This window comes from Hyla sarda, chromosome 4 (genome assembly GCF_029499605.1).
Source record: "Hyla sarda isolate aHylSar1 chromosome 4, aHylSar1.hap1, whole genome shotgun sequence".
Classification (NCBI taxonomy): Eukaryota; Metazoa; Chordata; class Amphibia; order Anura; family Hylidae; genus Hyla; species Hyla sarda.
Window position 1 is genome coordinate 17602556 of NC_079192.1, and position 72089 is coordinate 17674644.

Here is a 72089-nt window from a genome sequence, read left to right on the forward strand (position 1 = left end):
CCTCTAAAAGGTGTAAGTGAACAACGTATGGCTTATTGTAACCAGTGGGTGTAAAAACATCCCCTTAAAGGCCCTACTCTCGCATTATTAATTCCCTTCTTGGCTAGTGTTACTGGCCCTAAAAAGGGCAGCCCCACACAGGAACCTCTCCCTATTTCCACCTACAAACACTGCCATTTCCCTGGGTTTTTAGATGAAAATAGGGAGAGGTTCCTGTGTGGGCCGCCCTTTTTAAGAGGAGTAACACTTTCCTCCAAAAGGTGATAGGGAACAACATATTGTCCATTGTAGCAGGTGGAGGTAAAAAATTCCCCTGTAAGGCCCTACTCTCGCCCTATTAATTCCCTTCTTGGCGAGTGTTACTCTCCCTAAAAAGGTTGGCCCCACACAGGAACCTCTCCCTATTTCCACATAAAAACCCTGTGAAATAGCAGTGTTTGCATGTGGAAAAAGGAAAAGGTTCCTGTGTGGAGCCCCCCCCCCCCCTTTTTAGGGTGAGTAACACTCTCCAAGAAGGGAATTAATAATGCAAGAGTAGGGCCTTACAGGGGAAATTTTTACCCCCACCAGTTACAATGGACCATACGTTGTTCCCTTCCATCTTTTAGAGGTCTTTGCATCACATCAATACTTGGTAGTGTAGGTGGCACATGGGGTTTTTTGCACAACTTTCCTTTTGTTTGATTTCAAAAAGATTTTGAGTCCATATATTTTATCCTAAGAAAAGTTAAGTTTTAGCTAATGCATATCCTCAATACTTACTTGTGGTCTGATGCCAAGGAATGTCTGTAAATGGGGAGCAGCACCTTAAATATGTTTTGCACTATACATATTTGTGAAGTGTTAGTATTGCACCATGGCCAATCTACTCTGATGCATAAAGCATTGGTGGGTGGAAATCCTGGCTGATCCATGCCATGATCAAAAAGGTCAATCTCTCCACATTTTTCGTGCACAGACTAGTACTCCTTGGGGTTACTATCCCCCACGCCACAGTAAACACCCGCTCTGATAGCACACTACTGGCCGGGCTGGACAGCTTTTCCAGGGCAAAGTCTGCTAGTTGCGGCCACAAATCAAGTTTGGCTGCCTGGAAGTCCAGCGCATCTTCAAGGTGTGTTGTCATAGTCATGTCAAGGTATGCCACCACCTGCTGGTTAAGGTCCTGCTCCAGGTCTACCTGCTGCTGATGAGTTGCTTCAATATGCAGGTGAACAAAGGTCCTCATCAGAGACTGTAGACTCAGGCTGCTGTTGATGGAGCTGGTACTGCTCCTGCCACCCCAACCCTCCCAAGCAGCCATGGCAGTGGAAGGTGAGTGCAGAGGGCCCCCTGAGTCAGACCTGCGAGAGAATGGACGATGGCTCAGATATGCATCGGCCAACTGACTACGTAGGATGTCTCTGCAATAGGTCAGTTTGACCTCCTTCTTATCCGGTGTAAAAAAAGGCCCCTATTTTGTGCCGGTAGCGAGGTCCAATAAGGTGGAGAAACCAGAAGTCATCCCGCATCTAAATGGTGACAATTCAGCAGTCACTATGCAAGCAAGTGAGCATGCATCGTGCCGTTTGTGCAAGTGAATCGGGGGTACTCCCCGCCTCCATCTCCACTGCATACTGCCACAGTGTTTATGGGTCCTCTGTCTCTCCTTCCTCATAACCCTCTAGCTCCTCAGGCTGCTCCTGCTCCTCCTCTCGTGTCAGGTGACTTGAAAAACCGCCCATCTCGTGAAACTGTGCTCCACTGTGCCCCTCATCCTCCTCTTCCTCCAGTTCAGCCCCCACAAGGCTCATGTGGTCGTGAGTTGTAGGCGTCATGTCTTCAGTGCCCTGACCAGCCATCGCTTCCAACACGTGTTGTAGTAAATGAAGCAGTGGAATGATGTTGTTCATCCCGTAATTCGCGACTGACTAATAAGGTGACTTCCTCAAAGGGCCTGAGAAAACGGTAGGTGTCATGTATGAGCTGCCACTGGTTGACATTGAAGTTACACAGGGGAGTAACCCTATCCACTTGGATCATCAAGAAATCGGTGATGGCTTTTCTCTGTTCGTATAGTTGGTCCAACATATGGAGGGCGGAACTCCAACGTGCTGAAACGTTGCAAATCAGACTTTGTTGGGGGATACTGATCTGATGCTGCAGCTCAAGGAGGGTGTGCTTTGCGGTGTATGAGTGGCTAAACTACATGCAAAGTTTCCTTCCCATTGAAAGGATATCTTGCAGATGAGGGGAACACTTCTGGAACCGCTTGACAACCAGATTGAACACGTGTGCTATGCAGGGTGCATGGCTCAGGCTTCCTTGTCGCAGCGCAGACAAGATGTTCTTCCTGTTGTTGGTCACCATGGTTCCCATTTCCAGTTTTTGTGGAGTAAGCCATGATTCGATTTCTTTATTAACTTGTTGGGTTAGTAGGCCATATGTTTTTTTTCTGTTCTGGCACCATAGGGGCTTCCTAAATGTAACATGCCCCTCAATAACCATTTCAGCAAAATTTGCTTTTCAAAAGCCAAATGTGACTCCTTCTCTTCTGAGCATTGTATTTCGCCCGCAGAGCATTTTACGTCCTAATTTGGGGGGCATTTTCTCCCATTTCCCTTTGTAAAAATGGTAAATTTGGGGGAAAAAACTGCACTTTAGTTAAAAATTTTTTTTTTCATTTACACATCAGACTTTAATGAAAAGTCGTCAAACCCCTGTGGGGTGTTAAGGCTAACTGTACCCCTTGTTACGTGCCCCTTGTTGTTGCCCCTTCCCTTCTGAGCCCTCTACTGCGCTCGCCGAGTACTTCACATACACGTGAGGTATTTCCTTACTGGAGAGAAATTGGGTTACAAATTTTGGGGGGCTTTTTCTCTTATTACCCCTTGTAAAAATTCAAAAACTGGGTTTACAAGAACATGCGAGTGTAAAAAATTTAGATTTTGAATTTTCTCCTTCACTTTGCTGCTATTCCTGTGAAACACCTAAATGTTTAAAAAACTTTCTGAATGTCATTTTGAATTCTTTGAAGGGTGCAGTTTTTATAATGTGGTCATCTATGGGGTATTTCCAGCATGAAAGCCCTTCAAATCCACTTCAAAACTGAACTGGTCCCTGAAAAATTCTGATTTGAAAATTGCTGCTGAACTTTGAAGCCCTCTAATGTCTTCCAAAAGTAAAAACATGTCAACTTTATGATGCAAACATAAAGTAGACATATTGTATATGTGGATCAATATATAATTTATTTGGAATGTTTATTTTCCTTACAAGCAGAGAGCTTCAAAGTTAGAAAAATACAACATTTTAAATTTTTTCATAAAATTTTGGAATTTTTCAACAAGAAATGATGCAAGTATTGACAAAAATATACCACTAACATAAAGTAGAATACGTCATGAAAAAATAATCTCGGAATCAAATTTATAAGTAAAAGCATTCCAGAGTTATTAATGCATAAACTGATAGGTCAGAATTGAAAAAAAATGCTCCTGTCCTTAGAGTCATAATGGGCTCTGTCCCCAAGGGGTTAATGACTTTTAGCAGTTCCTCCCCTGTGTGGCTTCATTTGCCAAAGCAAACCATGTATTCAGCAGCGTGACACTGCACTGCCTTGCACACATGGTATGCTGGAGGGGCACTGGGACTTGTCTGTGCAGTGGAGGCTGAGGACACGGTGGAGGATGACGAGGCGGAATCACACACTGTCACAGGACCAATGGCCTGAGAGCGTGGAGGCCGAAGAGGCATCACCTTTTCAAGTTGCTGTTGTAGCTGTACAGGAACTACATTCACCTAGTGGACCCTTAAGGACATGCATTGACCCTGACCATAGTTACAGCTCCACACGTCGGCACTGCCGTGCCGTTTGGTACACACCAACAGGCTCAAGGACTGGCCCACCTTTTCTTCCACAAAATTGTGCAGGGCTGATGCTGCCTTCTTCGCAAAAAAATGACGGCTTGGCACTCTCCACCTCGGCTGGGCACAAGCCATCAGTTTTCTGAAAGGTGCAGAGTCCACCACTTGAAAAGGGTGTGACTGCAGCACCAACAACTTGGACAGGAGCACATTCAGCTTCTGCGCCGTGTGATGAGTGGGCGCATACTGTTGTCTCTTGGACATGGCTTCGCCAATGGATTGCTAACAGAATGACAGACTCGAAATAGGAGGAGCAGGAGCATCTGGAGCGACATAAGATGGGTATGACACACAGCTCCCTTCGGCTGAGGTGGTGGAGCCTTGGCTGGTTGAAACAGGGAGCGGCGTGCCACTGGGTGATGCAGTAGGCTGGACCACCATATCGGAGCCATGGTTCTCCCAGGCGGCTTTATGGTGATGCTGCATGTGTTGACGCAGGGCCATGGTGCCAACATTGGGACCCTGGCCATTCTTCACCTTCTGCCAACACATCTTGCATGTGGCCATGTTAACTAGTGATGAGCGGCATTGCCCATATTCGAATTCGCGATATTTCGCAAATATATAGACGAATATTCGTCTTATATTCGCAAATTTCTTGTATTCGTTATATTCGCATATGCGAATATTCGCATATTCGCGTATTCGAGGAAGAAAACAGTGAGGGGGTGGGCAACTTTACTATTGGTTGCTAGGGATGTTGTTGATAACTTCTGACAAGTGTATTTGCATCATTCTAATTGGCCCACAAGTGAAAAGAAGGAATATGCGAATATTCACATATGCGAATAAGTGCATATGCGAATATTCACATATGCGAATATGCGCACATGTGAATATGCGCATATGCGCATATATGCGGAAAAAAGTGAATATTCGTAATTTCGAATATATAGCGAATATATTCTCAATATTTGCAAATTCGCAAATTTGCAATATTCAAAATAAATATTTGAAAAGCGAATATTCGCACCCAGCACTAATGTTAACCTCCTCTGTATGCTTGATGAAAAACTGCCACACCGCTAAGTAACTGATTTTCCTACAAACAGTCCACACTGATTGACTGCTACTGCCGCTTACTCCAGGAACCCTGTTCCACTACCTCCCGGGAAGGTAGGCTGCCGTTAAGTCTACCCCGGGCACGTTTGGCTCCAGACTTTCCACTTCTGCCATCATGCTGACTGCCAACCATGCTACCGCCTTGCTGGCTCAGCTGCTGCCTCAGGGGCAACCTGTAACCCTCTTCTCCTGATGATGATGAAGCCCCAGCAGGTGTGTACTTTTGGCTGGCCTTTTACAGTAACTAGGACCTTGAGACTTTAACAGGAACAAAATGGTACACCACTTAGATATACGCACAAGTTACACTTAATAGAGGACAGTGCGCTTTTAGTGCTCTGCTCACCTTAACTGACTGGCTACTATTAGCTATTCAGTAGTTGTACACACCAGTGCTGCAGCACTCAGTCGCTGTATACTACACCCAAAATTGCACTTTCTCTCTCAATCTCACTCCCTTCCCTATCAGTGCTTCTTGGCTGGGTTTGGGCATGAGTTGAATCACTGCTGTAAAAGAGCTTTTCTGTGCAACGCACTGCTCTCTGTCCCTCTTTCTCTGTAATAGAACGCTGATGTGAGTGGCCACAAGCTGGCTGCCAATCATATAGGGCTGTGACATCACAGGGGTGACTGGCTGCTGATAGGCTGCATGCTGCATGTGATTCAGGGTCATCCCGCTGACACTTGTTCCCGCCTTCCCAGGAATTCTTGCCCCATTTCATCACATGTGGATCTGCCATTTTAGATGACCTGGAGCCTGGACTGCACTAAATGGAGTTTAATGAAGCGATTTGCGCGATTGAATTGCGGCGTTATTCGCTTTCGTTGCAAATCATATTTTCCTGAAATTCGTAATGAATTCAGATTCGGCAGATTTGATTTGCACATCCCTAACTAGGGGACATTAGGCTGGACTACGGAGGCATCTCCCACATTCCAGAGTGTTCTACAATGTAATGTAGTGTTTTTAATAGGTACCTCACTCATTTACCAGTAGTTTGCTGCATGTTACCATAAGCGATATCACACATTAGAACATAGGAATAACACAAAGTAATTCAATATAAATGATACACATTAGTGACACTGCAGATATCCTACAACCAAGTGTTCCAACATAACAGGACCTGTGTTAGGACTGTGCACTGAAATTGAGTTTATGCAAAAACTAATATCCGATCCTTTAAATGGGCACTGTCAGATACAAAAACTCTTGATATGTTGTAAAGCATGCAAAATAGGTTTTGCAATTGCTTAATTGCTCTCATTAGAAAATTATTTCAGACTGAAGAAGCCAGTCAAACAACTAGCCCCCCCCCCCCCCCCCCCCCCGCCTGCTTGGACACATACTAGTCCTGCTGAGTCCATGCATCATCACCTATGTCATGGACACACTTCCTTGATTTAGATATGAAGAGCAAAATTTGACCCATACGCCAGGCACTGTTCCACCTCCGAAACACGTCATTGGTTCTTACTCAAATAAATGTAGTGCCTGCTGGTACTTTAACCTCCATATTACTTTGGCTACGTTTATTTTACCTTGGAATTTGGAACAGCGCTTGACGTATGGGTCAAATTTTGCTCTTCCTATCTACTTCACTGAACAGGAGTGGGTTCCCCATTCCTGTGACCCAATAGGCTTCACAGTTCATTCCGATCAAGCTTCTGACTGTACCCCTATCTAGGGGCGATAAGCGCAATTTATCCACTACAAGGTGGGAGTTGTAGTTTTTCTAATGCTAGGGGAGATTTGAGCAGACAGCATACTGATGGAGGGGGCGGAGACGTGCACAGTGAGGCCACGCCCCCTCCCTTTGAGAGGAATTCAGACTAGTGAGCTAAATTCAAAGTGTAATAAAAAAATAAAGGTGCTAGACACAAAAATTTGATGTACATGGTCAGAATTAGGTACTGAGTGATATATATAAAAAAAAAAACATTTTTGTTGGATTTGACGGGTATGCTTTAAGGGTATTTTACATGTTGCTTTTAAATAACAGATTTCCCACTCTCACAGCAAAGAATCTCACATTATATAAATAAATAAATAAAAATCTACAAACTGTAAAGGCAGAGGGCTTGGTGTGAGGACATACAACGTGACTTCTGTTTGAGCTGTATTGTGACCCCAGGACCCAGGATGGATTCATTCTTATTATTTTATTGCAGGGTTGTGGTCTATCCAATATCTTCTTCATCTATGACCGATTCTCCATCTGATGCCACAATTCTTAGAGACAATGAGGCTTCGGTTCATGTTCTTTATCTTACACTTCTGCAATTGTATTGAATCTAGTTGCAAACTGATCGGCAGCGAGCTCACAAGTATTTCTTTGGATGGGGATATAATAATCGGGGCAGTGATGCCTGTTCATATGGACAAGATCTACCCAAAGGTCAATTACAAGGAGAGGCCTGGTCCGGCCATTTGTACGACGTAAGGCTTCTTCTTACCTACTGTTCAGGTGCTTGATAAGGGTAAAATGGTAATAGTTTCTGTAAAAGTCAGAAACTATTCTATTATAGGGGTCCTTCAGTCATGTGTACATAAAGAAATATTTATTAGCCCATCCATAGATCACCTCGTGTCAAGCATGGAACACCGCTATAGTGGGTGCAGATATAGCAGTTGCTTAAGGCCTTTGGTGTAGAGCCCTGCATCGGGATTGAGATCTGATGAATCCCTCAAACTTCTGAAATGCCTCAGGGGGATGATGAAGGGGGCAGTGACATGGCACAGTGGGTAATGAAATGGCACCAGAGGTACTATCTTTTGAAGCTGTGACAAAATGTTTGTGGAAGCAGGCGGGATTGGACACACATGTTGAGGGAGCGGGATTATGAACACAGGCAGATAACAGAGAGGACACAGAGAATACCGCAGTTTCTTTCTGTTACATCTAGCACAGTCTATTTGTCTACACTAAATCACATTGGGTGGAATGATTTCCTGCTCTCAAGTTGCTCCTTGTAGTCCAGTCTCTAGGAAATAAGGTACCTAAGCCTATATATATATATATGGAAGTAATTACAATATAAGGGAATGGATAAGTTTATTGAGGGAAACTGTACAACTAAAAGGAGGCCCTAGTACCCCGCTGGGTACCTCTAGCCTGGATACAAGATGAGATATGGTTGGGCAAGTAGGATGCAGGTATGGCATCTTCTTTATGGCATTTTGTGGCACAGATGTTGCAGCTGGTCATGTAGATCCTGCACACTCATAGGTTGATGAAGCTGGGGTGCCAACTAGTCCCATAAATGCTCGATTGGTGATAAATCTGATGACCAGGCAGGTCAGGAAAGTGTTGCAATCTCGGGGAGATATTCCTGGGAAACTTTTACTGTGTGTGGGCGAGCATTATTCTAGCATTATGTTTTTAAGGTTTAGAAACCTTATAGAAAGAAAATAGTTTGTGGATGATGAGTGGTAGATGACAACAGCACACAATGTATAAGTTTATTTACCCTGATACTCTGGTGATTGTATTGGTCATTGACAGGATCAGAAGCTTTCCTGATTTTGTTGATTTTGGATGTAGAGTGGGGAGAATAAGTATTTGATACACTGACAATTTTGCAGGTTTTCCTACTTACAAAGCATGTGGAGGTCTGTCATTTTTATCATAGGTTCTCTTCAACTGTGATCTAAAACAAAAATCCAGAAAATCACATTGAATGATTTGCATTTCATTGTGTGAGATAAGTATTTGATCCAAAAGCGACATACAGTTCAGTTGGCACTGCCACTTGGTGCAATATAGAAGACACCAGCATACTGCTATGCAGATTAGCTACTCACGGATCCTCTGCTGCATGGGTGCTCATCCAGGATATTAAAGGCAACGAACGAAAGAGACCGGAGGCACTCAATGCTGCTGCCGGGGATTTATTTTAAGTCAGGTTCACAGGTAAATGCTCAGTCGACTAATCGTTTCGCGCACCTGTGCTTAATCAATGACCACTCAGTGGTCATTGATTAAGCGCAGGTGCGTGAAACGATTCGTTGACTGAGCATTTACCTGTGAACCTGACTTAGAATAAATCACCCACAGCAGCATTCAGTGCCTCCGGTCTCTTTCTTTCGAAGATAAGTATTTGATGCATCAGAAAAGCATAACTTAATATTTGGTACAGAAACTATTGTTTGCAATTACAGAGATCAAACATTTCCTGTAGTTCTTGACCAGGTTTGCACACTGCAGCAGGGATTTTGGCCTACTCCTCCATACAGACCTTCTCCAGATCCTTCAGGTTTCAGGCTGTCGCTGGGCAATATGGACTTTCATCTCCCTCCAAAGGTTTTCTATTGGGTTCCACACCAGGACATTGAGATGCTACTTATGGAGCTACTCCTTAGTTACCCGGGCTGTGTGTTTTGGGTCATTGTCATGCTGGAAGACCCAGTCATGACCATTTCAATGCTCTTACTGAGGGAAGGAGGTTGTTGGCCAAGATCTCGCAATACATGGCCCCATCCATCCTCCCCTCAATATGGTGCAGATATACTGTCCCCTTTGTGGAAAAGTAGCCCCAAAGAATGATGTTTCCACCTCCATGCTTCACGGTTGGGATGGTGTTCTTGGGGTTGTACTCATTTTCTTCTTCCTCCAAACACGGCGAGTAGAGTTTAGACCCAAAAGCTCTATTTTTGACTACATGACCTACTCCCATTGCTCCTATGGATCATCCCAATGGACATTGGCAAGCTTCAGACGGGCCTGGACATGTGCTAGCTTGAGCAGGGGTACCTTGCGTGCGCTGCAGGATTTTAATCCATGACGGCGTAGTGTGTTACTAATGATTTTCTTGGAGATTGTGGTCCCAGCTCTCTTCAGGTCATTGACCAGGTCCTGACGTGTAGTTCTGGGCTGATACCTCACCTTCCTTATGTTAATTGATGCACCACGAGGTGAGATCTTGCATGGAGCCCAAGGCCAAGGGAGATTGATTGTCATGTTGAACTTCTTCCATTTTCTAATAATTGTACTGACAGTTGTTGTCTGCTCACCAAGCTGCTTGCATATTGTCATGTAGCCCATCCCAGCCTTGTGCAGGTCTACAATTTTATTCTTGATGTCATTACACAGCTCTCTGGTCTTGGCCATTGTGAAGAGGTTGGAGTCTGTTTGTTTGTTTGTTTGATTGAGTGTGTGGACAAGAGTCTTTTATACAGGTAATGTGTTCAAACAGGTGCAGGTAAAACAGGTAATCTTAAAGAAAAAATAACAGGTCTGTGAGAGCCGGAATTCTTACTGGTTGGTAGATGATCGAATACTTAAAGGGGTACTCCGGCGCTAAGACATCTTATCCCCTATCCAAAGGTGCTGCGTGCAAGATCACGGGGGTCCCCAGGGGCGGGACCCCCGCGATCAGGCATCTTATCCCCTATCCTTTAGATAGGAAATAAGATGTCTTAGCGCCGGAGTACCCCTTTAAGTCATGAAATAAAATCCAAATTAATTTAAAAAAAAAATCATAAAATGTGATTTTCTGGATTTTTGTATTGGAGTCCATCTCTCACAGTTGAAGAGTACCTATGATAATAAATTACAGACCTCTACATGCTTTGTAAGTAGGAAGACCTGCAAAATCGGCAGTGTATCAAATACTTGTTCTCCCCACTGTAGTTAGTGGTATCACACAAAAGATGGTGGAAGAGTTTGCAAAAACTTCTCTACACTCGTAGGTTTGCTGTGCCCCAACTGGTCCCATAAATGCTCTATTGGTGATAAATCTGGTGACCAGGCAGCCAAGGAAGTGTTACAATCTGTAGGAGACATTTCCTAGGAAACCCTTGCCGTGTGTGAAGACCATTTCCCTGCTGAAAAATGCAATGCATGTGGGTGCAGGATGCCCTGTACATATCACTAAACTGTTAGTGTCCTTTATTTCACTACCAATTACCACATGCAATCATCCCACCAGCAGATGGGGCAATACATCGCTCCACAGTAATGGTAAAGCTATTTCCACAAGACCTCCATACACCAACCAGACTATTGTTGGAACCGAAAAACAGAACCTGGATTTGTAGCTAAAGACACTAAGGTTCATATTTGTAGCAAGTCAGGTAATTTGGTCACAACAGTATTAAATGAAGGAGATGGTGGCTGGTTGTAAATATCAGGGCACATAATGAGTGCCAAATTTCCTCCTGCTAAGTTCCTGGAAATGGTTCTTGAAGAGACCAGGGTGTGTAATTAAAATGGCCAACTGTGTCTGGATACACCGTGGGAACTGTTAGACCTTGTTGACAGATCAACCAATCCTCTCTACTGGTGATCTTTCTGAGCTATCTTATGCCTTCTGCTGCACCTAACTACCCTCATGTAACAATTTCTCCTAACAGGTTGTTCAGAACAAACATGTTGCTTCTCAGTCCAATGATGCATTTGATGATACAATTGTGTCACATCTACATTATTAAATATAATATATATTTAGAAAAAAAATAACTTGTCTGTGTTGTCGTCAGCTTCAGGTTAGATTCCTACCAGAGTGCCCAGGCTGTATACTTCACTGTGGAGGAAATTAACAAAACCCCCAATCTTTTGCCAAATATCACCTTGGGATTTCAGATCTTTGACTCATGTGTAGTCCTCCAGAGAGCAGTGTCAGGAGCTCTGCAGCTGTTAAGTGGACATGGAGAAGCTCTTCCTAACTATCGATGTAACCAGAAAACCACGTTGGCTGCAGCAATCGGACATTATACATCTACATACTCCATTTTACTGGCTCATATACTAGGGCTATACAGGTATCCTCAAGTAAGTACTAGCGTAACACTAATGTCCTTTTGAATTTGAGATGTTGAGATATTATGGGTTCTTTTTTGCCAACTTCCTCTGAACCTGGAGTTGACCTATAGACTCTATAGCCTTTGTATATAGACATGGATAACATTTTTGGTACCTTTCCGTTAAAAACACAATGAAATAACTTTAACTGACAAAAGTTATAATGAATAAAAATTTACTGAAAATTAACTGACAAAAATAAGACATCCAGTGATTTCTGTAACTCTCAATAAGACTTCTTCCCCAGTCTCCAGGTATCTTGGCCCACTCCTCTTAAGATCCTGCTCCAGCTGTCTCAGGTGTGAATGTGTCTTCTCCAGACTGCAGATTTCAGCCCTTTCCACAGATGTTCCATAAGATTCAGATCATACAAACCACTTTACAATAGCCTAATGTTTTGCTCTAAGCCATTCTTGGGTGTTTTAGCTGTGTGTTTTGGGACATTATTCTGTTGAAGGTCCCATGACCTGTTACTGAGACCAAGCTTCCTGACACTGGGCAACACATTTCGCTCCAGAATGCCTTGATAGTCTTGAGATTTCCAGCAACGAGATACTTGGCACTAACTGGTGTGTATATGGACAAACGGTAGTGCACTCCAACTTTGTACGGCTCCCTGGAAGCTGAAAGCTTGGGTACTGGTGCTACCACGAAGAAATCATAGACGCAAACTGTATGGATAATGTAGTGAATACGGATCACTCACCCAGTATGCTGTACAAACTTCTTTATTCGTTTGGCAGAACAATAACGGGATACAAGGCAGGGAGGCAGGTGGTGGAGACGCGGGTGTATAGGATGGCGATGGGCCATTTTCGCGCCGGAGCGCTTCGTAAGGCCAGGTGAGATGACGTGCAGGAAAAGGTGTGTTTTAAACAGAACAGGTTGATAGGGTTACACAGGTAAACAAGAAACATACAACAGGTTATATGTGTTACAGCAGTGTATTATAAACAAATACCTTTTCTGTGAAGCTGCTAAGTATCAGATTATGCTACAAGAGCCCTTGTTTCTAATTTCTCATTCAGTCCCAAAGGGCCTGTAGCGTTAGTGCGGGTAATCCATCTAGCTTCATTTCAAAGCAGAATTTGATGCTGGTTCAGGTTTCGTTCATTATGCTCTATTCTTTCAATGACTGCAAAGGTGAAATGGTTAGGGTCACTGTTGTGGTATGATTGCACATGGGATATCCATCTACTTGCTCCAATACCCGTATGAAGGGAACAAATATGTTCCCTTATTTGGTGGAACAAAGTGGCAACATCTGCAGATCAGGCAATATACCACAAAGGGGGTGCGACAAGTGGCAAAATGTCGTACCTGCACATGGTAGCCTCCTAAATTTAGAAAATTACTTTTACAATTATATTTGCAGAAATTGCAACTGCCACAGCAGAAGTTACCCTTTGGTCGAGTGTCATTCAGCCAGGTTTGGGTTTCGGACTGATTGTACTTTATTTTATTAATGTAGCCTTGTATGGTAATGTTCTTACGGTAGGTCACTATAGGATTTAATTTAGTTTTTGCTGCTAAGTCTGTAACCTGTTGCAAAATGTACCAATTATTATAGATAGCTCATCTGATAAAAATTATTCATGGGGGTGTTCTTAAATGTGAGCGTGAATCTCTGCGGTTGATCTGAATGTCGTGATTTATTTTTTGAGATTTAATTGTACCCTGTACAAATTAAAGACGTCCTGTGCCAGATGCAGCAAAGCCTCAAAACATAACTGAGCCTCCCCCATGATTATAGTAGGTACAGTGTTCTTTTCATCATAGGCTTCATTTTTGTGTTTGTGAACAAAGAGCTGGTGTGACTTACCAAAAAGCTCCAGTTTTGTTTCATCTGTCCAAAGCACATTCTCCCAGATGCTTTGGTGCTTGTCCTTTAGACAGATGAGACAAAATGGCAGCTTTTTGGCAAATCAGCTCAAAAAAAAAAAAAAATTTAACCAGGCTGGAGGCGCTCAACAGACAACTGGAGCCTCCTTTTAATTGTTCAGTTTTTCCCAATAAACGTCTCCCATCACTATAATTTTGTTATCACTTATATTATCATTATATTTACACGAAGAATTTATTTCAATTCCAACCACCTTCGCATGAGTGTATGTCATATGTTACATATATATTGGGGGAGATATATAAAAACCTGTCCAGAGGAAAAGTTGCTAAGTTGCTCATAGCAACCAATCAGATTGCTTCTTTCATATTCCACAGGCCTTTTCAAAATGAAAGAAGCGATCTGATTGGTTACTAAGGGCAACTCAGAAACTTTTCCTCTGGACAGGTTTTGATAAGCCTCCCCCATAGTGTTTCCAAAACATAGTTCTTCCTCAATGATATTCTTGAATTTTCCAACAGATCAGTCACTATTCCACAAGTTCTCTTCTCAGTGACCATATCCAGTTTCCATCATTCTTTAGAACAGTCCCCAGTGACGCCTTCCAGTCTCAAGGTCTTGCACAGCTGGTCTTACAGTTTGGATGGACCTGGATTGGTCTAGTGGCCATCGATAATGACTATGGGCAGCAAGGTATTCAATTAGTCAAGAGGGATATAATAAAAGCTGGAGCCTGTGTGGATTTCACAGAGACCATAATCTCCAGTAGGCAAGATCGGAATGCCCCACATATTGCTCAGGTGGTTAAAGACTCAACAGCCACAGCGGTGGTCATCTTCTCTACTGATATGGACTTAAGCTTTGTACTAGATGAGATGCTGAGGCAGAACGTCACAGGAAAAGTATGGATTGCCAGTGAAGCTTGGTCTACATCATCTTTCTTGTCAGTGAGTAAATATTCAAGACTTCTTCTTGGAACAATTGGTTTTGCCCTCCATAGTGGAAGCATGCCAGGGTTTGGAGATTTTCTCAACAGGATCAATTCATCCATGGTCGTGGGAAACCAATGGATAAAAATAATCTGGGAACAAGTTTTTGGCTGCAAATTCCAAGACAAGATGCTCTCTAAAATTATTTCCATCTCATCGATAAAAGAATGTACAGGCCAAGAAAGTCTTGAGAACATCTGGAACAACTACATTGATGTCTCTAATCTGAGGGTACCATACAATATCTATACAGCAGTTCATGCAGTAGCTAAAGCTCTGGACGATTTGGGTAAATGTAGGAAGGAAGATGGACCATTCCTCAATGGATCATGTGCTGATATTAAGAACTTCAAGCCTTGGCAGGTTGGTATAAGCTCAATGGAAGAACTTTGACAATGTTCTCATCATCACGGCTGTTGTGTAAAGTTGTTCATATACATAAATGTAACTTCTCATCCCTAATGTACAGTAAAGGAAAAATTATTTGCTCCCTTGCTGATTTTGTATGTTTCCCCACTGACAAAGAAATGAGCAGTCTATCATTTTATTGGTTGGTTTATTTGAACAGTAAGAAAAATAATTAAAAGAAAAGAAAATCCATAAAAGCACATTTTTTATAAGTTATCAATTGATTTTCATAAGTAAGAATGTATTAGACCAGGTTCACTACTACAAATCACAACCAATCCAAGCATACTACAAAAACTCCCTACCCTAGAAGTGAGAAAAATACTGAAAATAATATACTGAAAATAATATAGTATATTTTATATTATTTTCTGTTATTTTCATAAGTATTTGACCCCTTTTGAGAAACATGACTTATTTTTTGGTAGAAAAGCTCTTGTTGTCAATCACAGAGGTCAGACATTTCTTGTAGTTGGCCACCAGGTTTGCACAAATCTCAGAAGGGATTTTTCCCACTTCTCTTTGTCGATCCTCTCTGAGTCAGGTTTCAAAGTTTCAAGACAACTTGAAAGTTCATCTCCCTTCAAAGATTTTCTATGGGATTGTGGACTTGAGTGGCTTCTTCTTGAGCCACTCTTATGTTGTGTTGACATTGTGTTTTCAGTCATTGTTGGGTCATCCACAACCCATTTTTAATGCCCTGACTGAGGTAAGGAGGTTCTCACCCAAGATATGATGGTACATGGCCCTAGCCATCGTCCCTTTGATGCAATGAAGTTGTCCTGTCCCCTGCTAAAAATCTTGATTTTGGTATCTGAATCTGGAAATTTTAAAGGAGAACTTTGGCGCGATATCAGCGTCCCATTCCTCCGGTACTGCTTTGCTATTTGCTTCCTAGGCTCGGAAAGTCACACTGCAGTCAGCGTATCATCGGCCGCAGCGATGTCCCTCCCCGTCCGGTGATAGGTTAGGCGCACTGTCATGTAAGGAGCTCAGGCCCCACCTTCTCCCTGCTGCCCAGGCTCCTTTCACCGGCCAAGGCGGGACATCGCTGAGGCCGGCAATACGCTGACTGCAGTGCGACGTTCCTAAGAAGCAGATACCAGAGCAGCAACGGAGGAATGGGACGCCGATATCAGGGGAACAGGGGAACGTAGGAAGGTGAGTTAAAGTTTGTTTTTTTAGTTTTTGCAGCCCGGACACAGGGGAAGTTAAAAGTGTTGTGCTGCAGTTCTCCTTTAAAATACTGATTTTCATACAAAAAGGTTTGTTTTAAAAGTAGTATAGTAACAGACAAGCATGTAAGTATTGGTATTGTTTTAGTGACCCACAGAATAAAGAGAATGTGAGAGTTTTGCCATAAAGCGCACTGTGTAAAAAAAAAAAAACATAAATTGGAAAAAAAATTTGATGGTACATGGCCCCATCCATCGTCCCTTTGATGCAATGAAGTTGTCCTGTCCCCTGCCAAAAATCTTGATTTTTTATCTGAATCTGGAAATTTTAAAGAACGTAGGCGCGATATCAGTGTCCCATTCCTCCGGTACTGCTTTGCTATTTGCTTCCTAGGCTCGGAAAGTCACACTGCAGTCAGCGTATCATCGGCCGCAGCGATGTCCCGCCCCGTGATAGGTTAGGCGCACTGTCATGTAAGGAGCTCAGGCCCCACCTTCTCCCTGCTGCCCAGGCTCCATACATGACAGTGCACACAGCCTATCACCGGCCGAGGCGGGACATCGCTGAAGCCGGCAATACGCTGACTGCAGTGTGACGGTCCTAAGAAGCAGATACCAGAGCAGCAACGGAGGAATGGGACGCCGATATCAGGGGAACAGGGGAACGTAGGAAGGTGAGTTAAAGTTTGTTTTTTTAGTTTTTGCAGCCCGGACACAGGGGAAGTTAAAAGTTTTGTGCTGCAGTTCTCCTTTAAAATACTGATTTTCATACAAAAAGGTTTGTTTAAAAAGTAGTATAGTAACAGACAAGCATGTAAGTATTGGTATTGTTTTAGTGACCCACAGAATAAAGAGAATGTGAGAGTTTTGCCATAAAGCGCACTGTGTAAAAAAAAAAAAAAAAAACATAAATTGGAAAAAAAATTTGATGGTACATGGCCCCATCCATCGTCCCTTTGATGCAATGAAGTTGTCCTGTCCCCTGCCAAAAATCTTGATTTTTTATCTGAATCTGGAAATTTTAAAGAACGTAGGCGCGATATCAGTGTCCCATTCCTCCGGTACTGCTTTGCTATTTGCTTCCTAGGCTCGGAAAGTCACACTGCAGTCAGCTTATCATCGGCCGCAGCGATGTCCCGCCCCGTGATAGGTTAGGCGCACTGTCATGTAAGGAGCTCAGGCCCCACCTTCTCCCTGCTGCCCAGGCTCCTTACATGACAGTGCACTCAGCCTATCACCGGCCGAGGCGGGACATCGCTGAAGCCGGCAATACGCTGACTGCAGTGTGACGTTCCTAAGAAGCAGATACCAGAGCAGCAACGGAGGAATGGGACGCCGATATCAGGGGAACAGGGGAACGTAGGAAAGTGAGTTAAAGTTTGTTTTTTTAGTTTTTGCAGCCCGGGCACAGGGGAAGTTAAAAGTGTTGTGCTGCAGTTCTCCTTTAAAATACTGATTTTCATACAAAAAGGTTTGTTTTAAAAGAAGTATAGTAACAGACAAGCATGTAAGAATTGGTATTGTTTTAGTGACCCACAGAATAAAGACAATGTGTGAGTTTTGCCATAAAGCGCACTGTGTAAAAAAAAAAAATGGAAAAAAATAAAAAAGATTCAATTTCCCCCTACAAATAATAATTTTATGGTAAAGTGAAAGGTGTCATTACAAAGTACAATTGGTCACATAATAAACAACCTTCATATGGGTCTGCAGATGAAAAAATTTAAGAGTTATCTCTCTTAAAAAGCAAGGGGGAAAACAGGAAACACAAAAATGAAAGGTGTCAGTGCCCAAAAGGCCAAAATGTCTGTTTCCTTAAAACGTAACTGTGCTATTTTTTTCTAATCCTCAATTTAGACACTATGGTATAAACGTGGAGCTGGAGATGAGTACCGGGCATGGAGGGGGTATGTTGACCACTGCCACTCTGTGCGTGAGGGTAGCCAGTGTTCTGAACACGAATCTTCAGAACACTAGGGTGCCAGACAGGAGATTGTGGGGGTTCCAGTGGTTGGGCCCACCGCAATCAAACACTTATCCTCTTCCCTGTGGATAGAAAGAAAAATATTGGAGTCCCTTTTAAGGGAAATTACAAAGGAGACATGCGTTTATATGGATCAAAGATTATACTTTATTACAAGAATTTTGAACAAACAATTCAAAAACATAGTGCATGATAAGAACAATTAAAATCACAAAAATGACCTATGGAAAATTCCAAAGATACTAGTCCGGTGGACATGAACCTTGTGCCCTCATATGCCAACCTCTTTTTAGGCATGTGGGAGAGAACCCTTTTTTCATCGGATGTAGCGCCCCATCTTGACAAATTGGTGTCATGGGGGCGCTACATCGATGATATTTTGATTATCTGGCAAGGAACTCAGGAGGATTTGGACACATTTATGTACCATCTAAATGAAAATGAATATAAAACTAACATACAAAGTGAGCACGACTGTAATTGACTTTCTTGACATCCAAATCCAGGTGGACAATCGGGGCTACATCCAGACTGTATCGCAAAAGTACTGCAGCAAACACTATTCTCCATGCAACTTCAGCACATCCATCTCATTATAAACACTCCCTATGGTCAGTTCTTACGAGCTAGAAGACTATGTTCAGATGATGCACGATTTGAAGCACAAGCACAAGAACTTAAGCAAAGATTTAAAGAATGAGGCTACATTAATCATTGTATCAATTATGCCTACAGACGAGCTAAAGCTCAGAACCGTACCATCTTACTATTCTCCAAGAAGAAAACAAAAACTCTGACAGACCAGGTTCGATGTATCATCGACTTCAATACCCAGAGTTCCCAGGTAACCAACATCCTGAAACGACATTGGTCCATTCTTTTGACAGACCCCATTTTGTGTAAATCATTATCTCCATCACCGGCCGTTATTTACCGTAGGTCTACTAACATTCAAGATACTTTGGTCCATAGTTATTATGCAACATCTGATGACCGATACCTTTTTTGACAGTAAGGGTCCTATATGTGGAAGTACAGTGTGTGGGAAATGTGTGGCTGCAAAAATATGGATCGAACAAAACAGTTCAGCAACTCTGGGGAAACAAGAACTTATGACATCAGGCACAGTATAACATGCACCACAAAAGGGGTAATTTATATGTGGGCATGACCACCAGAGAGCTTTGTCGCCGAAACAGAGAGCATGTTGTAGACATACAGGCAGCTAAAGATGGACATGATGAAGCACTTCTGAAAAACATTCCACAGCATTTTAAACAATACCATAATTCTGATGGCTCCCTTCTTCGCTTTAGGGGGATTGGTCATGTTGTAGTTGGCCCAATGAGAGACTCGATGGATCTTCTGGTTGGAAACCATGACTCCACGAGGCCTCAAAGAGGTAAACAGCTATGTTCCTTTTTTGTAATTCACTCCAGTGCATAAATACTATGCACTGGGGTGTTGATCTCCTTTGATCTCTTCAACTCCGATTGTTTATTTTTGTTGTTTTTTAATTTGATTTTAACCTTATTTTAATTCTTCTTCCTCTTGTTTTCCGCTGGCAGTTCTCTTTATTTTTTTCTCTACAGTTGGTAGTTTGACATTCAGCTATCTGATTCATTGACATCAAATAGATGCACATTTTGGATTTTTGTGAATCTTCATTCAGTCTAATCATGGACATTACTACAATTCTATTTTTGGGACTTTTACTAATTCACATGCATTTTTACTGTCAGGATACTATTTTCTGAGCAAGTATCACTTATTCTATTCTTCCCTTATACATCTGGACATCACTGAGTTACCATTGTGTTAGGACGTTGGTATTCTAACTGTTATGTTAATGGAGGTTAGATACATGTCTTGTTTAATGATGACCAAAAAAAATTTCTTTAGCTTTTTCAGCTCTTTTTTTATTAATCATAGCTGGGTTACTATGATGTGGTCAAAATGTTGTAAGTATTCTCCTCCATTACTTTTTCCTCACTTGAGCACCACTCCTTTGCACCTCTTTTCACCTGCACATGGGGTTTGTTTGTCGCACACTGGTACTCCTTTACTTTTCCCATTACCCTTCCTCTTCCCACTCTCCCCTTTTTGTCTCCCGGGGTACCCTTAATTTATTAATTTTTATTTTATTTGTCTTTATCACAGCGGTATTTCTCATGTCCACCAGTGAGGCACGGCTTCATAGTGAACATGTTTGTGCTATTATGCTCACTAAGTGTTCATCATTATTAATATATATATATATATATATATATATATATATATATGTTCTATCCATGCATCTCTCATTACTTGCATCACATCTATCTATTCACATTTCACACATTCACTGTTCACCACTCATTTCCCTTACATTTATTTTTCAAGTTCAACATACTCTTTTCTGTTCACATCCCTACACATGGTTTTTTACTTTTTTCTCTCACATTACCAATTACTTTCATTAACATACACAAGGAATTACAACACATTTTATTTATATTTATTCTTTTATTCTTTTTCATATTTATTCTTATTTTTATATCAATCACATATAGTTTCATTGTCACCTAAACATTTATATATTTTCATTTTATATTCGTTATGATATTATTACACTAAGATGCTCTATTTATACAGTTTAAGAGGTCTAAGATGTGGTTCTCTTATTTCTGAAACATGGCGGCCGATGGTTTTATCCGCCGTCATGTCTCCGGCACACTTACCTAATAGGTTCAAAACGATTTCCAATTGTCCCTCAGTGGATACCATCCCCTTTGTTATGTGATCACCTGACCACACCTTGATCAGCTGACCGCAGCCACATCACTATGCCCTACTACGGTGGGCCAGCGTTGGTGAACATGGTTTTGGGGCTGTTCCTCAACTCCGCCTCTGCCGCGGTCACTTGACTTTGGCCCGATCAGCTGACATCGGCTGCGTCAGCATGTTACGTCGGTCTCTCTGTATGCTGACCGCATCAGGTAATGTTTACCTCTGACGTGTTTAATAGGTGGTCCCGCCTGCTGTAGCGATAAGATGCGTGCACCAATGACGCTATTATACATACAAGCTGTTTTCTGCCATCAGCTGATTTAGGGTGCTACATGTGATTGGCTCAAACGCAATATAAATAAGAGGTAGTTTCATTCTTTGGCCACACCCCAGTTGAAGCGTGAAGCGAAGTGTTGGGTCCGGTGGCTGACTAGGCCCTACACACCAGGTTGTATATTTTGCTATGTTATTTATTATGCTGATATACGCTTGCATCTTCTGTTTCTTTACTTTTTCTTTCCTTCTTTTATGTATATACTCTTTTATTTCGGCACCAATCCTTAGTAACTCAGATTGAGCTCAATGTTGCATAGCATAACCTATTGATCCAGACACTATATACATGTGTTTTTTCTAGGTGTCCTAGCCCCCCACCACTCGGTTCATATCCACTGGACTAGTATCTTTAAAATTTTCCATAGGTCGTTTTTGTGATTTTAATTGTTCTTATCATGCACTATGTTTTTGAATTGTTTGTTCAAAATTATTGTAATAAAGTATAATCTTTGATCCATATAAACGCATCTGTTTCCTCTTATTTTGTATTAAGGGGGTCTTTAAGGGGTTAAAGTCTATGTTCTGTGACATGCTCCTGGCTTAATGGTGATCACTGTTGTATAATTTCCTCACAGTTGTTGCACTACATGAAGAAGTTACGCCTGAACACGTCCGATGGTAGACAACTCTTTTTCGATGAGAACGGAGATCCCCCTGCTGTGTACGATATTGTGAACTGGCAGCTGAGCCCTGAAGGGAAACTCCAACAAGTGAAAGTGGGCAGTTATGATACCAGTATAACCAGTGGGAAGATCTTCACTATTAATACCAGCAACATACATTGGGGATCTGGAGACCACGGGGTGAGATACTATGGACATTACTTTTAGACTTTCACTTTTACTAATATAAAATTACAGATACCATTTTTCAGTACAAAATAGATATCATCTACATATCCAACTTACTGACCTCTTTTATGTATTAAATTGTTTTTGAAATCTCAGCTTTCTGCCAGTGAATACAAACATTCATATTCACATGGCAGAAGCTGAAACATCCATGTGATACAGGAGCCAATACCATTATACAATAGAGATCTGAAATACCATAACAATCTTGCATCTGTGTAAGGTGATAGACCTATTCAAAGGTCACAGAGCATGCCCAGAGACATTTCCTATTCATGATAATGGGACAACACCTGTCTATTATGGCATACATGCATAGGGCTGGCCTTGAAGCATATCTCTAAATACTGGTAAAACAACTCTGCTAAAATGACTGCCCCATAACAATGTATTACAAATTAAAACAATTTCAAGCAAAAACTAAAATAATAACATGAGCATGATGGCTCAATGGTTAGCACTGTCGCCTTGTGACCGTCCTAAGGTGCTGGGTTCAAATCCCAGCAAGGACAACATCTACGAAGAGTTTGTATGTTCTCTCCGTGTTTGCCTGGGTTTCCTCCTATACTTTAAAAAACATACTGATAGGTTTAGATTGTGAGTCCCAATGGGGACACTCTGTGTACAGTGCTGTATTATTAAAAGAACATGTGAAGTTTAATCAGTAGAATGAGGAAACACATTTGTTCATGGACACTACTGTGTCATACAAGGCCACAGGGGTTGGCAAGGAAGGCATCCATCTATTTGCCTGGAAGGGCACTATTGCAAACAATGGAAATCCAGGGCACTTGCTGAGGACATGTTTGCTAGTAAAAGCCACAGTGCATGAACTCTGTGCCCCATCTCAGCTCAGAGTTATGTAATCGAGGAGAAGCAGGTCCCGCCAGCAAGGAAACAAAGGCAAGGTAGGTCTGTCGTTTTTTTTCTGTGAATATGACCCATGGATGGGAGTACTCGTCATGGTGATCTAGGCTGGATAGAGAACAAAATGAAAAAGAATGTGTACAGTCAGAGAAGACACCCTCTGCGAGTCACTTGATGTAATTATATCTAATCACTTTTATGGTCTTCAGAAAGTTACCATAATCTACCACTATATGGTCAATGTATGGTTTTGCTTAACCCCTTAACAACAATGGACGTAAATGTATGTCATGGTGCCATGGCACTGAACAGTATTAGCAATCAAACGATTGCTATAAATAGTTTCCTATGGGGACTATTAAAGTGTAAAATAAATAAATAAAAAAAATGGAAAATAAAAAAGTAAAAAAATTAGAAAAATTGCCTCCCCAATAAAAAGGTAAAACATCCGTTTTTCCCATTTTACCCCCAAAAAAGCAATACAAAAAATAATAAATACACATATTTGGTATTGCTGCGTGCGTAAAAGTCTGAACTATTAAAATAAATTGTTAATTGTCCCGTACGGTGAACAGCGTACACATAAAAAAAAATGTAAAAGTCCAAAATTGCTGATTTTTTGTCACATTTTATTGCAAAACCAAAAAAATGTAGTACTGATAAAAAATACAGATCATGGCGCAAAAAAATGAGCCCTCATACTGCCCCATATTTGGAAAAATGAGAAAGTTATAGGTGGTCAAAATAGGGCAATTTCAAACATGCTAATTTTGTTTAAATAGTTTGAGTTTTTTTTATAAGCGGAACAATTATAGAAAAGCATATATCATGGGTATAATTTTAATCGTATTGACCCACAGAATAAAGAAAACATCTTTACTGTAAAGGCATTTTTACCGTAAAGTGTACAGCGTGAAAACAAAACCTTACAAAATTTGCTAAATTGCGGTTTTCTTTTCAATTTTCCCACATAAATAATATTTATTTGGTGATATAAGTGATATAATACATTTTATGGTAAAATAAGTGATATAATTACAAAGTACAATAGGTGACGCAAAAAACAAGCCCTCATATGGGTCTGTGGATGGAAATATAAAAGAGTCATGATTTTTAGAAGGTGACGAGGAAAAAACGAAAATGCTAAAATAAAATTGGTCTGGTCCTTAAGGCCAAAATGGGCCTGGTCCTTAAGGTGTTAATAAGAGTATGGTGGTATGGCTAGATTAGGTGCCTTTTGCATACCAATAGTATTGGTAATGTTGGTATTAGTATCCTAGATTTGGTCAGTAACAGGATTATGGTACTATGTATGGTGATAATATTCCTCCTTTAACATTGGTATTATTGGTAATATTGGTCTCAGTATACAGGATTTGGTAAGTTACAGTATGATGGTAACATGTATAGTGATAATATTCTTTCTTGTATACTGGTATTATTGGTAATATTGGTCTCAGTATACAGGATTTGGTCAGTTACAATATCATGGTAATATGTATGGTGATAATATTCCTTCTTGTATACTGGTATTATTGGTAATATTGGTCTCAGTATACAGGATTTGGTCAGTAACAGTATAATATATCTTTGATTATATCTATGGTAATAATATTCCTCCTTGCATACAAATTACCTATCTAAGGGTACGTTCACACGAGCAGATTTTGTTTCAAACTCGTTTTGCACTGCGGGATTGAAAGGGGCGGGCTCTCCTCAGGCTGTCTGCAGCAGAGTTTATGCAGCGGGTTCTCCACTCGTGTGAATGCACCCTTAATGCATAAGACAGGGCCCAGGTTTACTAAAATTATCTAGACATTGTAAACTAGGACTAGACAGTGTAAGAATGATACAGTGTATCTAGCTGTTTGATAAAGCTGTCGTATTCTTAGAGTGTCCAGTCTAAGTTTAGGCCAACTATTACTTATCTTAAAATGTACCAATATTCTGGCAAATGTTTTGGTGCATAGTGTTAAATATTCAGACATGACCTCTTTTAACCTAGGCCACACATTTTATAAAGGCCACGTCCTTTCACTGATGTGGTGGAAAAGTGGCAAAAACTTCTAAGAAATATAGAACACACCATGTAAGGCTGGGTTCACACTTCTGTCGGAGCTCTGTTTGAGGCTCTGATTATTTTTCAGGATCTGAGCGGCCAGAAAAAAATATTACACGCAGTCATTTGTAGGATGATCACCAAGCGGAAGCCCAAATGACTCCATGGAAGTCAATATGATGTTTCAGGATCTGTTCAATGGACTACCTGGCTCCATTTTGTGGTGTTGAACAGAGTCTGCAACAGAGGCACTGAACGCAGCCCCTTTTCTGTCTTGATGCCATTACCTGCATCTTTTTAGAAAATATTTTACTAATTTTTTGTTCCTAGGTACCTGTTTCAATCTGCAGCCCAAGTTGTCCACAAGGCTTTAGGAAAGCAGCCATAAAAGGCCAACCTTCCTGCTGTTTTCAATGCATTCCATGCCCTTCTGGAGAGATAGCCAACCGCACAGGTAGGAAACAAAAAATATTTAGCCCATAAAATGTTTTACTCTCTTAGTCCATTGTTTCTGGAACACAAGTTCAATTTTATCGATTTAACACTATGTTTTGAAACTTTTTTAAGATTCGCTACAATGTGCAAAATGCCCATGGGATATGTGGCCAAATCCATCCCAACATCTCTGTGTTCCTAAGGCTCAAGAATTCCTTTCACATGAAGATCCACTAGGCATCACCTTAACAACTACTGGCATCTCCTCATCATTGGTTCCTGTGGCCATCTTTGCCCTCTTTATTCACTACAGAACAACCCCCATTGTTCGTGCCAATAACTATTCCTTAAGTTGTCTTCTCCTGTTGTCACTATTGCTCTGTTTTCTTTGCTCTTTAGTCTTTATTGGTTATCCCAAGAATGAGATATGTATTTTAAGACAAGTGACATTTGGTGTTGTATTTGCCATTTGTGTCTCTTGCATCTTGGCCAAAACCAATATGGTAGTCATTGCTTTTAAGGCCACAAGGCCTGGGAGTCAACTAAGGAAATGGACTAGACCACATGTATCCTATCTCATAGTCCTCTCCTGTATCCTTATACAGATATTTCTTTGCATTATGTGGCTGACATTCTCGCCTCCCTTCCAAGAAGTCAAATCGGAAAGTAATTCTGGAGTACTAGTCATTCAGTGTAATGAAGGGTCACCATTGGCTTTTTGGTCTATGCTTGGCTACCTCGGTCTCCTGGCCTTCATTAGCCTTATTGTGGCTTTCTTGGTCAGAAGACTTCCCGACAGCTTCAATGAGGCCAAGTTCATCACCTTCAGCATGCTGTCCTTCCTGAGCGTCTGGTTGTCCTACATTCCAGCATCTCTCAGTTCACAAGGAAAATATATGGTGGCCATGGAGATCTTTGCTATCCAATCTTCAACCTGGGGTCTGGTTATTTGTATGTTCCTTCCAAAATGTTATATTATTGTATTCAGACCCAACATGAACTCGAGAGAAAAATTAATGGCAAAACATAAAAAATGAGTACCGGACAATTCAGTGTTTTATATATTTCTTGTTCCATAAAAAGAGTTGTCTTATAGGTACAACATACGGTTTTTCAACTTAGAAACATGTAAATTAATAAATCCACATAGGTCTAATTCTGTGTTCTGTATGAGTGTAAGAAGTTTTCCTCTTCTTGTCAGTCTCTGCGAGTCTTCAGTCTGCTCCCTCTCACTGTTTCTCCACTGTTTCTATTATATGTTGTGGTGGAAGAAATCTCCCTTAAAGAGTACCTGTCACCAAACTAAACTTTTAATATATTGTTCCTTATGTAATTATAAGAAGCTTTGCTATTTACTTGCTGTTAAAATTCTCAACCTTTATATGTTTTAAATGTGATTGAAAAAACAGCCACTAGGTGGCTCTGTTCTGTTCCCTGTTCAAGTCAAAAAGTTAGTTTGATCTCCTCCCGGCCTGGCAGGAGACCAAATCAGGAAGTGCGTGTAGGGCATCGCGAGGCACAGCTCTCACAGGCTTCAGTGACGTAGTGCCTGCTGGGGAACGCCCACTTTATTCTGCCGGGAGCTCACACAATGTGAGCAAGGGGAAAGGTATGATACACAGCTTTATAAACCTCGGAAAAAAAATGTAAGTGCATGAGGGGTTTTAGGAGTAATTAGGGAATATAATCTCAGTTAGTTTAGAAAATATGGTTTGATGACAGGTACTCTTTAAAAAAAAAATCCCTTCTGTTAGATTGATTTTCATAAAAGTTGAACCCGGTTGTTTCTCTTAGTTTCCCCTATCCCAGGATGCTAAATTTGTAGAGGTACGTGCAGGATAATTTACTTGTGGTCGCTTTTTGTTTGTAGCTGAGCAGAAGCCCACTCTAAGTGCGACCACTCTCCATGTCTATAGGACACACCCCCATGCACAACCTTTTTGCTGATAATCCCCACCTAGGAAGATATAACAGGTGTTTGATGAAAACAAAAATATTTATCGAAAATGTGTTCACAGGGCAGAAGTGTGTCAATGACACCCTTTTTAATTTGCTGCTATTTATCAACTAGGGAGATATAATGTGTGTTTTATTTAACTAGGAAAATAAATGTACAGTGTCTTTATAGGCTTATGCATTTTAATTGCACACACATTTTTGTCCTCTGCTATGGTACAACCTGTAGGTATACTGGTTTGGTGATTAATTCCTGAAGATGTGAGTATAGGCGCTATACTGTGTTTATGGCACTTTACATATGTATGGCTATCATGCAGGTCTACCGCAGCACAGCTTTGTTCAGTGCAGTACTATTTTTTTCTTTTGTATGAGCCTTTAAAAAGGCTTGTTGGACTTTGTGGTTCGTGCTTAGGCTTGTGTATGAATAGATAGGAGGTCTCCCTATGATCAGCCCACACACAGACTGGGGTTGGGCACTTCTTTGCTTTGGATCCTTGTATAGCCCCTATAGGATTTGTGCACTGCGGATGTTATAGAGCAGGATTAAGCCTAAAGATGTGTGTGGAAGCCTTCCTTGGAAGTGTATAACCATTATCAGTTGAATGTTAAATCTTGAGCTTTTTGGAAGTCTCCCTACCCAGGTCTTATCTCTGTGGATAACTTTCTGCTATAAACCACCAGCTGTGACTTCTCCACTGGTTGGAACAAGATGCCAAAGACTGAAAAAACAAAAGCACATAAAGGAGGGGAACAAACAGCTCCAGGACCAAGAGAGATGGATAAGGATGGATTACACTTAAATAAGGCTTGTATGGAAGGGGTAAGAGGCAGCACAAGCAGGCCTAGAGCTGGGCGGTATGACCAAAAATGTGTATCACAGTATAATATAATTTTAAATTATGGCGTTATCATGGTATTTAACGGTATTTGGGGGGGGGGGGGGGGCTTGTTAAAGTGTCAGAACATCAGGGTTTCCCCAACCAGTGTGCCTCCAGCTGTAGCAAAACTACAACTCCCAGTATGCCTGGACAGTCTGCGGATGTCTGGGCATGCTGGGAGTTGTAGTTTTGCAACAGCTGGAGGCACACTGGTTGGGGAAACAGCGTTGTACTGTATACTCCCCACTGCTGTCTATCACAGTTCTGCACTACAGGGGATGAGGAGTCAGGGCAGCGAAAATCTCTCCATCCACCCCATTCTGCCCCTCTTTCCACTCACCCCCCTGCACCCATTAACCCCCCTACACCCATTAACCCCATCCTGTCCCTCATTCCATTAACCCCCCTGCTTCCATTACCCCCTGCACCCATTAACCCCCCCTGATCCTTTCATTTATCCTATCCTGCCCCTTATTCCATTACCCCCTCTGCTTCCATTAACCCCCCCTCCTCCTCACCTGTGCGCTGATGCGGCTGCTGGGAAGTGCCCCTGTCATCAGTGCAGTATTTTGGGCGCTTCCCACCCGGACACAGGATCCTCTCTGGCCAGGAGGGAATTAGAAATTTTGATCTAAAGTGCCCACTGCACTATTATGCGCCACGGCCACTTTAGAACAGTGAGCAGCAGCGGCACAGCTCATGAGCGTTGTGTGAGGGGGCCCCCTCACAGGCGGTCTGTCCGCCCCTGAAGCGCTCGCTCCCCTCGGTCCTGCGGCGTGTACTAGGGGCCTCAGGAGCGGGCGCCGGAACTAGAAGAAATGCGGCGCAATGCTCTGCCTTACGCCGCAGGACCAAGGGGAGCGGGCGCTTTTTATGAACACTCCCTGAAGTAGGTGAAGAGAGGGGAGAGGTGGACTGGAGCAGGGAGCCGGCTCCGGGCTACGGGCAACATCAGAGCCAGGGGATGCAGTTTCTGCGCTTTCCCCTGGCTCTGATTGCAGAGGAGCCGGCCTGAAACTGCAGGGGGAGCGGGGATGAGGAGTCTCATCCTGCTCTTCCCTGACAGAGCGGAGCCGTGGGCTCTGTAATTCATTCATGGGTGGGGGGAGGGGCCCCACCGGTATAGCGGTATGGGGCAAAATTCATACCGTCGGAGAAAAAAAACCAGTATGAACCGGTATACCGCCCAGCCCTAAGCAGGCCCATAACTTAATTAGCCCATCCTCTAAAAGAACCACCAGGGTGGAAACTTAAATTAACCTTTTCTCTAAACTGCCAAGGTTAAGCAGGCTGTAAATGCCCTGTACCCCTTTAAACTGATGTTACTGCCTAAGTCATCATGTAGCCTAGCCTTACATACATTTTTCCCTAGACAAATCATTCTCATTTTATGCCAATATTTTATATAGCCTAGTATAAATTGATAAATAACATTCAAAGATTCACCCCGATCTAATCTCAAACCTACTTTATCTCTGAGAAATATTAACACAAAATATAAAATTATATAAAGGTACATACAAATCACTAGTCAGACCACACATGGAAAAATGTGTACAGTACTGGGCACCAGTGTACAAGGAAGATATAGTGTTGCTTGAGAGGGTTCAAAGATGGGCAACCAGAGTAATACGGGGAATGGGAGGACTACAGTACCCAGAAAGATTATCAGAATTAGGGTTATTTAGTTTAGAAAAAATAAGATTTAGGGTTGACCTTATAACTATGAATTAATATATCAGGGGGCAGTACAGAGATCTCTCCCATGATCTATTTATACCCAGGACTGTATCTACAACAAGGGGGCATCCTCTACGTCTAGAGGAAAGAAGGTTTCTACACCAGCACAGACGGGGGTTCTTTACTGTAAGAGCAGTGAGACTGTGGAATTCTCTCCCGGAGTTAGTGGTTATGGCGAACTCAGTAAAAGAGTTCAAAAGGGGCCTGGATACATTTCTGGAGAGTAATAACATTACACGTTATGGATACTAGATTTATAGGGACAGAACATTGATCCAGGGATTTATTCTGAGGCCATATTTGAAGTCAGGAAATAATTTTTACCCCTAGTATGAGTTTTTTTTTTTTGCCTTCCTCTGGATCAACTCATCAGGGACTCATTAGGGATATAGGTTGAGCTTGATGGACATATATATATATATATATATATATATATATATATATATATATATATATATACAATACAAGAATATAGGTGCACTACTGTGGTAGATGTAAACAATACATTGGCTATCCCTCAACACTGATGTTAAAATTGAGACATTCGCCAGTGTATCCTTATATGAAGGACACACCAGAGCCCGCACACCAACGCCAAGGTTTCTCAATTTGGTGCGAGACCTAACGCTAGTCCTACCTGTGCTTGATAAACAGAACAGGGGCCAGTGGGCAATTATGGCAGCATTCGGCTGGCTCACAACTTCCTTCCAGATACCCTCCAGTGTTACTACGCACACATGCAATGGGAGGAGGGAGGCAAGCTGCAAGCCCCACCTGAGTTGGCTATTATGGGTGCCGGCCTCACAGGTGCTACCTTAATGCTGCCTGGTAGATATTCAAGGCGCATTAATGTTGGAGTTTACACCCCTCCAAATTTAAAATTTAAACAAACAACAAAAAACGTGGTCTCAAATGGCTGGAGGTGCTCAACCCCAAATGCGGTTGTGCATTTATACTGGGGGAGCAGATCCTGCCCTTGTAGTCCGTTGCTAGGGGCGATCCCCAGCATAAAAATGCATACAATGGAGGATGCCTGCAGCGGACTACAAGTGCCAATGTATTGTTTACATCTACCACAGTAGTGCACCTATATTCTTGTATTGTATTTTAATTGTTACATATCCACACCGTCTATCTGGTGTAGGATTCTATTGTGGCACTTGTAGTCCGCTGCAGGCATCCTCCATTGTATGCATTTTTATGCTGGGGATCGTCCCTAGCAACGGACTACAAGGGCAGGATCTGCTCCCCCAGTATAAATGCACAACCGCATTTGGGGTTGAGCACTTCCAGCCATTTGAGACCACGTTTTTTGTTGTTTGTGTATATATATATATATATATATATATATATATATATATATATATAACAAAATGATTAGGCTTTATTTCTAAATTTAAAACAAATACATGTGCAGACAGGATAGGGTTCCCAGCAGCAGCATTATAGAGCATGATGGATAACACAGGAGACGGATGGCTGTGTGGGGTTAGTAGTTCAAACACCAGAGGTAGTAGTATCTGCAGGTATTTCAGCAGCTATAGTACAGTATAAACATAATGGATGAAGTTAGAAACATGGCCTTGTGGGTGGTGTTAGTACTAACAGCAGCAGGAGGAGCAGTAGTTGCAACAACATAGAACATGATGGACAAAGCAGGAGATGGGTGGCTATTTAGGGCCAATGGCAGAAGCTGTGGCAACTATCAGAACCATGATTGCAGTTTAAAGGGGTTTACATTTTGCATGTTTTTTTAATTTCTTTAAAGGGGTATTCCAGGAAAGAACTTTTTTTTATATATATATCAACTGGCTCCAGAAAGTTAAACAGATTTGTAAATTACTTCTATTAAAAAATCTTAATCCTTTCAGTACTTATGAGCTTCTGAAGTTTAGGTTGTTCTTTTCTATCTAAGTGCTCTCTGATGACATGTGTCTCAGAACCCGCCCAGTTTAGAAGAGGTTTGCTATGGGAATTTGCTTCTAAACTGGGCGTTTCCCGAGACACGTGTCATCAGAGATTACTTAGACAGAAAAGAACAACCTTAACTTCAGAAGCTCATAAGTACTGAAAGGATTAAGATTTTTAAATAGAAGTAATTTACAAATCTGTTTAACTTTCTGGAACCAGTTGATATATATAAAAAAAAAGTTTTTTCCTGGAATACCCCATTAAAGAAATTTAAAAAAAACATGCAAAATTTAAATTTCAACACAAAAAATACTAAAAGATTGCATGATATTCATGCCAAAATGATAATAGCAAATTATGTACACTACATTGGAAGTCAGTGCTACTATGAAGTCAAACAAATTAACCCCTTAAGAACTCAGCCCATTTGGACCTTAAGGACTAAGACAATTTTATTTTTACGTTTTCGTTTTTTCCTCCTCCCCTTAAAAAAATCCTAACTCTTTTATATTTTCATCCACAGACTAGTATGAGGGCTTGTTTTTTGCGCGACCAGTTGTCCGTTGTAATGCCATCACTCATTTTACCATAAAATGTATGGCGCAACCAAAAAAATACTATTTGTGTGGGGAAATTAAAAAGATAACCGCAATTTTTCAAATTTTGGAAGGTTTTGTTTTCACGCCATACAATTTATGGTAAAAATGACATGTGATTTTCATTCTCTGGGTCAATATGATTAAAATGATACCCATGATTATAAACTTTTCTATTACTGTTGTGCTTAAAAAAAATCGCAAACTTTTTAACCAAATTAGTACGTTTAAAATCCCCCTATTTTGAAGACCTATAACTTTTTCATTTTTTCGTATAAGCAGCAGTATGAGGGCTCATTTTTTGCGCTGTGATCTGTACTTTTTATTAATACCATATTTGCTTATACAAAACTTTTATTACATTTTTTATTAATTTTTTTTGGAATAAAATGTTATAAAAAAAGCAGCTATTTTGGACTTTTGTTTTTTTTTACGGTCACGCCGTTCACCGTACAGGAACATTTACATTTTATTTTAATAGTTCGGATATTTACGCATGCGGCGATACCAAATATGTATATAAAATATTTTTTTTACACGTTTTGGGGGTAAAATAGGGAAAATGGGACAATTTACGTTTTTATTGGGGGAGGGGGTTTTTCACTTTTTTTTCACTTTTTTTTTAAACTTTTTTTTTTACACTCTTCTAGTCCCCACAGGGGACTATTTATAGCAACCATTCAATTACTAATCCTGTTCAGTGCTATGTATAGGACACAGCACTGATCAGTGTTATCTGTCATCTTCTGCTCTGGTCTGCGGGAAGGCAGATCAGAGCAGAAGACTCCCGGAAGGCAGCGGAGCCAGGTGAGGGGACCTCCATCTGCCGTGCAGGATGATCGGATCGCCGCGGCAGCGCTGCGGGCGATCCGATCATCCTGTTAAGTGACCGCGATGCTGCAGATGCCGGGATCTGTATTGATTACGGCATCTGAGGGGTTAATGGTGGACATCCGTGGGGTCGCGGGTGTCCGCCATTACCACCGGGTCCCTGGCTGCGATCCACAGCCGGGACCTGCCACGCATGATGCCGGCATCGCTCCGATGCCCGCGGTTATGCTCAGGACGTAAATGTACTGTTACGCCGAGCGCTCCGGGTCCCTGCTCCTCCCCGTAGCGCTCGCGGCGTTCCTCTCTCTGCAGCGCCCCGGTCAGACCTGCTGATCGGGAGCACTGCACTGACACTGCCGGCGGGGATGCGATTCGCATAGCGGGACGCGCCCGCTCCCGAATCGCATCCCAAGTCACTCACCAGTCCCGGTCCACGACTGTCGCGGCTCCACTCCTTAGGGCTCGCGCGCACCAGCTCTCTAAGATTTAAAGGGCCAGTGCACCAATGATTGGTACATGGCCGAATCAGTCTAATTAGCCTCCACCTGCTCCCTGCTCATATAACCTCACTTCCCCTTTACTGCTTTACCGGATCTTGTTGCCTTGTGCCAGAGAAAGCGTTACAGTGTTTGCCTTACCAGTGTTTCTGACCTCTTGCTATCGCCATTGACTACGAACCTTGCCGACCGCCCCGACCTTCTGCTACGTCTGACCTTGCCTCTGTCTAGTCCTTCTGTCCCACACCTTCTCAGCAGTCAGCGAGGTTGAGCCATTGCCGGTGGATACGACCTGGTTGCTACCGCCGCAGCAAGACCATCCCGCTTTGCGGCGGGCTCTGGTGAATACCAGTAGCAACCTAGAACCGGTCCACCGACACGGTCCACGCCAATCCCTCGCTGACACAGAGGATCCACATCCAGCCTGCCGAATCCTAACATTTATGTCCTGGTGCGTTAAGTACCACATCACCATGACGTACATTTACGTCCTGCGTCGTTAAGGCGTTAAAGGGGTACTCCGGTGAAATTCTTTAATTTTTTTTTTATCAACTGGTGCCAGAAAGTTAAACATATTTGTAAATTACTTCTGTTTAAAAATCTAAATTTTTCCAGTACTTATCAGCTGCTGTATGCGCCACAAGAAGTTCCTTTCTTTTAAAATTTCTTATCTGTCTGACCACAGTGCTCTCTGCTGACACCTCTGCCTGTCTCAGGAACTGTCCAGAGCAGGAGCAAATCCCCATAGCAAACCTCTCCTGCTCTGGAGAGCTCCTGAGACAGACAGAGGTGTCAGCAGAGAGCACTGTGGTCAGACAGATAAGAATTTTTTGAATAGAAATAATTTACAAATCTGTTTAACTGTCAGTTGATTAAAAAAAAAAAAATCACAGGAATACCCGTTTAATCATATTACTGCCTTTATTTAAGAAGAGTAAAATAAGATAGACTGCCTTTTTAAGTTTTCTTTCTAGCAGCTCTGCCAGAAACGAGGAACAACCTAAGGGAACAGCTCAAACACATGACTTTGACAGGGCTGTGGTACCACAAAGTCCAGCCTTTCCACAAGTACCCTACACCTCAAAGTGACATTCTGTTTGGGTTGCCTGTTGAGGCCTACTGCAGTTAGGTGATCCTTGTTCTTACCACCGTAAATATATCACAAAATGTTTGGATTCTACAAAATTCTAATATTTTGTGAAATTTGGGCCAAATGAATTTGGAAACACCCATTCCACCCAAAGATAGTTTGAAAATCTTGGCTATTTTATATCTAGAATATTAGTTCATATCATACAACGTAGCTTGCCATTTAATATTGAGATTCCTACCACTATTACGCTAACAAAGTGACACAGTCCCTCGGGTGACACCGCTGTTTTTCCCATTATATCATTAAATATAATTATGTATTTCTCCTATAATGTCCGTGCTGGGAATGAGCTTCTATATACAGGGAATCACTAAAATGCTCAATCTATATAATTATCTGTTTAAGTCCCTGGATGGACGAGAGCTTCTTATATATAGTGAGTGTGGGGTAATACTTGCGGAAACTGGGAGAGAAATATAAGGTGAGTGGAATATAACACTTAGGTATAAGTGATATTTAGTGACAGTGTACTGCTGAGATACATCTATTATCTCTTATACTCTGTGCTGCTGTGCATCTAAGCCTATCATAGGTAATACTATGTTCCTGTGTCAGTGTGTTAAAGTGTCTTGGCTAGCCTCTGAGACCTATCTCTATTTTTGCTCATAAAGCCTACAGTAGTAGGACCTCTGATTGGCTGTCGAGGAATGAGTGAGCTGGTCACAGTAGCCTCAGCATTGGGCCATCTTAGAGTTATCCCTTTTGGAGGAGAGGAATATCAGACTGGGGATAGGAGGAGGTAAGCTAGGCTACTTGGGATGACCACATGTCAAAGACTACCTGCAAGAATACTGAATCCATCAGAGGTGATGTGAGATTGATGCAGCAAGATGAAGAAGGAAAGAAAGACACCTGGTTTGGTTGTGATGCTGCAGTCAAAACTGAAGAGTCAAATGCTGAAAACAAGGGAAGCATGGGAGGAACTGGTATGGACCCACAGTTCCGTAAGCCAAGGCTGGCCCAGGTGTCTGGTGAGGAGCCTGTGAGCTGCAGTGTACCTGCGGAAAGGAGGAAATAGACCAGGAGAGTAGTGAGTGAGGCCAAGAACAAGATGGTGATAGTGAAGTCTCTGGAGGAGTCAGTGACCTGTAGGCCTTCAAGGGATTGAAGGCCTATGCCCAAATATTCTCATTTATAAAAGAACTTCATCCAAGCTTGATATGTATAAGAACTGTAATAGTAATTATCTACACCTAAGGGTGAAAAGTCTGGAGCTGTACATGGTGATCAGGCCCCATGTGTGCAGATCAAGGGTGAAGATTCCTGGCAGTGTTGTGTGACGTAGTACTGATGGTAACAATGCTGGGATATGATGCTGATCTTATGTTATTGATCCTATTACTGCTAACACCGTGGACATGATGGTAACAAAGTTGGGTGCAGTACTACTTTGGTAAACTATATTTATATACTGCTGATGCTTCCAATGCTAATGACAACCAATCTTAATGGAGTCAAATTTGTATTATTATTATTTTTACAAAATCACAACAAATTTCACTTGTGTCAACCCACAAGCAAGAAAGGGATCACTAATTCAAAGGTCACAGAGGCAGAAGTGGCTCCAATGGTCCTTTCATACTCCTCCAGGTCGGCACTGTGGAAGAGGGTTGCATTGATGATGGCAGCAGTCTTCTCCCGGGGTGCACCCTTTGTAGTGTAGAAGGTAGGATTCCCTTGATGATAACACTACAGTAAATCAACGAACACAGAGATGTCAAGGAAAAAAACAAGCAGTCTTTTATTGAGTAAACTTTGGAGATAATCTTCCGCAGATATCTGGAGGTACAGTCTCATGATAAAGTAGCCTGTGTGGAGGTCTTGGACAGTCTATTCTCTAGCATTCCTCCTGAGGTGTAGGCACTAGTCCATAATATTTTTACTTATGTACTTGTTACTGATTGGCTCCCAGTGGGTTAAATATAGTATAAATGAAATAACAATAGCTAAGCTGCAATGTCTACTGCAGTATGTATGTCTTGTAGTAACTGTGTGACATGAGAGCCATGATAAGTTTAGACCCAGCATGAAGTCCTGAAAGGGCCTAGATATGTGATGACGAGGTACTAGCGCTATGCGCTATTACAGTTACAACAACATATGGATCTAGAATGTTAAAGGCATATTCCAGGGTGAACTTTTTTATTTATATCAACTGGTTCCAGAGAGTTAAGCAGATTTGTAAATTTCTTCTATTAAAAAAATCTTAAAGGGGAATTCCAGGAATTGTTTTATTTGACTATGCTACAGGGGCTGTAAAGTTAGTGTAGTTCATAATATAGTGTCTGTACCTGTGTGTGACAGGTTTCTCACAATTCTTCTGTGATTTTCACCCCAATATTAATTTTTAACTGCATACAAAATGACTGTGGTCTCAGATTTTTCCCAGGTTCCAATGCGGCCGAGACCTGACATCACTAGTCAGCTGATGACCGGGAACCTGTCTGCTTCAGTGGGTGGAGGGATCGCTTGGTGGGAGAGAGATCAATCTGCAACTAATGCAACAGCTGTAAGCACCCTGATCGAAAACCACAGGTCTTTTGAATGGGAGGTAGGAAAATGGAATTATGGGATTTGTAGTCAAAAAAAGAAAACTGAAACAGGAAATACCAGTTCACAAACAGATAGCCACAGCGTTATGGTAATCTCATGACATAGCCGTTTAGCCCCAAGACAAGTGCAGATCCTTCCTAAGCATGTCCATTACTGTCTGCCAGGTATGTACTAAAATCACCTTATGGTGGCTAACCCCTTTAATCCTACCAGTACTTATGAGCTGCTGAAGTTGAGTTGTTCTTTTCTGTCTGGCAACAGTGCTCTCTGCTGACATCTCTGCTTGTCTCGGGAACTGCACAGAGTAGAAAAGGTTTGCTATGGGGATTTGATTTTACTTTGGACAGTTCCCGAGACAGGTGTAATCATAGAACACTTAAACAGAAAAGAACAACTCAACTTCAGCAGCTCATAAGTACTGAAAGGATTAAGATTTTTTTTATAGAAGTAATTTACAAAGCTGTTTAACATTTAGGAGCCAGTTGATATATAAAATTATTTTTTTTTATCTTCACAGGAGTCTTAGTAATATTCAAGCAGTTATGGGTCGTGAGGCCGAGTTAATGGAGTCTAGACACTCCCCTCCCCTCCTAACTCTTAGCAAGTCTGACTAACTTCTTTCCACTAGGAAATATCAGGCCGGGTTAGGGAGGCATCTCCCACACACCAGAGTGTTGTACAATATAATGTAGTGTTTTGTTAAAGGTGCCATATTACACAGTATTAGCAAGAAGGAATAACAAACTGCACATAAGTGACACTGTAAATATCCTACAACTGTTCCAACATAACCGGACCCTATAGTATGACACTGCACTGAAATTGGGCTCATGCAAAAAACTGTTATTGAATCATTTTAGGGTATTTGCTATTGCTGTTCCTTGTAGAAAGCTGTGGAGCATAGTGTTGCTCGCGAATATTCGCAATGCGAATTTTATTCGCGAATATCGCATATTCGCGAATATAGCACTATATATTTGTAATTTCGAATATTCGTTTTTTTTTTTTTTCACAGTACACATCACAGTGATCATCCCTCTCTGCTTCCAGCTTGTGTGGTGTAAAGAAGGCTCTAATACTACTGTTTGAGACTGGTGTGCAAATTTTCGCATATGCAAAAATTTGCATATGCTAATTTTCGCATATATGAATTTCCGCTTATGCTAATGTTTGTATATGCTAATTTTCGCATATGCTAATTTTCACATACACAAATTTTCGCATACGCGAAAATAAAACGCGAATATTGCTAATTTTGCGAATATGTGACGAATATTCGTCCATATATTCGCGAAATCTCACAAATTCGAATATGGCCTATGCCGCTCAACACTAGTGGAGCATAGTCGTGCTGGATAGTGGAAAGTGGATCACAATAAGGCTTTTGATTGAGTCCAGGACACATACCTTTGGCTTTTGCTGGAGTAATATGTATTGATTTAGAAGTATTTTGGTTGGCATAAAATTTTGTCTGAGAGTCCTCATGTGGTTAAGGTTGACAGCGGCAAATACACATGAGGTCCCAATCTTCACCACTTCGAAAGGGGTGGGATACGTTAACATTTGGAAACTGTTTGCCTCTGTTGGATCTCGGTAAACCTGAGAAATACAGTGAAGACCTTGATACTGAACGCTGCACTGGAGTAGAGGGGAAGGAAGACATATTCTCCAGTCAGTGACGTAAGTGATAAAGTAAAAATCTACAGTGTGGATGTGTGGTAGAAAGCATGGTGGTCACTTGTGATTTTTGTAATATTTTTTGTTTTGTGATACTAGGATTGCAACAAAGCAAATATTGTGACCCCAGGATTCAGAATGGATTCATTCTTATTAATTTATTGCAGGGTTTTGGTTTATCCAATATCTCCATCTATGACCGATTCTTCATCTGATGCCACAATTCTTAGAGACAATGAGGCTTCGGTTCATGCTCTGTATCTTACCCTTCTGGGATTGCATTGAATCTAGTTGCAGACTGACCGGCGGCGAGCTCACAAGCATTTCTATGGATGGGAATATAATAATCGGGGCGGTGATGCCTGTTCACATGGACAAGATCTACCCAAAGGTCAATTACAAGGAGAGGCCTGGTCCGGCCATTTGTACAACGTAAGGCTTCTTCTTATCTACTGTTCAGATGGTTACTAAAAGTTCTGGTAAAAGTCAACAACTATTATAGGGGTCATGAAGTCATATGTATATAAAGGGATATTCAGACCATAGATATTTATTTCCTTTTTTCTTAATACACTAATATCACATATAAGTATTTTGTGACCTGGCATAATTTTTCATCAATGCTGGTATTGGTTCTATGCTATGTGCAGCATTGATAAACTAGAACACATAAAGGGTGTGACTGACAATGTACATTATTGTGTAAATTTAAGTCATTGATTTATTACTATGTTTTTTTACACAGATTTGTCATTCTTTATCCCTAGTAATATTAATTGTATTATGGTCTGTCTGTGATTTTTCGCAGTTAGTTTTTATTTGTGATCAGTCTTGTTCATTGTGCTCTTTTTTGTCTAGTGTGAACATAAATGTTAATCTATTCCTTGTGTGTGGAGATGCGCCGCCCTGGTCCACTCAGGTGTTTTCACCTGGTGGGGGAGGGCGGTGCTAACCCCTATAAGGGCCAGATGGATCTGAGTGTACCTTGGTATGACTAAGGCGACTAAGGTCGCTGAAACGCGTCACTCTACTCCATGATCCATGTTGCTGTTTGCTGTGTGAATTCACAATAAATCATCTTCTTGCATCATGCTTTTGTGCTGGACATTCTTCTATTTTATAGATATTTATTAGCCTAGCCATAAATCTCATGTCAAGCCTGGGAAGTCTCTTTAGAGGGTGCCAATATAGCAGTTGCAGAGTACTGCATTGGGATTTGTATCCTATGGGTCCTTAAAAAAACTTGAGAATGGTGATGGGGTAGTTGCAGGCAGAAGCACGTGGAAAAAGAACAAAAAGTGGGTTCTGCAAAATCCCACACAGTCCCACACATCTCAAAAGTGCCTTAGAGGCTGATGGAATGGTACAAGGAGCACATGAAATGGAGTAAAAAACTTTGAAAGTCTTCAGCTGACCTCTACTGTGCATGCCCGAATCCTCCGCCTAGTGAGGAACGCTGCAAAATGTTAATGAAGAAATCTCGATCCAGCACTGCCAAAATGTCCATGTTTATTGGAATCCTTTAAAACAACATATAATGAAGACAACACACCACCATGCTAGACACTACTCAGCTAGAATGGACACGCTTCGAGCACATGCGAATCAGGGTACTAATTCACTATGGGATTATTGTCACCTGTATTAGTGAATTGTTGCTTTTTATTGGTGTTATGTATTCCCATGTTTTATTAGCATTTTCATTTTAAATTCACCCCTTCCACCCCGGTGTGAATTTTTCATATAAGAGTGGAGGGGCACACAAGTGCAGTGGTAATCAAGAGTGTGCATGCGCTCGAAACACGTCCATTCTAGCTGCGTAGTGAGTAGCACGGTGGTGTGTTGTCACATTACATGTTGTTTTAAGGAATTCCAATAAACGTGGACATTTTAGCAGTGCTGTATTGAGATTTCTTCTTTACCAGTTGATGAAATGGCACAAGGGGGTAACGAAACGGCACTAGAGGTACTATCTCTAAAAGCTTTTTACAAAATATTTGCTAGAGCGTTGGATTGGACACACTTGTTGCGTGAGCGGGCAGGAGTGGAACCTTATGGGGGGGGGGGTAATAATGGTCAGAAATCCAGTGGGAGTGGGGTTGTGAATATAGTCCCACGCAGGGCTCTACGGTGGTGCTCTGATCGTACAGTACGAGGCAGGCAACAGAGAGGACACAGAGAATACTGCAGGTTCTCTATAGTAGTTATAAATGAATAAGCGCTATGTGGGACTTATAATAAAAGGCAACCTTGTATTCAAAGCTATGCAGCAATATATCAAATATGTGAGATGTTGCTGAATATGTGTACTCACATCTGATGCGATGTTCTGCAGATTCAGGTGCGATATCCTGCCTGGTCCATGGTGATCTGTACACTCTTTGTCCAAGTTGCGTAGGTGGACCAAGAGTATACGGATCACCGTGGACCAGGCAGGATATAGCACCTGGAGTCTGCAGAAAATAGCATCAGATGTGAGTACACATATTCAGCGACATCTCATATATTTGATATAGTGCTGCATAGCTTTGAATACAAGGTTGCCTTTTATTATAAGTCCCACATAGCGCTTATCCATTTATAACTATTATTTTTTTGGAAGTTCATAATATTTATTGTAAAGGACACGGGGAACTATACAAGAGATAGCAGCTTGTCCGGCACATTGCCAAAACCAGTGTGAAGCAAGTTATTTCTGTTTATTTTAATTAGGTTCTCTATAGTGTTGGGTCTAGTACAGTCTATTTGTCTACAGTAAATGACAATGGGTGGAATGTGTTTCTGCTCTCAGGTTACTCCTTGTAGTCCAGTCTCTAGGAAATATGGTACCTGAGCAGGGCGGACACAGACAGCAGAGGGCCCCTGTGCAAAGAATGTGCCTGCCCCCCCCCCCCCCCCTCATACGGCAATTGTTCAGGAACTCCCCCTTCATGGGTCACTTACTCAGGTGGACCCCATATGTCACTTGTTCAGGGGGGCCCCCACCCATATCAGTTGCTCAGGAGGACCCCCCCAATATCAGTTGTTAATTATTAAGGCTCCCCATATGCCGCAGCTCATTAAGGCCCCCCACATTAGGTAGAATAGTTTCCCCACATTAGGTAGCAGTTTTCCCACATTAGGTAGCATGGTTTCCTCACATTAGGTAACATAGTTTCCTCACATTAGGTAGCATAGATTCCCCACATTAGGTAGCATAGTTTCCTCACATTAGGTAGCATAGTTTCCCCACATTAGGTAGCGTAGGTTCCTCGCATTAGGTAGCATCGTTTCCCCACATTAGGTAGTATAGCTTCCGCACATTAGGTAGCAGTTTCCCCACATTAGGTAGCATAGATTCCATGCATTAGGTAGCAGTTTCCCCACATTAGGTAGCATATATTCCCCACATTAGGTAGCAGCTTCCCCACATTAGGTAGCAGTTTCTCCACATTAGGTAGCATAGATTCCCCACATTAGGTTGCACTTTCCCCACATTAGGTAGCATAGTTTCCCCACAATAGGTGACATAGTTTCCTCACATTAGGTAGCAGTTTCCCCACATTAGGTAGCATAGTTTCCACACATTAGGTAGCATCGTTTTCTCACATTAGGTATAGCAGTTTCCCCACATTAGGTACCATAGATTTCCTACATTAGGTAGCATAGCTTCCCCACATTAGGTAGCAGTTTCCCCACATTAGGTAGGCAGCAGTATCCCCAAATTAGGTAGCAGTTTCCCCATTTAAGGTAGCATAGATTCCCTACATTAGGTAGCAGTTTACCCACATTAGGTAGCATAGTTTCTGCACATTAGGTATCATAGCCCCCACCAACACTTACACACATATACATACACACATACAGACACACACACAGAGACACACACACAGAGACACACTTACCTGGCCTGAGCAGTGCTTTTCTTCTCCGGCAGCCTGACAAGTGACTTCACTGACGTCCTCATTTGTGCAACGTCCCTCGTCAGATCTGGGTCGGCCCGCTGCGCTATTATCCGCCGTGGCCGCTTTAGAACAGTGGACAGCGGTGGCACAGTGCCGCTGCTCACTGTTTGTTGTGTGAGGGGGCCTGCTACCCTTTCAAAGGGCGGCGGGCTCCCTCACACGCTAGACCCCTGTGAAGCTGAACCGGCTGCACAGACAAATGTCCGCCCCTGTACATGAGTCCTGATTGATACCTCCAGAAACATTTGACCTGGTTGCACTGATCTCAGCTATAATTTGTGAGGGAACCCAACAGTGTTTAACCCATTGGGGACAGAGCCCATTATGACTCTAAGGATAGGAGCATTTTTTGCAAATCTGACCACTGTCACTTTAAGCATAATAACTCTGGGATGCTTTTACTTATAAATTTGATTCCGAGATTGTTTTTTTGTGACATATTCTACTTTATGGCAGTGGTAAATTTTCATTGATACTTGCATCATTTCTTGGTGAAAAATTCAAAAATTTTATGAAAAAATAGAAAATTTTGCATTTTTCTAAGTTTGAAGCTCTCTGCTTGTAAGGAAAATAGATATTCCAAATAAATTATATATTGATTCACAAATACAATATGTCTACTTTATGTTTGCATCATAAAGTTGACATGTTTTTACTTTTGGAGGACATCAGAGGGCTTCAAAGTTCGGCAGCAATTTTCCAATGTTTCACAAAATTTTCAAAATCGGAATTTTTCAGGGACCGGTTCAGTTTTGAAGTGGATTTGAAGGGCCTTCAAATTATAAATACCCCACAAATTACCCCATCATAAAAACTGCACCCCTCAAAGTATCCAAAATGACATTCAGTAAGTTTGTTAACCCTTTAGGTGTTTCACAGGAATAGCAGCAAAGTAAAGGAGAAAATTCTAAATTGTCATTTTTTACACTCGCATGTTCTTGTAGACCCAGTGGTAATAGGAGAAAAAGCCCCCCAATTTCTCTCGATTAAGGAAATACCTCATATGTGTATGTCAAGTGTTCGACGGGCGCAGTAGAGGGCTCAGAAGGGAAGGAGCGACAATGGGATTTTGGAGAGTGAATTTTGCAGAAATGGTTTTTGGGGGGTATGTCACATTTAGGAAGCCCCTATGGTACCAGAACAGCAGAAAAAAAAACACATGGCATACCATTATGGAAACTACACCCCTCAACAAGGGGTCCAGTGAGCCTTAACACCTCACAGGTGTTTGACGACTTTTCGTTAAAATCGGATATGTAAATGAAAAAAAAAAATTCACTAAATGCAGTTTTTCCCCCAAATTTACCATTTTTACAAAAGGTAATGGAAGAAAATGCCCCCCAAAATTTGTAACCCCATCTCTTCTGAGTATGGAAATACCCCATGTTAGGATGTAAAATGCTCTGCTGGCGCACTACAATGCTCAGAAGAGAAGGAGCGCCATTGAGCTTTTGGAAAGCAAATTTGTTTGGAATGGTAGTCAGGAGCCATGTGTGTTTACAAAGCCCCCGTGGTGCCAGAACAGTGGACCCCCCCACATGTGACCCCATTTTGGAAACTACACCCCTCACAGAATTTAATAAGGGGTGCAGTGAGTATTTACACCCCACTGGCATTTGACAGATCTTTGGAACAGTGGGCTGTGCAAATGAAAAATTAAATTTTTCATTTTCACGGACCACTGTTCCAAAAATCTGTCAGATGCCTGTGGGGCGTAAATGCTCCCTGCACCCCTTAATAATTTACATGAGGGGTGTAGTTTCCAAAATGGGGACACATGTGGGTATTTATGTTTTTGCGTTTATGTCAGAACCGCTGTAAAATCAGCCACCCCTGTGCAAATCACCAATTTAGGCCTCAAATGTACATGGTGCGCTCTCACTCCTGAGCCTTGTTGTGCGCCCGCAGAGCATTTTACGCCCACATATGGGGTATTTCTGTACTCAGGAGAAATTGCGTTACAAATTTTGGGGAACTTTTTTTCCTTTTACTGCTTGTAAAAATAAAAAGTATGGGGCAACACCAGCATGTTAGTGTAAATTTTTTTTTTTACACTAACAGGCTGGTGTAGCCCCCAACTTTTCCTTTTCAAAAGGGGTAAAAGGAGAAAAAGCCCCCCAAAATGTGTAGTGCAACTTCTTCCGAGTACGGAAATACCCCATATGTGGCCCTAAACTGTTTCCTTGAAATACGACAGGGCTCTGAAGTGAAAGAGCGCCATGCGCATTTGAGGACTAAATTAGGGATTGCATAGGGGTGGACATAGGGGTATTCTACGCCAGTGATTCCCAAACAGAGTGCTTCCAGCTGTTGCTAAATTCCCAGCATGCCTGGACAGTTAGTGGTTTTGCCGTACACTGCCGTACAATACGTTTTTCATTTTTATTGGGGGGGGGGGGGACAGTGTAAGGGGGTGTATATGTAGTGTTTTACCCTTTATTATGTGTTAGTGTAGTGTAGTGTAGTGTTTTTAGGGTACATTCGCACTGGCGGGTTACGGTGAGTTTCCCGCTAGGAGTTTGCGCTGCGGCGAAAAATTTACCGCAGCCCAAACTTGAAGCAGGAAACTTACTGTAATCCTGCCCGTGTGAATGTACCCTGTACGTTCACATGGGGGGCAAACCTCCAGCTGTTTCAAAACTACAACTCCCAGCATGTACTGAGGAATTGTACTTTTGCAACAGCTGGAGGCACACTGGTTGGTAAACCTTCAGTTAGGTTCTGTTACCTAACTCAGTATTTTCCAATCAATGTGCCTCCAGCTGTTGCAAAACTACAACTTCCAGCATCTACTGACAGACCGTGCATGCTGGGAATTGTACTTTTGCAACAGCTGGAGGCACACTGGTTGGAAAACCTTCAGTTAGGTTCTGTTACCTAACTCAGTATTTTCCAACCAGTGTGCCTCCAGCTGTTGCAAAACTTCAATTCCCAGCATGTACTGATCGCCAAAGGGCATGCTGGGAGATGTAGTTATGCAATAGCTGGAGGTAGGCAACTGCAACTCCCAGCATGCCAAGACAGCTGTTTGCTGTTTGGGCATGTTGGGATTTGCAGTTTTGCAACATCTGGAGGGCTACAGTTTATAGACCACTGCCCAGTGATCTCCAAACTGTGACCCTCCAGATGTTGCAAACTACAAATCCCAGCATGCCCAGAAAGCAAAGAGCTGTTTGGGCATTCTAGGAGTTGTAGTTTTGCAAGATCTGGAGGGATACAGTTTAGAGACCACTATATAGTGGTCTCAAACTGCAGTCCTCCAGCTGTTGCAAAACTACATATTCCAGCATGCCCAAACAGCAAACAGCTGTCTGGGCATGCTGGGAGCTGTAGTTTTGCAACATCTGGAGGGCTACAGGTTAGAGACCACTGTAGACCTCCAGATGTTGTTAGGCAACTTACCGGCTTCCGTAGAATCCAGGGAGACGTCCTCCTCTGCCGCACGACGTCGCTGCCCGCCGATCACTGTCACCGCCCGCCGATCACCGTCGCCCGCTGTCTCCGGACGGGTAAGTGGACATCGGAATTCGGTCCCCTAAGGTTCCCCGTCCTTCCCCGCCTATTGTGGGTGGGCAGGACAGGGAAAACGAAAGTTAACCCCCCCCGTCCCCGATCTGCTATTGATGGTCGCATCTAGACCACTAATAGCAGGGATAGGAGGGGTGGCACCTCTGGCACCTCACTCCTATCCCTTCAGGGGGATCGTAGGTGTCTTAGACAACCGCGATCCCCCTTATATTCCGGGTCACCATAGACCCGTAATGACCCAGAATCGGCGCAAATCGCAAGTGTGAATTCCCTGATGACCCCCCTGGGCATTTGTGTGGGTAGCCTGCTGATCAATATCAGCAGTCACCCCGGTCCAGTCCCCGCCCGGCGCGTGGCAGGGACCGAAATTCCCACGGGCGTATGGATACGCCCTTTGTCCTTAAGTACCAGGACGCAAGGGCGTATGCATATGCCCTTCGTCCCCAACAGGTTAATTCCCCTGATGCACCTACGCAGGAGAATTAGGGTGCATGCACACTACGTTTCTTAAGATACGGGACCGTATACAGCTGGGGAGAGGGGGGGCGGAGAGTCGAGGGCGGGGAAACCGCACACTGCCGTATGCGGTCCCGTATCTAATGTATTTCAATGAGCGACCGGAGTGAAACGCTGCCTCCAGTTGGCTCCATTTTTCCCCATATACGGTTTCCCGACCAGACCTAAAGACGCTGTTGACTACAGCCAAAACGGAGCCGACCGGAGGCAGCGTTTCACTCCGGTCACTCATTGAAATACATTAGATATGGGACCGCATATGGCAGCGTGCGGTTGCCCCGCCCCCGTCTCTCCGCCCCCCTCTCCCCAACCGTATACGGTCCCGTATCTTAAGAAACGTAGTGTGCATGCACCCTTACACAGTTCTTATTAAAATCAATGACCTGTCCATGTTATACACTCATTGACAAAAAATAATGCATCAAGAAGGAGTTGATGGTATTGAATTAAACTTTCTAAGTGTGAATGTAATGATGATCTATGTAAGTGATTACAATATTGGAGGGAAAGGATGAGATAATTGGGGGAAACTGTACAACTGAAAGACAGCTCTAGTACCCAGTTGGGCACATCTATCCTGGATACAAGATGGAATGCAGTTAGGTAGAGAGGATCCAGGTTCTGTATGGAATCTTGATGCAAATTTGACCACAGATGTTGCAGCTAGGCCTGTAGACCCTGCACACTCGTAGGTTGAAGAAGCTGGGGACCCAACTGGTCCTACAAATGCTCGATTGGTGATAAAGCTGGTGACCTGACCGGCCAAGTTAGTTTTGCTATCTGGTGGAGAGATTAGTGGGAACATTATCCACGTGTGATCCATAACAGACCAATATATGGAGGGTTAATCCAATTATTCACCAAAAGATCACCGCAGTGATCCACTAATTCCCTAATTTCCCATATATTAAAAAGGTATAACTTTATTAATTCACACACTAGATTAAAAAGTCAGGGTGTCTTTCTCTCCTTATGTAGAATTGTCATTGAGTACGATGTAGCTCAATTATTAATTTGCTGTATGCACCTGCAGTGTGCCATACAGATAGGAAGAGACACCTCTGTATTTAAAATCAGATAGCAGCCCCCCTCGACATGTTTCACCGTTCACACGGCTTTGTCAAGAGGCAGTGGGGCTACATTATCCACGTGTGTTTAAGGTTGAGACACCTTCTAGGCCCAAAGAAGATAGGCATACACACATGAGGTCCCAATCTTTACCTCTTTAATAGGCTAAGCAACACTTGGAAACTGGTTGCCTTTGTGAGAAATACAGTTAATTTCTTGGATACTGAAAATTACAGACATTTTCTCCTTTTAGTGATGAAGTAATAATTCCAGTGTGGATGTGCAGTAGAAAGCCTGGTGTTCACTCCCCTTATTTTTATAATATTTTTTGTTGTGCAACACTTGGATTGCAACAAAGCAAATATTGTGTGAAACATATTTTTGGATGGTAGATGAGCACAAAGCACAAAGTATAAAATAATCATTCATCCTGACACTCTGGCGATTGTATTGGTGGTTGGCAGGATCAGAAGCGCACCTGATTTTGTTGGTTTTGGATGTAGTTAGCTTAGTGGCATAACATAAACAGATGGCATTCTCTGGATTCAGTCTTCATGTGGCTAAAATCTTCCCTTTGTGGTAAGAAAGTTTACAAAAATGATTGCACACTTGTAGATTAGCTGGGGTCTCAACTGGTCCCATAAATGCTCTATTGGTGATATATCTGGTATCCAGGCAGGCTAAGAAAGTACTGCAATTTGATATTTGACATTCCTAGAAACCCTTGTGTGTGCAAGAGAGCATTATACTCCCAAAAAATTCCAGCTGGAAGCCATGAAAGGCGACACATGTGGCCACAGCATGTCCAGTATGTAACACTGAGTTGATTTTGTCCCTCGTACCATTTCTAGAAGTGACCGACTGTTGTATGTGATGGCTGCCAAGATCTTCACACCAGCAGTTGGGACAGGTGGTGCAGTTGGTGCCTCCTTAGTAATGACAGGATTGAATCGCTAATCACAAACCCTCAGTACTCCAACCCAACTGTCCTTGGATCCGAAAAAAAGAACCCAGATTAGTTGCTATATCCCTAATAAATTTTGGACAAACCCTAACCTTAAAAGGGTACTCTGCTGCATTGAGGGGGCGGAGCATGATGTAATGAGGGAGTGGGGCTATGATGTCACAAGCTCCCGGCGACGGCTCCAGCATTCAGAACAGTTTGTTCCAAACGCTGAGCAGAGGAGTACCCCATTAACCAGTATATGTTACCGACCAACATAATACCATTGTCTAAATTATTAAATACAATACATTCTGGAAACAATAACTTGTCACTATTGTCCTCAGCTTCAGGTTAGATACCTATCAACGTGCCCAAGCTGTGCAATTTACCGTGGAGGAAATTAACAACACCCCCAATTTTTTGCCAAATATCACCTTGGGATTCCAGCTATTTGACTCATGTGTAGTCCTCCAGAGAGCAGTGTCAGGAACTCTGCAGTTGTTAAGTGGACATGGAGAATCTCTTCCTAACTATCGATGTAACCAGAAGACCCAGTTGGCTGCAGTAATCGGACATACTACATCTACATACTCCATTTTACTGGCTCATATACTGGGGCTATACAGGTATCCACAAGTAAGTACTGGGGCCCCCAAGACACTAATGTCCTTTCAATGTTAAGGTGTTGAGATCTTATGGGTTCTATTTGCGTACTTCCTCTGAATCTGGGGTTGTCTTTATAGACTCTTTAGCCTTTGTATAATGACATGGACAAAATTGTTGGTACCTTTCATTAAACAAACACTTACATTGATGTGATCTAAGGTGATACAAGGTGCTCAACTCCAAGTGCAGTTGTGCACCTACGTTGGAGTGGAGGACCTGCACCTATGGATCACAATATGGTTTCACAACTGTGGTTAATGTAAACAATGACATTAGCTAACCCTCAAAACTGATGTAAAATTGAGACATTAGCCAGTATATCCTTATATGAAGGACACACTTGAGCCCGCACACCACGCCAAGGTTTCTCAAATGGTGCGGGTCCTATCAACTAACCTACCTGGCCAGATCTTAAGGGTTCTATTTGCGTACTTTCTCTGAATCTGGGGTTGTCTTTATAGACTCTTTAGCCTTTGTATAATGACATGGACAAAATTGTTGGTACCTTTCATTAAAGACAGAAAAAAACTACAATGCACCCTGAAATAACTTTAAACTGACAATAGTAAAAATAATTACAATTTTACTAAAATTACCTGATGACAATCAGACATTGCTTTTGTATGCTTATTTTTTGCATCTGTGGATATAGACCTGATGTGACCTGCCAAGAGCTAAAGTTTGGTCTCATCTATCTAAAGCAAAAATATCCATAAGAGTGCTACCAGTGCTAATATCCTGAACACAAAAATAACATAGAAAAGCAAAAGCACATATAGGCGCACACCAAAGCTATCTCATCAATACTTTATTGTAGTACATGACATAAATTAGACCACACATTTAAAAACACTATAAACAAGGGGGCCAGATGACTCACAGCCACAGAGGGGAACCCCAGTTTCCTGGTGGCTCCCCCCCCCCCCCAGGGACACCCGCCTAATCCCAATAGTACAATAAACACAGTCCCTCTTAGACCAATGGACCACTATGCATAGTAACACATAAGTAAATACAATATTGCCTGAACAGTAGCAGCTGCATAAATATTCATTAATTCAAAATAAAGTGCACGGTCAAGGGAAATGAAATACATCACAATGTAGTAAATGGAGAGGGTGTCATGGACACCCCCTCCATTTATTACATTGTGATATATTTTATCTCCCTTGACCGTGCACTTTATTCTGGAGATTCCGCAGCAGCAGAGTTCCATTGTATTTAACCCCTTAAGGACCAAGCCCATTTTAACCTTAAGGACCAGGCCAATTTTATTTTTTGCGTTTTAGTTTTTTCCTCCTCGCCTTCTAAAATCCATTACTCCTTTATATTTCCATCTACAGACCCATATAAGGGGTTGTTTTTTGCGTGACCAATTGTACTTTGTAATGAAATCTCTCATTTTACCATAAAATGAAAACCCCAATTTTGCACATTTTGGAAGGTTTTGTTTTCACACTATACACTTTATGGCAAAAATGACATGTGTTCTTTATTCTGTGGGTCAATACAATTAAAATGATACCCATGGCTAGATACTTTTATAGTTTTGTACCGCTTAAAAAAATCTAAAATCTTTTGTACAAAATCAGTAATCTAAAATCGCCCTATTTTGGCAACCTATAACGTTTTCATTTTTCCATATATAGGGCAGTATGAGGGCTCATTTTTTGCTCCGTCATCTGTACTTTTTTTAGATACCACATTTGCATATGTAAAACTTTTAGATCATTTTTTATAATTTTATTTTAAAATAAAATGTGACAAAAAAGCAGCATTTTTTTACTTTTTTTTATTTTTGACGTTTACGCCATTTACCGTACGGGATAATTAACATTATATTTTGATAGTACGGACATTTACGCACGCAGCGATACCAAGTATGTTTATTAAAAAAAATAGCTTTTTGGGGGTAAAATGGGAAAAACTGACAACTTTCATTTTTATTGGGGGAGGGGATTTTTCACTTTTCTTTTACTTTTTATTTTTACATTTTTCAACTTTTATTTTACACTTTTTATGTCCCCATAGGGGATTATTCATGGCAATCATTTGATTGCTAATACTGTGCAGTGCTATGTATAGGACATAGCACTGATCAGTATTATCGGTGATCTTCTGCTCTGGTCTGCTCGATCTCAGACCAGAGCAGAAGACCCCGGGAGACGTCCGGAGCAAGGTGAGGGGACCTCCGGCCGCCCTACTGGATCATCAGATCGCCACGGCAGCGCAGCGGGCGATCCGATCATCCATTCAAAGTGCCGCACTGCCGCAGATGCCGTGATCTGTATTGATCACGGCATTTGAGGGGTTAATGGCACATATCCACGCGATCGCGGATGTCGGCCATTACCAGCGGGTCCCTGGCTGCTACTAGCAGCCGGAACCTGCCGTGTATGACGCGAGCACCGTTCCGATGCTCGTGGTCATACACAGGACGTATATGTACGTCCTGTTGCGGAAAGTCCCGCCAAACCAGGACGTACATTTACGACCGTGGGAATTAAGGGGTTAATGGAATTGTGCTGCGCTACACACGCGGTGGAATTTCCACTATAGATGTTTTTGGTGCAAAAATTTTGATTTCCATATCTGCAGAGAGAATGAACCTATCCATTCCTTCTGCAGAATCCGCACAGAATGCATAGCCGTCTATGAGACAGCACATTCCCGTGCGGTCCTAGGACGGGCATGTTGTGCCGATGACCACAGTCTGTAGAATGTCCGTACAGAGATTTTCCGTGAGGAGATTCCGGATGTAGGAACACAGCATTACAAAAATCGCTGAATTGTGATGACTGGCTTAAAAAGTTGTGCAATAAAATATTAAATTCAGGTATCATTATTTTTGTCCAGGTCAGCTTATTATTTAGTTTTTCAAAATGATTCTGTTAAACCATAATTCAAAAGCAATGTCTTATTTTCATCTGTAAATTTTTTTGTAAGGTTTTATTCTTCACTAGCAGAGTGCCTGGCATTGCCCTGTCTTCCTACGTAAACCTTGTGGGAGAAGAAAAGCAAAAATGACACTCTCATCCTCATATCTCATCCTCTTATTTTATCTTCATATCTCATCCTCATATCCCGACCTCATATCATTTTTTGCAATGGGTGTCTGTCTTACGTTACATAAATGATAACTGGAGAGAGATTAAATCAGCTCACCCAACTCACAGAAAACCCAGCCCAGATCGGTGTGGACCTCACCGAAGATAGCGTAGATGAAAAATTGATGTCCAGCCAAGTATATTGTGCAATATAAAACTCAAAGTTCATTTTCACATCACAGACAGGAACATGTGCGGACTAACAAAAGTAACATGTTTCAGCCTTTGTTATGGCCTTACTCATACTGAGAAATATTATATTCTTAAATTTTCCAACAGATCAGTCACTTTTCCACAAGTTCTCTTCTCAGTAACCGTATCCGGTTTCGCTCATTCTTTAGAACAGTCCCGAGTGACGCCTTCCAGTCTCAAGGTCTTGCACAGCTGGTGTTGCACTTTGGATGGACCTGGATTGGTCTAGTGGCCCTTGATAATGATTATGGGCAGCAAGGTATCCAAATTGTCAAGAGGGATTTAATAAAAGCTGGAGCCTGTGTGGCCTTTACAGAGACCATAATTTCTAGTCGGCAAGATAGAAACGCCCCACATATTGCTCGGGTGATTAAAGACTCAACAGCCACAGCGGTGGTTATCTTCTCTACTGATATAGACTTAAGCTTTTTACTAGATGAGATGCTAAGGCAGAACATCACAGGGAAAGTATGGATTGCCAGTGAAGCTTGGTCTACCTCATTTTTCTTGTCAGTAAGTAAATATTCAAGACTTCTTCTTGGAGCAATTGGTTTTGCACTCCATAGTGGAAGCATGCCAGGGTTTGGAGATTTCCTCAACAGGGTCAATACATCTATGGTCATGGGAAACCAATGGATAAAAATATTCTGGGAACAAGTTTTCAGCTGCAAATTCCAAGACCAGATGTCAACTAAACTCATGTCAAACTCATCAATAAAAGAATGTACAGGCCAAGAAAGTCTTGAGAAAATCCGAAACAATTACAATGATGTATCTAGTCTGAGGGTACCGTACAACATCTATACAGCAGTTCATGTGGTAGCAAAAGCTCTGGATGATTTGGGTAAATGCAGGAAGGGAGATGGACCATTTCCCAATGGATCATGTGCTGATATTAAGAACTTCAAGCCTTGGCAGGTTAGTGTAAGCTCAATTTAAAAACTTTGACAATGTTCTCACCACCATGGCTGTTGTGTAAAGTTGTTCATATACATAAATGTTTGACAGTTTTGTATTTCTTCGCACCAACTGTTGTAAATGTCTAACCAAGCTGCTAGGCGATAGTCTTATAGCCCATTTCAGTCTAGTCAGTAGAGGATTAAATATTTTTTTCCTCACTGTATTAATCTTTAACTGGTTAACGACCATGGACGTGTATCCTCATCCAATGGCCGTTAACCGGGTATGATGTGGGCTCCGGACTCGAGCCCGCTTCATACTGGCCGGCCCTCAGCTGATTCTTGTAGCTGAGGGCTGGCATTAATAGCCGACATGCGGTGATCTAAAGAACCCTGTGAACACTTCCTGGTGATCCAGTGGGGTGATCCACAGTGGAGGTAGCCGGAGAGCTTACCTCTGCTGCCACAGCTGTCCCGGCTCTCGTATTGATAAAGCCTGGCAGGACCAGGCTTTATCAATGGAGTGCAGATCACACAGATCAATGTGATTCTATGAAAACACATTGATCTGTATGAGGAATCAAATGATTCCTCCTAAAAGTTAAGACTAATAAAGTGTGAAAAAAAGTTTAATAAAAAGTTTAATAAAATTAAAAAAACACACATCAACTTCTTCCTTAATAAAAGTTTAAAACACCCCCCTTTTCCAAAATTCCATATAAAAAATATAAAAACATTATAAAAATAAACATATGTGGTATCGCCAAGTGAGTAAATGTCCGAACTATAAAAATATATAGTAAATTAAACCGCACAGTCAATGGCGTACGCGCAAAAAAATTCAAAAGTCCAAAATAGGGTATTTTTGGTCACTTTTTATACCATAAAAAATGAATAAAAAGCGATCAAAAAGTCTGATCAAAACAAAAATACTGATTAAAAAACTGATTAAAAATTCACATCACAGCGCAAAATATGAGACCTCATACCAACCCATATGCGGAAAAATAAAAAAGTTATAGGGGTCAGAAGAGGACAATTTTAAATATATTAACTTTCGTGCATGTAGTCATGATTTTTCCAAAAGTACGACAAAATCTAACCTATATAAGTAGGGTATTATTTTAATCGGATGGACCTACAGAATAAAGATAAGGTGTAATTTTTACCAAAAAATGTACTGCGTAGAAACAGAAGCACCCAAAAGTTACAAAATTGTGTTTTTTCTTCAATTTTGTCGCACAATGATTTTTTTCCCATTTCGCCGTAGATTTTTGGGTAAAATTACTAATGTCGGTACAAAGTAGAATTAGTGGCGCAAAAAATAAGCCATCATATGGATTCATAGGTGCAAAATTGAAAGGGTTATGATTTTTAAAATGTAAGGAGGAAAAAAACAAAAGTGCACAAACAGAAGAATGTTTGGTCCTTAAAGGGGTACTCCGGCACTTAGACATCTTATCCCCTATTCAAAGGATACGGGATAAGATGTCTAAGCACCGGAGTACCCCTTTAAGGGGTTAAAATTTACCTGTCCTTATAAAGTGTTTACACCCTGACCAATCAGTAAATTGAGCGGGAGAGAAAAGTGCACCCCACTCTGTGTCTATGTGAGCAGTCAGAGAACAAGCTAAACACCCACTTCTCCCAGGTAACTTCTCCAAATCGGTCGGGGTCAGAATACTTAGACCCTGACCGATAAAAACTTTTGATATGTCTTTATGACTTCTCAAAAGCTTTTTTATAATAACAGGTACACTTTAAGTTAGTTAATGAAAGTTTGTATGGACCAAATCAACCTTTTGGTGCACCACAACCTAACTGTAGCACATGGTTTGCCTTACCCAGAGACTCCATTGGGTACAGTTGTGTTAAGAAGATAGCATAGGCGCAGCAATGAGGCCCATGATAAGCCTAAGACATATATACATACATTAGTTCCAGTACAACCCAGACCAATTTTTCAAGATGTATCTACAGATGTTGCCAAGATTATCTTGAACACATTAACACAAAGCATTAATCTTAACACATCTGGGTATCCTAAAGCACCAAATAATAATACTGTATTATTATAAATTTTCCGCAGTTGCAGGCTTTGAAGACACCCATCATACCACTCATAGTGCAATTGTAGTGGTCCGTTGAGTGAAGATGGTGGCAAGAGCTCTTCTTACCAGCTCTGTGCCGCTCTGGGAATCTTCTTGTATGGTCTGCCTTCTGGCAGGTTATGCAAGTAGATGTACAATTGTACTAACCAGTGCTATGCCAATACAAGACCAAAATGAGCTGTTTCCTTAAGGGGTTAAAGTGTACCTATCAAGGGATTTAAAGGAAGAAAAAAAAACGAAAAAAGAAATGCTCCAGGCTTACTTTTCAACTAGTGCCGTCCATGGGCTTAAAGAATACCTGTCACCAAAGCATGTAACCTAAACTAACTCTGGCTATCTTCCCTAACTGCTCTTAACACCCCTCCTGCCATTACATTTTTTTTCCAAGCTTTAAAAAGCTCTGTTTTCTACCTTTCTTCTTGCTGATAGTGTGAGCTGCCGGAAGGAGGAAGTGGGCTTCAATGACGTTACGCATGCTGTGCTCCGTGTCGGGAGCGCACAGAGGTGATTAGCCTATGGCTCAGTGCAGGCTTCACCTTCTCTATGTCTCCAGCGCTGCACTGAGCTTTGGCCGACACGTGCTTCCGGCTGCCTCTCCTTCACAGGTGATGGAGCCTGGTAAAGCAGCTAAGTCAGAAGCGCACTGCATGGCGGGAACTGTGCTTGCTTCCACCTGTCTGATTGACAGGCAGTGAGCGAGAGCTGTGCCTTGCTATGTGTAAAAGCAGTACCGAAGCACTAACTTAGTATGGTCTCCTGCGAGGCTAGGCCAGGAGGAGAACTAACTGTATGAAATGGACAGAACAGAGCCACCTAGTGTGATGGCTACCCCCAGCGTTCGGAATTAAATGTTCTGAGCGCTGGCCAGTGGAGTGCACTTTAATTATGATCAATGTTGTATCATTTTCACAGTTGTTGCACTACATAAAGAAGTTACGTTTGAACACCTCCGATGGCAGACAACTCTTTTTCGATGAGAACGGAGATCCACCTGCTGTGTACGATGTAGTGAACTGGCAGCTGAGCCCTGAAGGACAAATCCAACAAGTGACAGTGGGCAGTTATGATACCAGTATAACCAGTGGGAATGTTTTCACCATTAATACCAGCTACATACACTGGGGAACTGGAGATCTCGGGGTGAGATACTGTGGACTTTCTTTTTTTTACTTTCTCATTTACGAATATCAGCCTAAGGCACAAAATATCTTGTCCTTGTACAATTAGGGTGGGTTCACACCACACTTTTGCTATATGGTTTTATTAAAAAAACGTATGCAACTGTACAGAAAACCGTGCCCATAGACTTCCCATTCAAAACTGTATGCACCATAATGTATACGGTTGTCTCCGTTTTTCAAACCATATGGTTTATTACTTTTTTTTTTTTCCGGACAGAAAATTGTGGCCTACCACGGTATTAAATCGTATACGTATTTTTTTTTTAAACATGGGAGTCAATGGGAACCGTACAGAACCGTATGTGCGTACGGTTCCATCTGGTTTTCACCATACGGTTTTTGACTTAACACAGTTTTTCAATCAAACAAGTGAAACTTTATTCATAATGGGAGTGAAAAGTTGAAAACGTATAAGATTTTTTCTTAAAAAACGGATGCAACCGGACACAATTTTCAACCGTATAAAGATAAACATTTGTACACACGTGTGTTGCAAAAATGTGGTTTGAACCTAGCCTAACTTGGCTTAAACTGCACCCGTATTCTGGTAAATTTTTTGTTACATGGTGTTGCATATTAAGAGATGACCTATTTTAACTGTGGCCATGCCTCTTGTAAAGGCCACATACTTTCTACAAGGTGTTGGAAAATTGACAAAATCTCCTTATAAATGTAGATTAAGTCATGTAAGGCTGGGTTCACGCTTCTAACAGAGCTCTGTTGCAGGCTCTAATTATTTTTCAGAATTCGAGCAGTCAAAAAAATATTACAAACAGCCATTTTTTGTCTGGCCCACAACTGCCAAAAACTAAAAAGACAACATTGAAGCCAATAGGATAACTTGGGTTCTGTTTTTGTTCATTGTTCAATGGACTGTCCAGAGAGTATACTGAATGCAGCCCCTTACCCTTTTTTAAGCCATTACCTACACCTTATTTGAAAATATTTTTTCTCACATTTATTTTCCCAGGTACCTGTTTCAGTCTGCAGCCCCAGTTGCCCACCAGGCTTTAGGAAAGCAGCCAGAAAAGGCCAACCTTCCTGCTGTTTTCAATGCATTCTATGTCCCTATGGAGAGATAGCCAACCACACAGGTAGAGAATAAAAATATTTAGCAAAGAAAATGTTTTACTCTCTTAGTCCATTGTTAAACCTTTTCTAGAACACAAGTTCAAGTCTATTGATTTTACAACTTTTTTTTTAAGATTCGCTACAATGTACAAAATGCCCATGGGATATGTGGCCAAATCCAACCCAAGATGATTGTGTTCCAAAGACTCAAGAATTCCTTTCACATGAAGATCCACTGGGCATCACCTTAACAACTACTGGCATCTCCTCATCATTGGTTCCTGTGGCCATCTTTGCCCTCTTTATTTACTACAAAACAACTCCAATTGTTCGAGCCAATAACTACTCCTTGAGTTGTCTTCTCCTGGTGTCACTATCGCTCTGTTTTCTTTGTTCTTTAGTCTTTATTGGTTATCCCCAGTATGAGATATGTCTTTTAAGACAAGTAACTTTTGGTGTTGTATTTGCACTTTGTGTCTCCTGCATCTTGGCAAAAACCAATATGGTAGTCATTGCTTTTAAAGCCACAAGGCCTGGGAGTCAACTAAGAAAATGGACTAGACCACATGTATCATATCTCATAGTCATCTCCTGTATCCTTATTCAGATATTTCTTTGTATTATGTGGCTGACATTCTCTCCTCCTTTCCTAGAAGTCAAATCAGAAAGTAATTCTGGAGTACTAGTCATTCAGTGTAATGAAGGGTCACCATTGGCTTTTTGGTCTATGCTTGGCTACCTTGGTCTCCTGGCCTCTATTAGCTTCATTGTAGCTTTCTTGGCCAGGAGACTTCCCAACAGCTTCAATGAGGCCAAGTTCATCACCTTCAGCATGCTGGCCTTCCTGAGCGTCTGGTTGTCCTACATTCCGGCATCTCTCAGTTCACAAGGAAAATATATGGTGGCCATGGAGATCTTTGCTATCCAATCGTCAACCTGGGGTCTGGTTATTTGTATGTTCCTTCCAAAATGTTATATTATTGTATTCAGACCCGACATGAACTCAAGGGAAAAATTCATGGCAAAACAAAAAAGATGAGTAACGGACAATTTTCAGTGTTTTGTGTTATTTTTTGACATTAGGTTTCTCAACTTGGAAACATTTAAATCAATAAACCCTTAAAGGTCCAATCTGGTGTTCTATATAAGTGTCAAAGGTTCTAGGTCCACAGTTAGTTTTGAAAATATCTATACCCGGCAACTATCATGTGCCATTAAGGGTGACTTCACAATTCTCGTGTAATAAATGCAGGAATAATCACCATTAAAGAAACATAGTTCAAAAACAATGTTAACTGGAAGTTAAAAGGCAAATATAAAGTGCTCTTCTAAGGCTGCGTTCACACGGTCATCTAGACCGGTCCCATTCTTCTCATGTCAAAAATAAAAACAGACTTAAAAAAAAACCTGACAATAATGGATGCAAACAGATGTTATCCGTTTGCATTCATTTGGATCCATTATTGCTCAGTTAAAGGGGTATTCCGGGCAAAAACATCTTATCCCCTATCGAAAGGATAGGGGATAAGATGTCTGGTCGCGGGGGGGGGCGCCGCTGGGACCCCCCCCACCCGCGATCTCCCTGCAGCAGGCCACATTCTATGTGTATCTGCGTCTGCAGTTTCGGAAACTCCCGGGCTTTCGAGACATGGACGTGACGTCACGCCACGCCCCCTCCATTCATGTCTATGGGAGGGGGTGTTGCGGCCGTTACTCCCCCTCCCATAGAAATGAATGGAGGGGGCGTTGCGTGACGTCATGTCCCCATCTCGGAAGCCCGGCAGTTTCTGAAACTGCAAACGCAGCTACGCATAGAATGCGGGCTACTGCAGGGAGATTGCGGGGGTTCCAGCGGCGCCCCCCCCCCCCCTCCGTGATCAGACATCTTATCCCCTATCCTTTCGATAGGGGATAAGATGTTTTTGCCCGAAATACCCCTTTGATAAACCAGAAAAAAAAATTTTGTTCTGAGCATGCTCAGAAGTAAAAACGGATCAAAAAAACGGATTGAAAAAACGGATGCAAACGGATGACATTAAAGGCTCATCCATTTTCCATAGACTTCAATGTTAAATTTACTGTATCTGTTTTTTCTTCCGTTTTTGCATGACGCGGCAGCTGGCAAGCCCCTCCATGAATCCCATAGAGATGCATAGAGGGGCATGCCGGCTGCTGCGCCATGCGGGGATGGAACGCCCCCTTTCCTGTACATTGCCGCGGCCCCGTACAGGAGATCGCGGGGGCCCCAGCAACCGGACCCCCCGCAATCTAAAACATATCCCCTATCCTTGGGATAAAGTTCAGAGCACTTCAGATCTCCTTTTATGGCGCTGCGTTCCGTGATCACCGCGTCTCCGGACACAGTGATTAGGCCAGGATTGCTGCTGTTATCTAACAGCAGCCATCCCGGCATATCGCCCAGGGGGGTCCTGAGATCCCCCTTTGTCAGCAATCGCTGTGATTCATCGGTCAAGAGGTGCCACTTCCTCCTATCCCCTGCCATTGGTCGGTCAAGACTGACTGACCAATGGCAGATGGGGGGGGCGGTGGTTAACAGTTAATCCCCTGCTCTGCCCAGACTACCAAAGATGGGCAGAGTGGGAGGGATTTGCGGGTGGTGGGAAGTGGGTGACGGTTACTGGGCGACGATCGGCAGGCGGCAGAGGGCTTCTGTCTTGCAGCTCCTCTCCGGGTCCAGTATGCTGCTAGGGGTATCAAAACTACAACTCTCAGAATACCTGGACAGTCTCTGCATGCTGAGAGTTGTAGTTTTGCAACATCTGGAAAGCACAGTTTAGTGACCACTATACAGTGTTGTCCAAGCTGTAACCCTCCAGATGTTGCAATACTTCAACCGCAAACATACCCAGACTGTCCAGGCATGCTGGGAGTTGTAGTTCTGTAACATGTGGTCCTTCAGATGTTGCCAAACTACAACTCCCAGCATGCCTGGGCATTCTGGGCATGCTTTCAGTTGAAGTTTTGCAACATCTAGAAGGCCACAGTTTGGCCACAGTGGTCTCCGAACTGTTTTCCTCCAGTTATTGCATAACTACAACTCCCAACATGCCCTTTGGCTGTCCGGACATGGTGGAAGTTTTAGTTTTGCAACAACTGGAGGCAAACTGTTTGGGAAACACTGTCCGTTTCCTAATTTAGTGTTTCCCAACCCGTGTGCTTCCAGCTGTTGCAAAACTAAAACTTCATGCACTGACAGACCATGCATACTGGGAGCTTTAGTTTTGCTACAGCTGGAGGTACACTGGTGCGGAAACACTGCAGTAGTCTGTTACCTAACTCAGTGTTTCCTAACCAGTGTGCCTACGGCTGTTGCACAACTAGAACTCCCAGCATGCACAGTCTGTCAATGCATGCTGGGAGTTGTAGCAACAGCTGGAAGTTCCCCCCCCCTCCCAAGTGAATGTACAGGGTACATTCACATGGGCAGGGGTTTACATCGAGTTCCCACCTTTAACCCCTTAAGGACCCAGCCCATTTTCACCTTAAGGACCCGGCCATTTTTTGAACATCTGACCACTGTCACTTTAAGCATTAATAACTCTGGAATGCTTTTACCTTTCATTCTGATTCCGAGATTGTTTTTTCGTGACATATTCTACTTTATGTTAGTGATAAAATTTTGTCGATACTTGCATCATTTCTTGGTGAAAAATTCCAAAATTTTATGAAAAAATTGAAAATTTTGCATTTTTTTTACTTTGAAGCTCACTGCTTGTAAGGAAAATGGATATTCCAAATAAATTATACATTGATTCACATATACAATATGTCTACTTTATGGTTGCATCATAAAAGTGACATGTTTTTACTTTTGGAAGACATCAGAGGGCTTCAAAGTTCAGCAGCAATTTTCCAATTTTTCACAAAATTTTCAAAATCAGAATTTTTCAGGGACCAGTTCAGTTTTGAAGTGGATTTGAAGGGCCTTCATATTAGAAATGCCCCACAAATGACCCCATTATAAAAACTGCACCCCTCAAAGTATTCAAAATGACATTCAGTAAGTGTGTTAACCCTTTAGGTGTTTCACAGGAATAGCAGCAAAGTGAAGGAGAAAATTCAAAATCTTCATTTTTTACACTCGCATGTTCTTGTAGACCCAGTTTTTGAATTTTTACAAGGGGTAATAGATTAAAAATCCCCCCAAAATTTGTAACCCAATTTCTCTCGAGTAAGGAAATACCTCATATGTGTATTTCAAGTGTTCGGCGGGTGCACTAGAGGGCTCAGAAGGGAAGGAGCGACAATAGGATTTTGGAGAGGGAATTTTGCTGAAATGGTTTTTGGGGGGCATGTCACATTTAGGAAGCCCCTATGGTGCCAGAACAGCAGAAAACCCCAACATGGCATACCATTTTGGAAACTAGACCCCTCAAGGCACGTAACAAGGGGTCCAGTGAGCCTTAACACCCCACAGGTGTTTGACGACTTTTCGTTAAAGTCGGATGTGTAAATGAAAAAAAAATTTTTTTCACTAAAGTGCAGTTTTTCCCCCAAATTTACCATTTTTACAAAGGGTAATGGGAGAAAATGCCCCCCCAAATTTGTAACCCCATCTCTTCTGAGTATGGAAATACCCCATTTTAGGATGTAAAATGCTTTGCGGGCAAACTACAATGCTCAGAAGAGAAGGAGTCACATTTGGCTTTTTGAAAGCAACTTTTGCTGAAATGGTTTTTTGGGGGCATGTCGCATTTAGGAAGCCCCTGTGGTGCCAGAACAGCAAAAAATACCCACATGGCATACTATTTTGGAAACTACACCCCTCAAGGAACGTAACAAGGTGTCCGCTGAGCCTTAACACCCCACAGGTGTTTGACGACTTTTCGTTAAATTTGGATGTATAAATGAAAAATTTTTATTTTTTTACTAAAATGCAGTTTTTCCCCAAAATTTTACATTTTTACAAGGGGTAATAGGAGAAAATGACCCCCAAAATGTGTAACCCCATTTCTTCTGAGTATGGAAATACCCCATGTTAGGACGTAAAATGCTCTGCTGGCGAACTACAATGCTCAGAAGAGGAGGAGCGCCATTGAGCTTTTGGAAAGAGAATTAGTTTGGAATGGTAGTCAGGGGCCATGTGCATTTACAAAGCCCCCCGTGGTGCCAGAACAGGGGAACCCCCCACATGTGACCTCATTTTGGAAACTACACCCCTCACAGAATTTAATAAGGGGTGCAGTGAGTATTTACACCCCACAGGACTTTGGAACAGTGGGCTGTGCAAATGAAAAAGTTTATTTTTCATTTTTACGGACCACTGTTCCAAAAATCTGTCAGACATCTGTGGGGCGTAAATTCTCAATGTACCCCTTATTACATTACGTGAGGGGTGTAGTTTCCAAAATGGGGTCACATGTGTCGGGGGTCCATTGTTCTGGCACTATGGGGGCATTGTAAACACATGTGGCCTTCATATGGGGCAACACCAGCATGTTAGTGTAAAAAAATAAAAAAAATTTACACTAACAGGCTGGTGTAGCCCCCAACTTTTCCTTTTCACAAGCGGTAAAAGGAAAAAAAGCCCCCCAAAATTTGTAGTGTAATTTCTCCCGAGTACGGAGATACCCCATATGTGGCCCTAAACTGTTTCCTTGAAATACGACAGGGCTCCGAAGTAAGAGAGCACCATGCGCATTTGAGGACTAAATTAGGGATTGCATAGGGGTATTCTACGCCAGTGATTCCCAAACAGGGTGCCTCCAGCTGTTGCTAAACTCCCAGCATGCCTGGACAGTCAGTGGCTGTCCAGAAATGCTGGGAGATGTTGTTTTGCAACAGCTGGAGGCTCCTTTTTGGAAACCCTGCCGTACAAGACGTTTTAAATTGTTTATGGGGGGGGGGGGGGACAGTGTAAGGGGGTGTATATGTAGTGTTTTACTCTTTATTAGGTGGTAGTGTAGTGTAGTGTTTTTAGGGTACATTCACACTGGCGGGTTACGGTGAATTTCCCGCTAGGAGTTTGCACTGCGGCAAAAAATTTGACGCAGCCCAAACTTGAAGCAGGAAATTTACTGTAAACCCGCCTATGTGAATGTACCCTGTACGTTCACATGGGGGGGGGGGGGGGGCAAACCTCCAGCTGTTTCAAAACTACAACTCCCAGCATGTACTGACACACCGTGCATGCTGGGAGTTGTAGTTTTGCAACAGCTGGAGGCACACTGGTTGGAAAACCTTCAGTTAGGTTCTGTTACCTAACTCAATACTTTCCAACCAGTGTGCCTCCAGCTGTTGCAAAACTACAACTCCCAGCATGTACTAATCACCGAAGGGCATGCTGGGAGATGTAGTTATGCAATAGCTGGAGGTAGCCAACTACAACTCCCAGCATGCCGAGACAGCTGTTTGCTTTCTGGGCATGCTGGGAATTGCAGTTTTGCAACATCTGGAGAGCTACAGTTTTTAGACCACTGCACAATGATCTCCAAACTGTGGACCTCCAGATGTTGCAAAACTACAACTCCCAGCATGTCCAGACAACAAACAGCTATGTGGGCATGCTAGGAGTTGTAGTTTTGCAACATCTGGAGGGATATAGTTTAGAGACCACTGTATAGTGGTCTCAAACTGCAGACCTCCAGCTGTTGCAAAACTACATATTCCAGCATGCCCAAACAGCTGTCTGGGCATGCTGGGAGTTGTAGTTTTGCAACATCTGGAGGGCTACAGTTTGAGACCACGGTCTCAGACTGTAGCCCTCCAGATCTACTTACCGGCTTCCGTAGGATCCCGGCAGCCGTCCTCTTCAGACGCACGTGACGCCGCCCGCCGATCAACATCGCCGCAGCCTCCGGACGGGTAAGTGGACGTCGGCGCCCGGTCCCCTTTGGTTCCCCGTTCTGCCCCGCCTATTGTGGGAGGGCAGGACGGGGAAAACGAAAGTTAACCCCCCCCGCCCCCGGTCTGCTATTGGTCGTCGCCTCTGACGATCAATAGCAGACCAATAGCAGGGATAGGAGGGGTGGCAACCCTGCCACCTCACTCCTATGCCTACAGGGGGATCGTGGGTGTCTTAGACAACCACGATCCCCCTTCTATTCCGGGTCACCGGGTCACAATAGACCCGTATGACCCGGAATCGGCGCAAATCGCAAGTGTGAATTAACTTGCGATTTGCGCCGATCGCCGACGTGGGGGGGTCTGATGACCCCACTGGGCATTTGCACGGGGTGCCTGCTGATAGATATCAGCAGTCACCCCGGCCCGGTCCCCGCCCGGCGCGCGGCGGGGACCGAAATTCCCACGGGCGTATGGATACGCCCTGGGTCCTTAAGTACCAGGACGTCAAGGCGTATCCATACGCCCTAGGTCCTTAAGTGGTTAAGTTTGAGCTTAAACTCCCAGCGGGAAACTCGCTGTGAACCTGCCCATGTGAATGTACCCTAGAAACACTACACTACACAAAATAAAGAGTAAAATACTACTTATACACTACACCCTTACACTGTTGCGTGCCCCCCCCCCCCACAACAATAAAAATAAAAAACATTGTGTACAGCAGTGTTTCCAAAACGGAGCCTCCAGCTGTTGCAAAATAACAACTCCCAGTATGGCCGGACGGGGTATCTCCGTACTTGGGAGAAATTGCCTAACAAATGTTGGGGGGCTTTTTCTCCTTTTACCCCTTATGAAAAGGTAAAGTTGGGGTCTACACCGGGATGTTAGCATAATTTTTATTTTATTTTTTAAACTAACATGCTGGTGTTGCCCTATACTTTTCATTTTCATAAAAGGTAAAAGGAAAAGAAGACCCCCAAAATTTGTAATACAATTTCTCCTGAGTACGGAAATACCCATATTTGGGTGTAAAGTGCTCTGCGGGCGCACAACAGGGCTCCGGAGTGAGAGCGCACTATGTACATTTGAGGCCTAAACTGGTGATTTGCACAGGGGTGGTTGATTTTACAGCGGTTCTGACATAAACGCAAAAAAATAAAAAATAAATAATAAAAAAAAAATCCAATATGGCGCCTTATATGGTGAGCAATTGTGGTCCAGAAAATGATCATGAACATGTGCGCTAATTGTTTCAGAGAAAACCATGTATGCAGAATATTCCTTTCCTCTCTCTCTGTTTTTGTCACCTAAAACAAGATGGCTGCCTGCTCATGTGACCTTGGCAGGATAAGACTTCAAGGTGTAATGGGATTCAATGGCGCTGAGCAGGAGCAGACACGTCAGGTAAGGTGGAGGATGACTTTATTAAAACAATGCTACTCGTTTCACCGCAGGTGCGGCTTCATCAGGCATAGTTAACAAGGAAGGGGTTGGTCTTTATATACAGATAGGGGAATTAACCCTTACCTGTGGATCCCCTACCTTGTGGTATTATGCTATGGAGCGCTCTTTCCTTCTTTTTTTCTAGTTGCTCATGTGACCTATGACTTTTATGTTAAAAAAATCTTAAGCACAACAGAGAACTGTACCATTGTGCAAAGAAACATACGTTTTTAATTAACACTGTAGATATTAGACACGTTTAAATAAAATTGCGCATTAATATTAATGCTATTTAAATGTTATTGGCGGTGGCCATATTGATTATGCAAAGGAACCAACTTTAACAAACTTGGTACATGAGGTGACCCTGAACATGTCTGCCAAATTAGCATTCCCAGACTGTCTGGGTATGATGGGAGTTGTGATTTTGCAGCTGCTAAAAAGGGATCACTTACTCTCCGCATTGTCGCTGCTGCCGCCGAGCTGCGCACCTGGATAGATAGATATAAGATAGATGGATAGATAGATAGATATGAGATAGATAGATATGAGATAGATAAATAGATATAAGAGATAGATAGATAAATAGATATGAGATAGATAGATATGAGATAGATAGATATGAGATAGACAGATATAGATAGATAGATAGATAGATATGAGATAGATAGATATGAGATAGATAAATAGATATAAGAGATAGATAGATAAATAGATATGAGATAGATAGATATGAGATAGACAGATATAGATAGATAGATAGATAGATAGATACAGACAAAGAATAAGTCAGCCAGCACTTTAGTTGATACCAAACTATTATATGGACCTGGCCTACAGGTGCACGCTTCTAGGCTAGATATACAGCAACAGAAGAATGCAGCTGCACACTGCCAGCAAAAAGATATAGATGAAACATGAACATGCAGATAAAACATGGAGAGCTATACAGCTATGGTGTAATAGATGCAAATGTGAAACTATGAAATAGTGAGGCACTTAGCTCGCAAATTTGTCTCCGCCGGCGGTCAAATAGCTTGGACCGTCCCACCGCGATAAGGTAGCCTCCTTGGGACGGATCCTACACTGTGAATATGCCTCTGTGTGAACAGTTCAGTAAGCATGGCAGGATCTGGAACATCCAAGAACATCGTGGTGGGACGGTCCAAGCTATTTGACCGCCGGCGGAGACAAATTTGCGAGCTAAGTGCCTCACTATTTCATAGTTTCACATTTGCTTTTTGAGATGTGGTGAATAAATACACAAATCTTTTTTACCGGAATTGGAGTGCTGCACCATTGCTTTGTTTTAGTATCTGGTTGGCCTTGATCGAGCCTGGGATGCTTGGCACCCACTACATTTTTCTGAGTTGTGCTGCAATATTTTTTGTATTTATAGATCAAAAGATAGATAGATATGAGATAGATATGAGATAGATAGATAGATATGAGATATATAGATATGAGATAGATAGGTAGATAGATAGATAGATTGATATGATATAGATAGATATGAGATAGATAGTTAGTTAGATAGAGATAGATAGATATGAGATAGATAGATAGATATGAGATAGATAGTGTTACGCCGAGCGCTCCGGGTCCCCGCTCCTCCCCGGAGCGCTCGCAGCATCCTCTCATTCGCAGCGCCCCTCTCAGACCTGCTGACCGGGTGCGCTGCAATATCACTCCCAGCCGGGATGCGATTCGCGATGCGGGAGGCGCCCGCTCGCGATGCGCATCCCGGCTCCCGTACCTGACCCGTTCCCCGTCTATCTTGTCCCGGCGCGCGCGGCCCCGCTCCTTAGGGTGCGCGTGCACCGGGTCTCTGCAATTTAAAGGGCCACTGCGCCACTGATTGGCACAGCAGGCTTAATCAGTGTGTTCACCTGTGCACTCCTTACTTATACCTCACTTCCCCTGCACTCCCTCGCCGGATCTTGTTGCCATTGTGCCAGTGAAAGCGTTTCCTTGTGTGTTCCTAGCCTGTGTTCCAGACCTCCTGCCGTTGCCCCTGACTACGATCCTTGCTGCCTGCCCTGACCTTCTGCTACGTCCGACCGTGCTCTTGTCTACTCCCTTGTACCGCGCTTATCTTCAGCAGTCAGAGAGGTTGAGCCGTTGCTGGTGGATACGACCTGGTTGCTACCGCCGCTGCAAGACCATCCCGCTTTGCGGCGGGCTCTGGTGAATACCAGTAGCAACTTAGAACCGGTCCACCAACACGGTCCACGCCAATCCCTCTCTGGCACAGAGGATCCACCTCCAGCCAGCCGAATCGTGACAGTAGATCCGGCCATGGATCCCGCTGAAGTCCCACTGCCAGTTGTCGCCGACCTCACCACGGTGGTCGCCCAGCAGTCGCAACAGATAGCGCAACAAAGCCACCAGCTGTCTCAACTGACCGTGATGCTACAGCAGCTATTACCACAGCTTCAGCAACAATCTCCTCCGCCAGCTCCTGCACCTCCTCCGCAGCGAGTGGCCGCTTCCGGCCTACAATTATCCTTGCCGGATAAATTTGATGGGGACTCTAAGTTTTGCCGTGGCTTTCTTTCGCAATGTTTCCTGCACTTGGAGATGATGTCGGACCAGTTTCCTACTGAAAGGTCTAAGGTGGCTTTCGTAGTCAGCCTTCTGTCTGGGAAAGCTCTGTCATGGGTCACACCGCTCTGGGACTGCAATGACCCTGTCACTGCCTCTGTACACTCCTTCTTCACGGAGATTCGAAGTGTCTTTGAGGAACCTGCCTGAGCCTCTTCTGCTGAGACTGCCCTGCTGAACCTGGTCCAGGGTAATTCTTCTGTTGGCGAGTACTCCATCCAATTCCGTACTCTAGCCTCCGAATTATCCTGGAATAATGAGGCCCTCTGCGCGACCTTTAAAAAAGGCCTATCCAGCAACATTAAAGATGTGCTGGCCGCACGAGAAATTCCTGCTAACCTGCATGAACTCATACATCTTGCCACCTGCATTGACATGCGTTTTTCCGAAAGGCGTCAGGAGCTCCGCCAGGATATGGACTTTGTTCGCACGAGGCGGTTTCTCTCCCCGGCTCCTTTCTCCTCTGGTCTTCTGCAATCCGTTCCTGTGCCTCCCGCCGTGGAGGCTATGCAAGTTGACCGGTCTCGCTTGGCACCTCAAGAGAGGACACGACGCCGCATGGAGAATCTTTGCCTGTACTGTGCCGGTACCGAACACTTCTTGAAGGATTGTCCTTTCCGTCCTCCCCGCCTGGAAAGACGCACGCTGACTCCGCACAAAAGTAAGACAGTTCTTGATGTGAACTCTGCTTATCCATGCCTTACTGTGCCTGTGCGGATATCTTCTTCTACCTTCTCCTTCTCTGCTATGGCCTTCTTGGATTCCGGATCTGCAGGAAATTTTATTTTGGCTTCTCTCATCAACAGATTCAACATCCCGGTGACCAGTCTCGCCAGACCCCTCTACATCAATTCTATTAACAGTGAAAGATTGGACTGTACCGTGCGTTACCGCACGGAACCTCTCCTAATGTGCATCGGACCCCATCACGAAAAAATTTAATTTTTGGTCCTCTCCAACTGCACTTCAGAAATTCTTCTTGGATTACCGTGGCTTCAACGCCATTCCCCAACCCTCGATTGGTCCACAGGAGAGATCAAGAACTGGGGTACTTCTTGTCTCAGGGACTGTCTTAAACCGGTTCCCAGTACTCCCTGTCGCGACCCTGTGTTTCCCCCGGTATCCGGTCTTCCTAAGGCTTATATGGACTATGCTGATGTTTTTGCAAAAAGCAAGCAGAGACTTTACCTCCTCACAGGCCTTATGACTGTCCTATTGACCTCCTCCCAGGTACTACTCCACCCCGGGGCAGAATCTATCCTCTGTCTGCTCCAGAGACTCTAGCCATGTCGGAGTACATCCAGGAGAATTTAAAAAAGGGGTTTATCCGCAAGTCCTCCTCTCCTGCCGGAGCTGTATTTTTTTTTGTGTCCAAAAAAGATGGCTCCCTACTCCCTTGCATTGATTACCGCGGACTTAATAAAATCACGGTAAAAAACCGCTACCCCTTACCTCTTATCTCGGAACTCTTTGATCGCCTACAAGGCGCCCACATCTTTACCAAACAGGACTTAAGAGGTGCTTATAATCTCATCCGCATCAGGGAGGGGGACGAATGGAAGACTGCATTTAACACCAGAGATGGTCACTTTGAGTATCTGGTCATGCCCTTTGGCCTGTGCAACGCCCCTGCCGTCTTCCAAAACTTTGTTAATGAAATTTTTCGTGATCTCCTATATTCCTGTGTTGTGGTTTATCTGGACGATATTCTGATTTTTTCTGCCAACTTAGAAGAACACCGCCAGCATGTCCGCATGGTTCTTCAGAGACTTCGGGACAATCAACTTTATGCCAAAATGGAGAAATGTCTCTTTGAATGTCAATCTCTTCCTTTCCTAGGATACTTGGTCTCTGGCCAGGGACTACAAATGGACCCAGATAAACTTTCTGCCGTCTTAGATTGGCTACGCCCCTCCGGACTCCGTGCTATCCAACGTTTTTTGGGGTTCGCCAATTATTACAGACAATTCATTCCACACTTCTCCACTATTGTGGCCCCTATCGTGGCTTTAACCAAGAAAAATGCCAATCCTAAGTCCTGGTCTCCCCAAGCGGAAGACGCATTTAAACATCTCAAGTCTGCCTTTTCTTCTGCTCCCGTGCTCTCCAGACCTGACCCATCTAAACCCTTTCTATTGGAGGTAGATGCCTCCTCAGTGGGAGCTGGAGCTGTCCTTCTACAAAAAAATTATTCCGGGCATGCTGTTACTTGTGTTTTTTTTTTCTAGGACCTTCTCTCCGGCGAGAGAAACTACTCTATTGGTGATCGAGAACTACTGGCCATTAAATTGGCGCTTGAGGAATGGAGGCACCTGCTGGAGGGATCAAAATTTCCAGTTATCATATACACTGATCACAAGAATCTCTCCTATCTCCAGTCTGCCCAACGACTGAACCCTCGCCAGGCTAGGTGGTCGTTGATCTTTGCCCGTTTTAACTTTGAAATCCATTTTCGCCCTGCTGACAAGAACATTAGGGCCGATGCCCTCTCTCGTTCTTCTGATGCCTCTGAAGTAGAGGTCTCTCCGCAACACATCATTCCTCCGGACTGTCTGATCTCCACTTCTCCAGCCTCCATCAGGCAAACTCCTCCAGGGAAGACCTTCGTTTCTCCACGCCAGCGTCTCGGGATTCTCAAATGGGGACACTCCTCCCACCTCGCAGGCCATGCGGGCATCAAAAAATCCTTGCAACTCATCTCTCGATTTTATTGGTGGCCGACTCTGG

At 42.8% G+C, this 72089-nt stretch overlaps 2 protein-coding genes across 2 annotated transcripts; both read left to right on the forward strand.

The window, feature by feature from the left end:
* Window positions 1-1353: 1353 nt before the first annotated feature.
* On the forward strand, window positions 1354-26524 carry LOC130367302 (uncharacterized). The gene is made up of 11 exons (XM_056569710.1): window positions 1354-1412; window positions 7268-7408; window positions 11450-11741; window positions 14136-14966; window positions 15399-15465; window positions 18464-18634; window positions 18677-18851; window positions 18906-19014; window positions 21851-22078; window positions 25383-25506; window positions 25620-26524. The coding sequence occupies exons 1-11, from the start codon at window positions 1354-1356 to the stop codon at window positions 26522-26524; spliced, it is 3102 nt and encodes a 1033-aa protein (XP_056425685.1).
* Window positions 26525-39633: 13109 nt separating this feature from the next.
* LOC130367303 (extracellular calcium-sensing receptor-like) lies at window positions 39634-59550 on the forward strand. Its single transcript, XM_056569711.1, has 6 exons — window positions 39634-39714; window positions 49629-49920; window positions 53337-54167; window positions 57172-57399; window positions 58411-58534; window positions 58646-59550. Exons 1-6 carry the CDS (start codon window positions 39641-39643, stop codon window positions 59548-59550), a joined length of 2454 nt encoding a protein of 817 aa, XP_056425686.1. The 5' UTR covers window positions 39634-39640.
* Window positions 59551-72089: the final 12539 nt, after the last annotated feature.

What these genes read in the sequence shown, in the direction of transcription:
- LOC130367302 (XM_056569710.1), top strand. Translation starts at nt 1,354, where the DNA reads ATGGACGATGGCTCAGATATGCATCGGCCAACTGACTACGTAGGATGT. An exon ending in ATATAAAACTAACATACAAA is followed by an intron (nt 18,635 to 18,676) that starts GTGAGCACGACT and finishes ATCCAAATCCAG; the next exon opens with GTGGACAATCGGGGCTACAT. An exon ending in GCACAAGCACAAGAACTTAA is followed by an intron (nt 18,852 to 18,905) that starts GCAAAGATTTAA and finishes TTATGCCTACAG; the next exon opens with ACGAGCTAAAGCTCAGAACC.
- LOC130367303 (XM_056569711.1), top strand. Translation starts at nt 39,641, where the DNA reads ATGCCTGTTCACATGGACAAGATCTACCCAAAGGTCAATTACAAGGAG. An exon ending in GGTCCGGCCATTTGTACAAC is followed by an intron (nt 39,715 to 49,628) that starts GTAAGGCTTCTT and finishes TATTGTCCTCAG; the next exon opens with CTTCAGGTTAGATACCTATC. An exon ending in AGAGATAGCCAACCACACAG is followed by an intron (nt 58,535 to 58,645) that starts GTAGAGAATAAA and finishes TTTTTTTTTAAG; the next exon opens with ATTCGCTACAATGTACAAAA.